Source organism: Dipteris shenzhenensis, chromosome 14 (genome assembly GCF_047967505.1).
Source record: "Dipteris shenzhenensis isolate YYH24624 ecotype China chromosome 14, Dip_SZ_1.0, whole genome shotgun sequence".
NCBI classification, from domain to species: domain Eukaryota; kingdom Viridiplantae; phylum Streptophyta; class Polypodiopsida; order Gleicheniales; family Dipteridaceae; genus Dipteris; species Dipteris shenzhenensis.
Window position 1 is genome coordinate 37,639,558 of NC_141609.1, and position 72,089 is coordinate 37,711,646.

A 72,089-nucleotide genomic window follows, 5' to 3' on the forward strand; every position below is an offset into this window, starting at 1 on the left:
AGCATGTTTTTTTATTGTTGTGCATTAGACTTGGAAGAAAACATGGTATAATGCGACTTTAACCATGAAAGCCATATCTAATGGGAAGGATATTTTGTACAAGTATCAATATAGGTTTAATAGATGCACTTTCAAAGTTTTGTGGCCATAGCATATGTGCACATTTGAATAACACCCTGAATCGTATTTTCAGCCATTGTGCATGACACCTAGTGAAAAACATGGTCTGATGCCATTTTGACCATGCAAACCATATTTCATGGGCATGATACTTTACTTGAGACTTAATATAGATAGTAATAACGAGTGTGCAAAGTATCCTAGCCATCGAATATTTGCACGTTTGAATAATGCAATTTGGAGGGCGTTTTTTGACAATTGAGCATCACACTTGGTGAAAAACATGGTCTAATGCGACTTCGACCATGCAAAACATATCGGATCGGAATGATACTTTGTACATGACTTAATATAGGTGGGATTTACAAACCTAATAAGTATCATGCCCATCAAATATGTGCGCATTTGAATAAGACACCCCGAACGTGTTTTTGACCAGCGACTTTGACCATGAAAACCATATTTGATGGCCATGATACTTTTCATGCATCTCAAGATAGTTGAGATTGATATATTTGTAAACTATCCTAACCATAAAATTGTGTGTGCTTGAATAAGACACCTTGGAGCGTGTTTTTTTAATGTTGTGTGTGACACTTGCTAAAAAACATGATGTAATGCATCCATGGCGATGGAAACCATATCTGATGGGCACAATACTTTTCATGCACCTCAAGATAGATGGGATTGATATGTTTGCAAAGTATCATGCCAGTTCTATGTTGGCGTCTTCAAATAAGACATTGTGAAGCACATTTTTTGTGCATTCTGCATGATACTTCATGAGAAACATTGTGTAATGTGCTCTTGACCATGTAGACCATATCTCATGGGAATGATACTTTGTCTGCACCTAAAGATAGGTGAGGATGATGTGTGTGCAAAGTACCATTCCCATCATACACTTATTGTTGAGATATCGAGCTCCACTCGAGATATGCCAGGGTGACCGTTGTGTACTTATGTCACCGACTTGTTAGCTGGAGATGCGGTTGGTACACCGCCCACGAATAATAGCTGGATGACAGCTATCCTTATCTACACTAGTTTGTGGCTCAGTTAGTATGCCACCTTAGTTAGTTGAGTTTGGTTTGAGACCCACATATAGGGTTCTTCTATTTCTTTGTACTTGAGTTCTTTTGGCTTTCACAACTAAGAAGAGGAAAACTATTTTCAGCCTCCACCTTTGTGTGTATTCCCCCAATTGTTTATGTGAGAAAGCCGCAAGTGAGACTCCTTCCCTCTCCCCCACAATATTCACATGGTATCAGAGCCTTATTCGTGGTAAGGAGCTCAAGAAAGTAAGCCAAGTTCGTGGTGTCCTGGTAAGAGGACTAGTGTTGCTTTCCTATTTCGAGTTTGGGAGCAAATCTTTGCAGGTAGCACAGCCAGAAGTGCAGGAGTGCACCGTTTCAGATTGAGACGCCCTTCGTGGTGTGGCGAGAGCACAGTATATGCTGCGGGCAAGGGCGAAGCCCTTAGTGACTTTATTTTTCTGATTTGAGGCCGTTTCGAGGCCCGTTTTGAAGGCATAAGTTCTTCGCAGGCACTCAGAAAAAGGCCCTGTTTTTTGCTGTGCGACCACTGCGCGGCTAGTCGGTGGAAAGGTACCACAGAAATTGCATCGTATGCCTGTGTGCAGAGATATTGGGAGTTGCAGATTCATGCCTATTGCCTGTTGATGCAAAATCGTCACTAGGAAGTGACTGTGTGGTGAAATACCACTTTCGTCAGTTTTGCAGATCTGCCCGTGTGAGGCAAAAGCTGTGTTTTTTTGCAGTGACAGAATATTTTGCAATGTTCTGTAATGGCATCTGATTCTCTTTCACAGATTATCACTGAAAAGCTTGACAAGAACAACTTCCAGGCATGGAAGTTTAGAATGACGAATTTCTTGATGGGAAAAGGCTATTGGGAATTCATTACAGGAAATGAAGAAGAACCTGTTCTTCCTAATGTTCCCAGTCAACAAGAAATGCAGGCATTCAAAGGATGGCATGAGAGAGCCAGGAAAGTTATGTACTGGCTGTCTATCAGCATTTCGGACTCCATGATTATGCATATTCAGGATGCAAATACGCCAAAGGAGGCATGGGATACTTTGGCAAAAATGTACAACACAAATACGCAAGCCAGGAAAATGCAACTCAAACAGGAGTTGCACAATGTGCAGAGAGAAAATTTGAGCATAAATGACTACCACATGAAAGTGAAGAAAATTGCAGATGCACTTGCTTCCATTGGGTCGCCAGTGGATGATGATGATTTGGTTTCTGTGACCTTGAATGGTCTAGGAAAGGATTATGCACAGTTTCGGACATCCATTGCCGTCCGTGAAAAATTTCCTGATTTTGAGGAGCTGATTGCTCTTCTAATTTCTAAAGAGCAGAGAAATGGTGGTGCATCTTCTTCAGCAAGAACTTCAAAAGAAACTGTCTTCTACTCAAATGCTGGCAGAGGTAGAGGCAGAGGTAGAGGAGGCCGATCTGCAGGCCGTGGTAGAAATCAGAATATGCAGCAAACGCAAGAAAACCAGTCCTATGCAGGAGGACGTGGTAACTCTAGAGGCAGGGGGAGCCAAAGAGGCCATGGTGGATGGCAGAGAAGCCAAAATGCAAACAGCAATGTTGAATGCTAGTTGAATGCTACTATTGTGGCAAAATGGGTCATATGGCTAAGGACTGCTACAAAAAGCAGAATGACATTATGAATGGAAAATTGCAGCAAGGCAATTATGCATCTTCTAGCAGGCAGGGTGATGATAGAAATGAGCATCTATTTATGGTGCAGCATATGACCAATTCTGTGACAAGTGCAGAAGAACAAAATGATGTGTGGTATGTTGACTCAGGTGCATCAAACCACATGACAGGTCATGCAGAATGGATGCAAGATGCAAGGAAAATGGAAAAGCCAGGATTTGTGGAGACTGGTGATGATACTGCACATCCTATTGTGCAGATTGGCAAAATTCCTTTGTCTATGCAGGATGGGAAAAAGAAATACTTGTCTGATGTATTTCATGTCCCGAACATCACCAAGAACCTGGTTTTTGTTGGTCAGATGGTTGAGCAGGGCTTGCAGGTCAGATTTAATCCTCATGGATGCTTTGTTGAGGATATGAAAAATAATGGTCTCTTGATAGCAAAAGGAAAGAAGAAGGGCAGGATGTTTACATTGGATGTAGACATGCCTGAATTGAGTGCAGCAATGTTTGCACATGGGACCGGTGTAGTTGCAGATATTGATATCTGGCACAAACGCATTGGTCATGTTAATATACAGCGACTTAAATCAATGCAAGCCCAAATATTGTTGCAAGATTGCCAAAATTCAAGGTTGCAGAAATGCACAAGATTTGTGAAGCCTGTCAATTTGGGAAACAGGCAAGGAAACCTTTTCCTAGGCATGTTCAAGAGAGTAAAAAGCCATTGGAATTAATCCACTCTGATGTGTGGACTACAAAAGCTGCATCTATTGGAGGCTGTCACTATTTTGTCACATTTATTGATGACTTCAGTAGAAAACTGTGGGTGTATTTTATGAAAAAGAAAAGTGAAGTGTTTGGGCACTTCAAAGCTTTCAAAGCTATGGTTGAAAAAGAAACAGGCCTACAAATAAAATGCCTAAGGTCAGATGGAGGGGGAGAGTACCTCTCAAATGAGTTTGCAAGGTTCTTGCAGGAGCATGGTATAAAGCAGCAATATTCATGCAGTCATACCCCACAGCAAAATGGAATTGCAAAAAGAAAAAACAGGCATATTGGAGAGGTATCTCGGGCTATGCTAAATGAAAAAGATCTACCAGATTATTATTGGGCTGAAGCAGTTGCTACAGTAGTCTATATAATGAACAGGACTCCCACTGTAGCAATACATGGCATGACGCCAGAGGAGATGTATACTAATAGGAAACCAGATATTTCTCATTTGAAGATTTTTGGTTGCATTGCCTATGTCCTTGTGCCAGATGAGCTGAGGTCCAAGTTGGATCCAAAAGCTGAGAAGTGCATCTTTATTGGTTATTCTCTGTAGCAGAAAGGGTATAGATGCTATAACCCTTCTACACGTAAGTTCACAGTGAGCAGAGATGTTGTTTTTGATGAGATGAGCAGCTGGTATAAACCAGTAAATGTGAGGATTGATGTAGATGCACAAAATGGTAATGCTGCACAGAATGCACAGCAGCAATCACAAAATATCAGTGGACCTGGAGTGTCCTCTACCAGTGGTTCACATACTTCGCCATGGACAGGCAGATTGAGATCAGGAGAATCCCCTCAAAGCAATGCAGAGAGTGGTACGCAGGTATCACGAAAAGGGAAAGAGAAGGTAGATCAGCCCATGTATGATGTGAATACAGGTCACTCTTGTGTGGATGGTGAATCCAGTGGCTCAAAACAGAGCATTGATGATGAGTTGAGTATTCCTTCTGTTGTTACACCTAGAGTAAGGAAGACCAGGGATGTTTTGAGAGCACCTGGAAGTGAGCCTATTTTGCGCAGGTCCACCAGGGTTAGGTATCCTGTGGATAGGCTGAAATATGATGGATTTACAGCCATTCACTATGCCTATATGGTCAAAGTGATACAGGAACCAGAACCCACTTCTTTTGAGCAAGCCATGGGAAATGAAAAATGGGAGAAAGCCATGGATGAAGAAATGGATGCCTTGGATGCTAATGCTACATGGGAATTGGTGCCTTTGCCAAAAGGCAAGAATGCAATTGGTTGTAAGTGGGTTTATAAGATCAAGCATAATGCAGATGGTTCTGTGAATAGATACAAGGCAAGATTAGTTGTCAAGGGGTATGCACAGACATATGGCATTGATTATGAAGAAACTTTCAGCCCGGTTGCAAGGATGGCAACCGTAAGAGCAGCCATTGCTATGGCTACATCAAAGGGATGGTCTTTACATCAGATGGATGTAAAGAATGCCTTCTTGCATGGTGATTTACAAGAAGAGGTCTTTATGGAGCAGCCAGCAGATTATGTTCATGCTACTCATCCTGAGTTTGTTTGCAGGTTGAAGAAAGCCTTGTATGGCTTGAAGCAAGTACCTAGAGCATGGTCTGACAAGATAGGACAGTATCTTGTCACTATTGGCTTTCAGATTTTCAAGGCAGATTTCTCACTCTATGTAAGAAAAACAGAGAAAGGGATTATGCTGCTGGTCATTTATGTTGATGATTTGATCATCACAGGTGATAGTGATGAAGATATCCTTCATGTGAAAATGCTATTGAGGCAGAAGTTTGAGATGAAGGATTTGGGAGAGCTGCGTTATTTCTTGGGCATTGAGGTGATTAGATCACCAAGTGGGATACAACTCTTGCAGAGGCAGTATGGATTGGACATGCTGTCCAAATATGGGATGACAGGCTGTAAGCCTATTTCAGTTCCTTTGGAGGAGAATGTGAAGCTGAGCACAGATGCAGGTGAGCTTCTGGAAGACCCTACTATGTACAGACGCATAGTAGGAAGTTTGATTTACATGACTATTACCAGGACAAGCTATGCTGTTGGGTTGGTAAGTCAGTTTATGCAGGCTCCAAGGAAACCGCATTTGGATGCGGCTAGACGCATACTCAGGTATGTGAAGTCCACATTGCAGTATGGACTATTTTATGAGGCTGGGGTTCAGATACAATTGCATGGATACACTGATGCTGATTGGGCTGGTAGTATTTATGATAGACGACCTACCAGTGGATATGTGTTCTCTTTTGGGAGTGCTGCAGTCACTTGGAGCAACAAGAAACAGCCTACAGTTGCCTTGTCGAGCACAGAGGCTGAGTACAGGGGTGCAGCAATGGCTGCATGTGAGGTAGCTTGGTTGCATAAGCTACTCTATGATATGCATCAGTCTACAGATGGGCCGGTTGTCATTTATTGTGACAACATGAGTAGTATACATTTGGCAAAGAACCCAGTCTTTCATGCCAGAACAAACCACATTGAGGTGCATTATCACTATGTGCGGGAGAAGGTTTTACTAGGTCTTATTGATCTAGTTTATGTCAGCACAGAGGATCAAGTAGCTGACATATTCACGAAAGCATTGGGCGTAGAGAAGCTGCGCAAGTTCAGAGACCTACTTGTTGGTGTGCAGGATTTGGGATTGAGCTCGAGGGGGAGTGTTGAGATATCGAGCTCCACTCGAGATATGCTAGGGTGACCGTTGTGTACTTATGTCACTTACTTGTTTGCTGGAGATGCGGTTGGTACACCGCCCACGAATAATAGCTGGATGACAGCTATCCTTATCTACACTAGTTCGTGGCTCAGTTAGTATGCCACCTTAGTTAGTTGAGTTTGGTTTGAGACCCACATATAGGGTTCTTCTATTTCTTTGTACTTGAGTTCTTTTGGCTTTCACAACTAAGAAGAGGAAAACTGTTTTCAGCCTCCACCTCTGTGTGTATTCCCCCAATTGTTTATGTAAGAAAGCCGCAAGTGAGACTCCTTCCCTCTCTCCCACAATCTTCACACTTATGCATTCAAATAAGTCACTTTGAAGCATGTTTTTTAAACGTTGTGCATGGTATTTGGTAAATAACATGGTGTAATTCATCCCCACCCATGAAAACCATATCTGATAGGTATGATACTTTGCACATGTCTCAAGATAGGTGGGATTGGTATTTGTGCAAACCACCGTGTCCATCATACAATGTCACATTTAAATAAGCCACCTTGAAGTGGTTTGCATGGTTGAAGATGCAATCTAGCATGTTTTTAGCAAGTATCATGCACAATAGTGTAAAAACATGGACAAATTTATATATTTTCTTTTGAATTTTGAAGTAAAAAATGTAAATCCTTCAAGAATGACCAAGAGAGCAACATTACGAGTGATAGTGACACAAAGTAGTAGTCTTTTTGTTTTAATATATACATGAAACTTTAATTATTTTTGCATAAAAGTTTCAAATCCTGGCGAATGTTTCTTTTTTTTAAAGGGCATACAAACTTTCAAGACCAATATAAAAGTTTAGCTTCTTAACAAAACGAACTTGAAAAAATCATCCATGATTTTATGGGCAAATACTTTGCACCTACCATAAAATGTGTGCAAAGTATCATGCCCATCAGTCACTTGCACGTTCAAATAAGCCACCCCAAAGCATTTTTTTAACCATTGTGCATCGTAGTTGGTGGAAAACATGGTATGATGCATCCTCGACCATGCAAACCATATTTGATGGACATGATACTTTGCGTGCACCTTGATATACATGGGATTGATGCACATCCAAAGTATCATGCCAGTTAGACATTGGCACATTTGAATAAGACACCTTGAAGCATTTTTCTTGAACGTTGTGCATGATACTTTGTGAAAAACATGATATAATGCATCCCCAACCATGCAAACCATATCCAATGTGCACCATAATTTGAATCTACCTCCAGGGATTTAAAAAGTAAGTTTTTAAAAATAAAAATACATGCTTTTCGATTAAAGATCGCAGCCTAATGCCCTAAATGCAAAAAATAGAGTTCTTTACACCAGTTGTCGACCGGAAGACTACCATGTGGTGTACGCCCTTACTGCAAGGTACCATAACCGTGCTGTAGCTAGCCGTACCAAGCATTACCATTTGCCCCGCACGGTCCCTCATCTCTACCGCGCGGTGTTTTTTAGGGCACCAGCAGACACCTTCGGTAACCTGCATGTACCGTGTGGTACATGTCTAATCGGCACATGTGACACCCTGGATCATCCGATTTAGAAGGATAAGAAATCCTGTACGTTGACATACCGCATGGTACAGGCAGGTTATTGGTGGTGTCTATGAGAAATCCTATAAAAGGACCCCACTCCCACCACTACTGCCCTGCCAAATCTGTCACTTTCCTGCCACAGCTCCCACTTTCCACCTTTTGGTGAGATTCTAGGGCTTTTAGAGTCGATCACTCGAACCAGGTGATGACCTGCCTCGGCCGGTCAGATTTACCTCGTCTGGTTGACTGTCATAGTAGGCTATTTGAGAGAGGGAAAGAGAGAGAGAGAGAGAGAGAGAGAGAGAGAGAGAGGAAAGAGAGGGAGGGAGAGTAAAAGAGAGAGAGGAAAGAGGGGGAGAGTAAAAGGGAGAGAGGAAAATAGAGAGAGGGAGAGTAAAAGAGAGAGAGGGAGAGATGTTTGTTTATGTCTCGATCAGCAGGCCAGGAGATGATCCACTCCGATCAATCGGATTCGCCTGGCCTCGACGTGTATAATAGTAAAGATCAAAGTCAAGTGATGGCTCGCATCTGCCAGGCGGTTCCCCCCGCTTCGATCTTCTTATATATCATATCTATTTATGTACATAGGTGTCAATAGAGTCGAGTTTTATCTAGATGATGGCCCGCTTTTGCCAGCCGGTTCATCCCAATAAAACTCTTCCCAATCGAATGTGTGATTGGCAAAGCTGATCTAGATCATCTTGGTTATGTGATGCTATTATATGTTTTCTATTCTTACCTCCACTAGCTAATAGATTGACACTCGATAGTGACTTTGTGTAATTCGCTCTATAATAGTAGAAGATCGCGTAGTGATTGCTATAGTAGTAGATTATGCTGCGAGATCATAAATTACTTGATGTAATTACCTTGGAAAGTTAGTAGTTTATTTGTAAGGATCAGAAGTATTTCATAAACGTTCATGATGTTACATGTTGCACGTTGCTTTTGAGTGAAATTTAGTTTACACCAGTATTGCAATTTTTTCATGTGTATTTTGGATGTTCTTTATTTTTTAGTTTGAGCGCTTACAAAACAATTGCTGCATGCACTAGATCACTACACTGTCTACACACCGCAACACAAGAGCAGTTGAAGATTGAGATTCAGATGCTTGCCCATAAGACAACGATCGAGCACTTAATAGGATGGAGTGACGAAGAAATCCGAGCCCATGCAAGCTCAAAATTTCTACGTGATCAAATGATATCCCGAATACTTGACCTTCTTTACACGAGTTGGCCCCCGATCGCGATTGAATGACACGGTTGGAGGTTAAAGTGACACTTGATCAATTTATCCCTCGAGTGTTTGGAGATCCACTAGGACAATGGGAATTATACGAGAAGGTGAGCAATGTAGCCTTGCCCATCAATGGAGAGGTGAAGCTTGCACTTTGGATCGATGAATGGAAGGCATCGAAGATATCTAAATTTAGAAAAAACTAGAAGGAGCAAGGGTCCATCGGAAAGGCAACAGCCAGTGCCCTAGTTCATATGACCAAGACGGCTAGTGCTCCAGAAGCGAATGCTGACCCAGGCCAAGCTGAAGGGAGAGCACAGATAGAACTATGTATTGCTTTTGCCAACATGTGCTCCCACACAGTACACTTTCCATTGCAAGCGTTGACCTTGTACGAACTGGTGGGCAAGGGAGGAGGAGGGAAGGTATTTAGGATATAGATTGTGGGTGTCCCAAGTCTTAGGCCAACAGCATGGTATGCTGGCAAGAGGAGTAATAGAGACGATGCGCATGCTCATCTGGCACTAAAGAATGAGCTATTGATGACAATTGTCCATAGAGCTGTCTGTCGAGTATTGGGGTACTCACACACCCAAGAGTTATGGGTCATCACTCCCTTTTTTAATCATGGAAGTGTGCACGATATGATGATGTGTCTCCCACAGCGATGTGGGACATATGCACAATGGGTTAAGCCCACACATCCTAGAGAAGAACCTCGCTTTGAGTAGAAATTTCCACTCACTAGGTTGCAAGCAAGGTTACTTTGTCATCATGGATTGTCCATTGCTGCTGCTATTGCCAGTGGTTTGAAAGCAGTTCATAAACAAAGATATGCGCACACTAATCTACAAGCAACCAACTACATGTTGGACTTCATGATGGATGACATGTCTGTCCAAGTTGGGATTATTGATTGGGGAAGAAGACTCCACTGGACCAAAAGTCGATATCCGCAAGACCCGGCTTTTGCTCCTCCTAGGGCATTTCCATGGTTAGCACCAGAATTATATGCCAAAACTGCTACCCGAGCAAATCCCAAAGGTCTCAATGACAACTCCGTGAAGGGCGATATTGCAATCAAGCTCTTGGTTGATTGACCACGCTTTGCAAGATTGATCCAAAGAAGCGACCTTCCATGGGCCTCCCCTTTGAACGTCACAACGATGACGTTTATCAAGGGCCGCTTGCTAACATTCTTTCATCCATCTAATACGATGGTGCAAGCAGTTTTCTCAATGCCATCATAAACCACTTGCTGCATCTCCTCTTTCATCCTATTGTAGTAAGCATCCAACATGCTGTTACGGACAGCATCGTAACTAGGCATTGTGAAACCCGGGCCAGCTTTAGCAATAAAGGCCATGGCTTTTTTCCAATGTGGGATTTGCACCATGCTCAACGGATATCCCGTACGACAGATAGCTTCAAACACATCTTGTTGTGCCTTCTCGATATGTTGTGCTTTGACGAATTGTTGCTGCACACGTGCATGGGCATTCGAACGAGGCACATTAGAGCATTGTCCTCTTTCCATATGCACATTCAAGCAAATTGCCGACTGTGCAAGGGATCCATCACCACTACTATGTGCAGTTGCACTTTGCGAACAACTTTCCATAGTCGTCGATTACCCACCCGAGGTTTCAAGACCCATGATTCTTTCTTCAATTATAAGTTGAGACTGGTGGCGTGTGACTATTTCATCCACAATCATGTCTGCAGTGGTGGCTATCTAACCACCCAAGATGGCAATCACCCTTTGGACACTCCCGGACCCTTGCACTTTCCAATTTGTCTTTGAGGGTCGCCTAGGAATGTTTGCGCATACGAGTTCCTCAACCCATGTACTCTTCGTGGCAGATGTTACATCTCCATTTTGTGGCAGTTACGAGCGTAACATAGTCTCGAGCTTTTGGAGGGTTTCGGCCTCATTTCTTTGGAGCCATGCTCACGTATTCTGTATGCACATTTTAATAGATCAATAATGTGCAAAATTGTCAATTGCGATGCATAAAAACATTTCTCCAATCTTGAACAAATTTATTTCCCGAATATGTGTTGCATGAAGAAATCATTTCACTCATTCTTATTCCGCCAACGTTTAGTAAGTGTGCTAGACCTCGAGACGGAACAAGCATCCAATCATCTTGCCCCCTCCCAACATAATTGGATGGTTATAGACGTGGTAATCTGCCTAGGGACCTAGGCGTGGAAAGGCCAGGTACATCCTTTGGAAGATTATGAACCAATGGCTCCCTGTCAAGAGCAAATTAGCGAAAAGAGTGGCGATACACCCCGCCTACATGCTCTCTGGCTGCGGCTTAGAGGACACCCACCACCTCTTATGGAGATGTCCTATAGGGAGAGAAGTCTGGAGTAAGAAGCGGCAATCAGAAGTGCGGGATTGATGTCGAAGTTCGGAATAGGCAATTGATGGCGCCTCCCCTGCTAGGCGACATGAAGGGACTCCCATCCATGCTGGCGGCCAATTGGCCATACCTCTGCGCAACGGCGGTGATTTTGGGAGTGTGGGAAATGTGAAACAAGAACACCTTCCAACACAAAATCTAGCAAGGGTTTAGAGTGTTGACGATGACGATGATCGTTAAGATGTTTCTTAGGGACTTTAGTAGGGTACTAGATACGCTGGATCCAGGGGTAAGCCAGGCAATCAACGAAGTCGAGGAATGGGTCGTGTTAGGTTAGAAGTACTCCTACTCATAGTGTAGGCCTGGGGAAGTCCCCCCTATAGGCCAATTTTTGTATGGGGTAACTGAGGGTGTAACCCCCCCTCTTTTTGTTAATATAAGCCGAAAAAAAACGTATATATTTAATCCATTGTTTCCAAGACACCACCTAAAGGTAAGACTATCAATCTAAGTAATGCTTAAGGAGGTTATTTATCTATCTATCTATATTTTCTTAGTGTCACATTGCACTCAAAGGGTACTATCATGTGGTCCTCCCTCCTTGCAACCTCTTTGTTCCTTGTCAACACTCCCTCAAGAAATCCACCACACTTCTTTCATGCATTGACTCCGTATCCTTCCTTTGATATTTACTTTTTTGAGAGACCTATGCCACATGGCACTCAAAGGATAGTGCCACAAGGCACTACCTCCTTGCAACCTCTCCTTGCCCCACACTCCTTGAAGAGATCTACCACAATACTTTCATGCATCCTCTTCATGCCTTGCCTAACTCCTTGAAGAGATCCACCATAGTGCTTCCATCTTTTTCGACTCCATAGCCATTCTTTGATACAAGAATACAAAAGTTGTGTGGGCAAAGGGCAACGTCTACTCACTATTGTGGCCAATTTTTTATAAGAGTTGATCTCGAGAAGTGAGAGAAATGCATGGGAAGACTTAGTCCTCATGATATGGGAACCAGGAATAAACAAATTTGTGTGGGTAGAGGGCAACGTGCCCACTATGTGGCCACTTTTTGGCGTGCCCTACTTAGTCTTGAAAGGGAAAAAATCCTTTTTTTTTGTTTTTTGGGTTGTTCGAAATTCCCATTGGCTGCTCCCAACCTTTGTATTGATGATTTGGGGTCCCCTTTTATGACTTTTGGGCCATTCACATTTACTCCTCTCTGCACACTCCTCGATGATTTGTGGTTCCAATTTATGACTTTTGGGCCATTCGCATTACTCCTCTCTGCACATGCCTTGATGATTTGGGGTTTTTTGGGCTATCTGCATCATATACTCCTCTGTGCACACTCCTTGGTAGAGAGTATTGATGATTTGGGGTTTACTCCTCTCTAGCCTAGTCCCAAATTTCCCTTTCCATCCTCTCATTAAGCCAAGTGCCTCAATGCAAACTGTGTATTAAAAGTCTGGTGGGAGGAGTGCCCCCGTCAGGGGGGGAGGGGGCTTGCCTCATTTGCTTTCCATGTGTTGCCTACATGAAATCATTCCATCATCTTGATTCTGTGTTGTATCTGTGTTTGTGTGTGAGTTGCTTTGGACTTGTCTCCTTGGTTGCTCTTTGGTAGATTAGTTGTAACCATCACCGTCATAAACCACCTTGTTACCTTTTGGTGTGCAAAATGGCCAACATCTTGTAATGGAGACCATTTCATTTAATGATTCAATAGAAGAGGTAGTGAAAGATCTTGAGACGAAGCAAGTTGTGAGTTGGGATTTGAGACAACCAAGAGAGTGATTGGACAACCAAGAGAGTGATTGGAAAATTCTGCATGAGAATGTGACCACCCAAACTTGCAAGCTAGCAACATTGTATGAATGGGGCAACAACAGTTCGATAGATTTCTGGGTTGCCATATGGAAAACGTTGGCGAGTCGGGATTGTACCATTTCCACGGTAGTTTTTGAGGCAATGCCACTGAGATATGGCGAGGCGGAGAAGATGGCGGAGTTGCTCAAGGCAAATCGTACCAACAAGAGGTTGAGCTTGCGCAACCTTGGATTTGTAGAATGCATTTTAGGTTCTGAAGAATGTAGATGCTTTGCAGAGAGTCTAGAGGGTCCGAATTGCTCCCTCGAAGGCTTTGCTCTTGTGAACTGGAGACGTGAACTAGGGAGTCAAAATTATGAGAGATTGGCCGGAGCTCTTCTGGGAGGGAATGGCAATTTGAGGTGTTTCTTCGAGAGTGACGCGGGTTGGCTTAGAAAGCTTGATCAAAGCATTGTCGACTGGGAAATGTAGGCTTTCAGATTTGGCCCTCATCTCTGGCAACTTGAAAGGAGAGGATGCGCAACTCCTCCTCAACTTCCGAAGCATCGCCCTCCAAGGCCCTCGCTGCTACCTCGACGGACGGCAGCTCCTTCAGTTGGCGGATTTGTTGGGTGCAGGTAGGCTCATCGGATTCGTTGAGTGCAGGTAGGCAAACGGAACTGAGGCAGTTCTCAGAGGCTCTACGGTCGTCGCAGTGCATCTTGGAGACTTTAAGTATTGACCATCGCACGGACGATTGCCTAAGGTCCAAGGTTTACTCTTTCCTAGAACTAATCTTCCATTACTTGAGCTTTGGCTCGTTTAATATATCTCTCTACTTGATCTCTCCACTTGATCTTTTGCTCATTTAATAAATCTCTACACAAATACATGCCCTCTTGCACATAGACATTGGATCTTGCAAACATAACCCATAGAGCACTGTTAGAAAAAGAAATCAACTTGTGTTGCATCAAGAAATTGTACATATCATGTAATATATGCACATGATGTTAAGGGCAAACAATGACAAACTCTATTTATGAATCCTCCAATAAGAGATCTTAACAGCCATGTTAAGGTATGCATCCTCGAAAATTATTAATGTTGACTTTCCACCTAGCTCTAGTGTACCTCCTACAAATTGCTTTTGGAAGATGCTTGGCCACCATGCTCTACCTACATTCTACTTCCTCCTCCACTCACCTTCTTCTCAAGTCCAAACCTTCTTTTGATGTGCCTAATACCTTTGTAGGATCTCCTTCCTTCTTTCTTTCTTTATTGTAAGTAGCAATCATCCACAATTCCTTTGATCCATGAAAGATCAAGCCCAAGCTTTCATAGCCATCAGAAAGCCTTATGTAAAGCTCGATCCTCAGTTGGCAATTAGTAGTCACTGGAGATCATTTTTGGTTAGTTTCGTAAACATCTCATGGTGCTTAGTTTTGATCAGTTTGAAGGGTTCCTTGACCTCGGCACCCACCATTTTATACCCGCCTTGTCAACTATAGTTTGTCTATAAAATTTTCCTGAGCTTGTAGCACACCTTCATGATTTCATTGTCTGCAACCAAGGGGAAGAATTGACCTGGCCCAAGGTCCACATGAGCTTTGATTTTGAATAAAATTTGAGATTTACGTATGCCAACACCCTTATCAGGCTAGCCGACACGAAATAAGATTATTTATTATGTTTTCTTGAGTTTGCTGCATATTCTGATTTCTACCACGGCCTCCAGATCGGCCTCCTCTACCTCTGCCTCTCCCATCCCTGCCTTCCAATGCCTCTCCTTTTTCCATCATTCCTACCGCCTTCCATCGCCTCACCCATCCCTGCCTTCCACCACCTCACGCAATGCACATTCTTGAAGCGTTACTATTGGACACCCTAGGTCACCTTGCTTAACAAACTCCATGAATTCTGGATTTGATGCCCTCTACAAGTTTTTCTGCATTCTGCTCGTTTTGCTCACGAGGCTATGGGAACTGGACCAGAATGTCGATCATCCCACCTTTCAGTTTCTCCCCCAAACCTCAATGAGATAGCTATGCAATTCACTAGAAAGTATACCCAGCCATACCCTACGATGTAACTCTCCATCCCGTAATCCCTCTGGAGTTTGACCTGCAATCTGGAAAAGATGCCCGCAAGAAGCAGCGTTGTTACTTTATCGTTACACTCTAGCCTTCTGTCGAAGAACACGTTATTGGTATTGTTCGACCAATCGGGTTTTGGCCCAATTGGATCGAGAAGAGCTGGGCACAGAAATTCCCCCCTATCCAATGAAAAAAACAACTCGAGCGCTTGTAAATACGTGCATATCTGTATACAGCTCTGGTGGTCGCACTGGTATTAAGTGAGAATCAGCTTCATCACATCTGCTTCATGTTTGATATGCCCTGCATGCCCTGTGATCGAGGGGGTAGTCCTCACGTTCCAAAAGAGATCCCACAAGATTGTGGCAAAACCATTCTGCATTACAGATGACAATCTGATCGTCTAAACTCTGCTCTTGATTATGGAAGAAGACTATCTCACCTGCATTGTGCAATTCTAGAAGGGCTGCCGTGACGGTTTCAATGGGTGAACCTAGCAATGTTTGGAAAATGACTCGGACAGAGACACACAATGGCACTTGTCGCTGAAATCTGTGTGAGGTGAAGACAGAGGGGAAAGTTCTCATATATCGTTTGAGAAAAGCATTAATGTCCTAACAGACCTTGGGAATCCGAGGCTTAGTGTCGAGTAACTGCTCTAGAAGTCAGTCAAGTGCGAAGGTTTTCTTGCATTGATCCCAAATACTTGGCAATGCCCGTTCCCAAAATCAAGCACCTCCTTGTATGCCTTGAGAGAAACATCTGCCATAGTTAGAGAGAGCTGAGTCAATTCGTCGGTGTCCATTGCAGATCCGAAGTGATTGAATGCCAGAATGACTTTGGGAAGGGGTTGAGCAGGAGTGCGATGAGACGTAATGAAACGGAGCCAATACCTGAGCTGGCGTTGAACTTCATCCTGGGTTTGAGATCCCTCTCATTTGCAAATGACAATGAAGAGGTCCTTGTCGGCTACCTATGACGAAGTAGTGATGGAAGGTATGGTATTCCATTTGCCCTGCTACATCACAAACAACAAGGCCTCGTCCTGCTCTGAAAAGCAAGCTTTGCAACTCCATGCCTCTAGTTCGATGCTCAGGCATGCACCCCTTACCCACGAGGAAGCTGCATGGGTGGCCTTGTTTGGCCCTTTTTAGGCTCCTTCTTAGGTGGTTTTGCCAACCATGGAGTGGCCGAGAAGGGAGAGCTCGGCTGTGGGAGGCTTCACCTGCTCTTGCTCTAGCAGATGCCCTGCTTTCAGATTTATGTTCCTTTTCAGCAATGTTTCGCACAACGAGCATCCAGCGCATCATCGCGTGATGGCCAGTAGCTTAGCTTAGTCAACCAAAAATTTTGCTCGACTTCAATTCGGAGCCGAGAAAAATTGAATGATTAAAATGTGTTTTTGCAAAGATGTTGTAAACCATGATGATCGAATGGGTTATTATGATCAATCTATTTCGTGCTTAGGTGGATTGAGCTCAAATTTGAGAAATTTTGCTCCACACATCTTTGTCCAGTCGTGCCACTCGTAAAAGAAATAGCTATGGGAACCATGGGATAAATGAACCAGTTTGTGTGGACATAGTGACGATTTGGTCGTCTCCTTTTTTTGGGGTTTTTTTTGGTTGTTTGAAATTCCTTGTATTGATGTCTGCACACCCGTCTCGCTCGCTGGCTCTCTTTCCTCACCGCCCCTCTCCTCCCTCCGTCGCAGTTCCCCTCTCTCAATCTTCCTGGTTCATTTCATCTTTCGAACTGGAAAATGCGAGGTTCGTACTCGAGAGCATCTGGGGCTGGGGTGACATTAATCCAGGCGGGGGAGAGAGCAGAGATTGGGTAATCGGAGAGCGGGGGGACGAGGAATTCGGGGGAGGACGAGGGAGGCCGAGGAGCAAGGGTCGGTAACAATCTTGGCCGGCAAGGTTGAGGGCGAGCTGTTGGTGGGAGGGCAGCTAGGCTGATCCAAGAGGGGGAGCTGGTGGCTGAGGGCAGCCTGGCAGATCTAGAGGCGCAGGGCAAAATGGGAGCGGAGGTGGGCGGAGTTAATGTGGTGGGAGGAGTGACGCCGTCAGGGGAGAGGGGCTTGCCTCATCTGCTTTCCATGTGTTGCCTACATGAAATCATTCCATCATCTCGATTCTGCGTCTGGATCTGTGTTTGTGTCTGAGTTGCTTTGGACTTGTCCCCTTGGTTTCTCTTTCGTAGATTAGTTGTAAGCATCACCGTCATAAACCACCTTGCTACTTTTGGTGTGCTAAATGGCCAACATCTTGTGGGATTTCGTTGCATTAAGGGAGGGCATTTCAAGGGAGGGTTCAAAGGGTTCAATAGAAGAGGTAGTAAAACATCTTGAGACAAAGCAAGTTGTGGGTTTGATTTTGAGGGGGGACAACGAAGAGAGCGGTTGGAAAATTCTGCATGAGAATGTGACCAGCCAAACTTGCAAGCTAACAACATTGTATGTAACGGGCGAGGAGCGTCCGATAGATTTCTGGGATGCCATATGGGAAACGCTGGCGAGTCGTGATTGTACAATTTCAACGGTAGTTTTTGAGGACATGCCGCTGAGATATGGCGAGGCGGAGAAGATGGCGGAGTTGCTCAAGGCAGATCGCAGCAACAAGAGGTTGAGCTTGCGCAACCTCGGATTTGTAGATTGCATTTTAGGTTCTGAAGAATGTAGATGCTTTGCAGAGAGTCTAGAGAGTCCGAATTGCTCCCTCGAAGGCTTTGCTCTTGTGAACTGGAGACGTGGACTACGGAGTAAAGATCTTGACAGATTGGCCGGCGCTCTTCTGGGAGGGAATGGCAATTTGAGGTGTTTGAACTTGAGCATCAATCGCTTTGAGGGAGTGACGCGGGTTGGCTTAGAAAGCTTGATCAAAGCGTTGCGGACTGGGAAATGTAGGCTTTCAGATTTGGCCCTCCAGTCTGTCAATTTGCAAGGAGAGGATGCGCAACTCCTCCTCAACTTCCTTGAAGAATACCCAAACTATCACCTCCGGAGCATCGCCCTCCAAGGCCCTCGCTGCTACCTCGGCGGACGGCAGCTCCTTCAATTGGCGGATTTGTTGAGTCTAGGCAGGCTCATCGGATTGGCTTTCGACCTATGGACGGTACAGCATACGGAACTGCGGCAGTTCGCAGATGCTCTGCGATCGTCGCAGTGCACCGTGGAGACTTTAATCATTACCGATTGGGCAGCCGATTACCGAAGTCTCCTAATTGAAGCCTTGGAGCAAAATTTCCGGTTGACCGAGATGAGGTTCGAGCGTTTTGACGATGCGCTGTCTGCTCGTTGCGAAACCTTGCTGAAGAGGAACAGAAATCTGAAAGCAGGGCGCCTGCTAGAGCAAGAGCAGGTGAAGCCTGGCACAGCCAAGCTCTTCCTTCTTGGCCACTCCATGGTTGGCAAAACCACCCTGAGAAGGAGCCTGAAAAGGGCCAAACAAGGCCACCCATGCAGCTTCGTCGTCGGTAAGGGGTGCACGCCTGAGCGTCGAACGGCAAATGGAATACCATACCTTCCATCACTACTTCGTCGCAGGCAGCGACAAGGACCTCTTCATTGTCGTTTGCAAATGCGAGGGATCTCAAACCCAGGATGAAGTTCAACGCCAGCTCAGGTATTGGCTCCGTTTCATTGCGTCTCATCGCACTCCTGCACAACCCCTTCCCAAAGTCATTCTGGCCTTCAATCACTTCGGATCTGCCATGGACACCGACGATTTGACTGAGCTCTCTCTAACCGTGGCGGAAGTTTCTCTCGAGGCGTACAAGGACGTGCTTGATTTTGGGAATGGGCATTGCCAAGTATTTGGGATCAACGCAAGAAAGCCTTCGCACTTGACTGCCATCATCAACAAGCTGGAGGGTCTTCTAGAGCAGTTACTCGACACTAAGCCTCGGATTCCCAAGATCTGTCAGGACATTAATGCTTTTCTCCAACGAAAGCGCATCGTCTTCACCTCACACAGATTTCGGCGACAAGTGCCATTGTGTGTCTCTGGCCGAGTCATTTTCCATGAATTGCAAGGTCCACCCATTGAAACCATCACGGCAGCCCTCTGGAATTGCACAATGCAGGTGACATAGTCTTCTTCCACAATCAAGAGCAGAGTTTGGACGACCAGATTGTCATCTGTAATGCAGGGTGGTTTTGCCACAATCTTGTGGGATCTCTTCTCGAACCTGAGCATATGAGGACTCACCCCTCTGTCCGAGCAGGGCCGACCAAACATGAAGCAGATGTGATGACGCTGATTCTCGCAGAATACCAGTGCGACCACCAGAGCTGTAAACAGATATGCAGGTATTTGCAGGCGCTTGAGTTGTTTTTCCCGTTGGATGGGGGGGAATTTCTGTGCTCAGCTCTTCTCGACCCGTCTGGGCCAAAACCCGATTGGCCGAACAGTACCAATAACGTGTTCTTCGGCAGAAGGCTAGAGTGCAAGGATAAAGTAACGACGCTGCTTCCTGCGGGCATCTTTTCCAGATTGCAGGTCAAACTCCAGAGGGATTACGGGACGGAGAGTTACAGCGTGGGGTATGGCTGGGTATCCTTTCTGGTGAACTGCATAGCTGTCTTGGTGAGGTTTGGGGGAGAAACTGAAAGATGGGAGGATCGACACTGGATTGATATTCTGGTCCAATTCCCACAGCCTCGTGAGCAACACGAACAGAATGCAGAAAAACTTATAGAGGGCGTCAAATCCAGAATTCATGGAGTTTGTCAACAAGGTGACCGAGGGTGTCCAGCAGTTACACTTCAAGAATGTCTGCTGCGTGACGTGGTGGTGCGCAATTTAGATCCATGTACCGAAGCCACAGGGGAGAAATTGTTACCACTCTCATACATTAAGCAGACGGTGCAGGAGCAGGGAGTGAAATACAAGTTCTGGAGCGAGTCCACTATTGTGGGGCTGCTTTCGTCTGCAGAGCTGGGAGAGATGTTGGCACAAGATGATCGGGCTCTACAAGCAGTAGCGCAGGAGTTCAACATCAACGAAGATCATCCTACTGTGGTGACAGAGACCGCCGAGCATGACGAGCTGGAAGGCGAGCTAGAATTAGCAGAGAAACTCACCGGCGAGAGAAAGATATTGTGGGAGCTCGTACGAGACAGGTCAATCTCAACCTTTTTGCATCTCTTCTTCTTAGTGGAACAAGGCTGATACTAACTAAAGCTATTTTTCAGCCTGTTCAGCTCAAATGACAGCTCCAGGCTAGCCTAATCACCTTTAGAACAGTTATGAAGAGCTTGGAATAGGAAATAGGCTAGATCCATTCCTTCAGAACAAAAGTACGCTTGCTGGAATGTACAGTGCACAAAGTACAATGCTGAATTGAACATAGAAGTACCTTTTAGAACTGAGAAAGAGATTATGAGAGAGTAAGTCAGGGGCTGGACTTACAACAGGTCTTGTGAGGGGCTGCACAAGGACAGAAATGGTTAATTCCATCTTAGAATTCATCTTGAGCTTAAAAGCCCTGGTAGAATTCGATTTTGGCATTATAACAGTCTGGAAATCAAGCTGAGTACAAATTGGGGGCGGGGGGGGCATGCCTCATATAGGAATTAGGGGAGGCCAAATTACAACTTTATTTATGGGATGGTAACCCCACACTGCCATGTGGCATCAATCTAGAGCCTAAAGTACAAGGTACAAGGCTACAAAAGTACCACTTTTGTTACAGTCCTCCCCACCCAAAAAGGATTTGTCCTCAAATTGTGAAGAGTCACTGTAACAGAAATGGAAAACAGTGAAAAGAGTAAATGGGATGGGATCATATCCGTGTATCAACATCGGTGGTCAAAGACTCACCAAATTCTGTGTCAACTGAGTAGATACGGGTACTGCTCCACTATAGATTAGGGCTGCCAAGATCATCCGGAAGGCCCTCCACTTGATGTAGTATTCCACACATGACTTGTTTCTGAGGATGTGGTCTCTAAATACCAATGATCCTCTCAGGTATGTACTGAATATGGCCTTCCTCATCCATTGGAGGCAGCTCCTCCATGACCTGATCTGTGGGCCCCAAAAATTTCTTCAAAAGGGATACATGAAATACATTATGAATCCTGGAAGAAGAGGGCAGCTCAAGCCTATAAATTCTCAGCAACACCTTGTAGGGTCCATACTACCTGTGGACCAGCTGAGTGTGTTCCCCTTTAAAGAAGCATATCTGGACTTGTGGAGCCTGAATCTGATGTCTTTCTTCTTCAGGCTGGTATATTCCCTGTATTTGCAACTTTCAATTGTTGTGTGACCCCTTTCTCGGTCTTTCTATGACCTGCTTTTCAATTTGTTTTGCTGGTACAGGGTTCCTTTAAAACTCAGCTGTTTAGCAAGAGGCTTTATATCAGGCTGCCTGGGAAAAGAGAAGTATCGACCGGGTATATTCTACTTAAAAGTGAATCAACCTCTACCTTGCTGCTTTCTTTTGAATCTCGTATTGCTTTCCCAATTAATGCCATTTCCCAAATCCCTATCCCATTTTGTTGCTTCATGCCTGGCCTTCTTTTCATTTGTTGCTCTTTCCTTCCAAAAGGCAAGCTTGGCGCTGCTTTCCACTGGCACCATAGAGCTTTTTTGCCAAACTCTGTCGGACTTCATTTTTGTTGCTTACACGAAAGGTTGGCCTTTCTCATCCCAACTTGAGAGCTCACAACTGCAGCTTTGAATGCGGCAATAAAATGTTGCATCTGTCACGTTAACTTCTCCTAGATTTATCGAGGCACCATGACCAGCTGCCTCCTTTAAATACCAATGTACCTGGTCGACTATTACTGAAGTTTTCCCCTCTAGGTCGCTCCCTCGGTGAACTATTTTTCTGGTCCTTACCCCATCATTGTTTTGCTTGTTTTCATTAGCTGCAGTCGCATATTGAAGACTCTTGTTTCTCTGGATTCAAAGGTTTCCATCCAAAGGTCCACCCTTTGTTTTGGAACCCATCCAACTTTACCTCTGTGAGACCATTGCACTATACTATTTGTAACGATAGGCTGTACAAGCTCTTCCTCTGTTAGCTCCTCCTGTTTGAGGACCTACATTTTACTTGGAGATCTTTTGGATAGATTATGCGGTGAAACTTTTATGGCTAAAAACTCCATGTCATCTGATCTTAACTTTCGTTTGGCATTTTTAATTCTGCCACAAATACCTTGAAAATTCATCCTGTCTGATATTCACGCTGCCTTCTTGCTTCTCTAGAGCACGTCCAATTTCCTTATTAGTGGCCATTTCAAGCTTGGTGTCAACACTATCCAGTACATCTACATTTACAACTCTTTGGAACAGGATCATCATGAAACTTGTTGGATAGTATATGACTAGGACTAGATTCCACATCTGCAACTAAGGTGTAATTACTCGCTGCCAAAACACCAGCACAAGATGTAAGGGACAAATGTGAATAACAAGATGTTTCAAGCTTTTCATCTGTTCTTTTGTGGTTCATATCCTTATCATTATCACCTTTTTAAGGTGGATGTGTTCTGAGCCACCTTTATACCAGAATCAGACCTGTTAGAAACTGCTTCAGAAAATTGTAGCAAGGAAAACCTGACCTATTGCTATCCATTTTCAGCTGAGAACTTCTATTGTACTACTGTCCATATCCAGCTCAAAGGCTCCACTTGTATTGTACTGCCACATAGATGCAAAGAAGCCACTACAGGCAGAACATTCCCATTATCTGAAAGACCATATGCAGGATCCATGGAAACCTTTTGGACGTGCAGTGCAAGGAAGCATGGACACTTGAGACAAATGCTTGGAATACCAATGTAGACTCAACACAATGCCCCAAGAGTCCGGGCTTCATTCCATTATGGGGTATTTATACAAGTTGGAGAGCTTCTCTCCCTGCATGTAACACAAACTCGTATCACAAAGTTGTAACACAAAGTTGTATGAGTTTGCTATGGGAGATCAAGATTTAGACTACCCTGCTGAGGAAGACCAGGGTCTTTATGACGATCTGATTACAAAGAAAGCCTTTAGTGAATTCACCACAGCTCTGGATGGAAAATTCGAGTAGATTAATGCGAATCAAACGGGGTTGACACAGCAACTCCAAGGGATTCAGACGACTCTTACCCTTCTAACTAGCACTGTGCAGGCACTCACACATGTGGATGCCATGGCTTCAGTGCTAGGTCCGAACATAACTCCAGACCCTTTTCTCGGAGATCAGAAGTCTCGAACTAAGGAGGTTATTGACACTTGGTTGCACAAGTGGCAGGTACACTTCGAGTTCCACCCGTACCTAGATGAAAAGAAAATACAGCTTGCAGCCGGCTTCATGTCAGGAAAGGCTTTGTTATGGTGGAAGGAACTCCAACCTAAGCCGGTAACATGGATAGATTTCGAAGGGGTCTTCAGGAAGGAGTTCCTGAAGAAGGAGGACGACTATGATATCGTTGGCAAGCTTAAAGCCCTCGATATGTCTAAGCTGAACTTGTCGTTTGAACTTTATCTTCAAAGGTTTCGAGATCTGCAGATCAGGGCCACAAAGATGGATCCAGTGACCTTGTTAGGTTTCTTTGTGGATGGTTTGCCAGATTCGTACAAGTTGCAGATTACAACGTTGCAAGAGGCCATGAATTACGCGCGTATTTATGATGATACCATGGCTGGTGCAAAGGCAACTACAGTTTCCGACACGAGTGGGAAGAACAAACGGAAGTTCTTCCAGTCTACGACTGGTACCGGGGAGACGAAGTCTATGGACAACGCCTCCAAGAAACACTTGACTCAGGCAAAGAATGGTCGAGCCCGTTTCCTTCGTACCTTGAAGCTTAAGAAGGAAGGACGTTGCTTCTACTGCGAGGAGCGGAGCCACACCAAGAATGAATGTCCAAAGCGCAAGAATCAAAAGTTAGCGCTCGGACCGAAGCTCCAGGCGGGTCCACGTACCAAAGCCAAGGGAGCGAACCAAGTTTCGATGACAGGTATTTCTATAAATATCATTACCTGCTCACTTTCTTGTAATTGCACTTTCAATACTTCGTTATTTGGTTCCCATGATCTTTTCCGAGTTTATGGAGAAGTTAGGGACCAAAGGGTTCACATTCTCTTTGATCCGGGCAGCTCTCACAACTTTGTTAATTACAAATTCGTGCAGAAGATGAGGTTGTCCACGATACCTAGCGATCACACCTATGAGGTGCAGCTTCCAGCTGGGAAGGAGTTTTGGGATCGCAAGATTGAAGCGCTTCCTATCCGGATTCAAGCATACACAGGGGCTCTTACGTGCTATGTTATGCACTTGGAGCATGTAGACTTGTTAATCGGAACAGAGTGGTTTAAAACCCACAATATTCGGATTGGATGGACGGAGCATACCCTTTCTTTTGTAGATAAGGACACCCAATTTTGTATTCAGTGTGATAAAATTCCCTCTTCTCAGGGACCTATTGTATCTGCGATGCAGCTTCGGAATATATTAAACACTTCTCATTATGATGTCTATCAGTGTGTTTTGATTCCACTTTCTTCATTTATTGTCTCTGTAAATAACAAGAATGATTTAAGTGTGTTTGAATACCGTGAATTGAGAATGTTGTTGGATAGTTTTGACAATGTATTCCCTACTCAACTGCCGGAAGGTTTACCTCCAGAACGGGCAGTAGATCATCGCATAGACTTAGTCCCAGGGGCTCAACCTATTAGTGTACCACCTTATAGGATGAGCCAGCTTGAGGAGGATGAGTTAGCTACACAGCTACATGATTACCTGAATATGGGCTATATACGCTCAAGTAAATCACCTTGGGATGCACCTGTCCTCTTAAGGAAGAAGAAGGATTCTACATGGAGAATGTGTATAGATTATAAACGATTAAATAAAGTGACAATTAAGAATCGATACCCTCTACCTCGTTTTGATGATCTGATAGACCGTTTGGCCGGAGCGAAGTATTTCATTAAGATTGATTTGCGTACGGGTTATCATCAAATCTGTATCTATGCTAAACACATAGATAGAACCGCATTCAGAACTAGGTATGGTCACTACGAGTTTCTTGTATTACCTTTTGGTTTGACCAATGCTCCTACCACCTTCCAGCAAATAATGAACGATTTGTTCCGAGATTTTTTAGGCAAATTCGTTGTAGTGTTCTTAGATGACATCTTGGTATATAGCCGAACGCTTGAGGATCACATAGGACACCTCCGGATTGTCTTAGTTATTCTAAGACAGCATAAGCTCTATGCCAAGATGAGTAAATGTGACCTCTTTATGAAGGAGATGATTTACTTAGGACACAAGATTTCTTCTGAAGGTATTAGCATTGATCTGGATGGTATTCAGAAGGTTTTAGAATGGCCTATCCCTCATACTGTGAAACAACTTCGTTCTTTCCTAGGATTTACGGTATTTCTACGGAAGTCTGTGCGTGATTATTCACATATCACGGCACCCCTGACAAACATATTGAAAGGTCGTGGATGCAGGTCTACCCAGCCGATCTCTTGGAATGATGCAATGAACAAGGCTTTTGAAACCTTGAAGTTATCTATCAAGGAAGCACCCATTCTTGCATTACCCGATCCTAAAGCTAGATGGGTAGAATTAATGCAAGATTTTGATTTTGAAATACGTTATTGAAAGGGTTTGTTGAATAGTGTGGCGGATGCCTTAAGTCGAGTCAAGTTTGTAAATGCTATGTCATTTACGGAAATATCCTCAGACCTATTTCAATCCTTGAGAGGGCTATACGCAACTGATAGTCATTTCAGTTCTTATTGGCAGAGAGTCCAGGATGGGAGCTCCATGGTTGACCAGGAGGGATTGTGCCACCTACGGTACAGGCGGCGGGAGGTCAATGGATGATTAGGGACGGCTTGCTGTTCCGGAATGGAAAGATTTGTGTGCCAGATGTTCTGGAACTTAGATCCAAGATTCTCTGGGAGTGTCATGATGCTCCCTCCTAGTGCTGGACATCCGGGACTTTGTCTCTTGTGAAGCATACCTTTTATTGGCCTAAGATGCGTGCATTTATTGAGAACTATGTAGTAGGTTGCCGGGTTTGTCAGGTTACTAAGGCAGAACGCCTTAGAAGCGCGGGTTTATTACAGCCATTACAGAGTCCAGGTAATAAATGGGAAAGTATTTTCATGGATTTTATTACTGGTTTGCCTCGAACGCGCAAGGGTCATGACTTCATTTGGGTCATAGTCGACCGTCTAACAAAAATGGCTAGATTCTTACCTACTAGAACAACTATTTCAGCTGTTCAGCTGACTCACGACCACTTGTTTAAGCTGTATGGTTTGCCATCTGACATAGTCAGTGACAGGGACTCAAAGTTTACAAGTAACTTTTGGACACTTGTTTTTGAGAAGTTAGAAACTACTCTAAGTATGAGTTTCTCAGATCATGCACAATCTGATGGCAGTACAGAGAAGGTTAACCAATTGGTTGAAGACATGCTTCGGGCATATGTATCTAAGAGACAGTCTTCATGGGAAGATTATCTACCTATGATAGAATTTGCTTACAACAGTGCAAAGCATTCTAGTACTGGTTACAGTCCTTTTATGCTTATGTACGGGTTTCAACCTAAGTCACTAGCTATGGTTGGGTTAAAAGGGATTCAAAATGATGCTGCAAAGAACTTCTTGCAAGACATGCAGGAAATGTTGCAGTTTGCCAAGGAGTCTATTAGAAGTGCCCAAGATCGGGACAGATTTTATGCTAATAGACATCGTTCACCTCGAGAGTTCTTTGAAGGAACGATGGTATATTTACGAATTCCTAAGGAATCCAAGAGCCTAGGTACTGGTTTGGTTCCGAAATTATCCCCCAGATACTGTGGTCCGTTCAAGGTAATTAAAAGAATTGGACCAGTTGCATATCGACTAGAATTGCCTCCTGATGTTAAAGTACATCCAATCTTTCATGTCAGTCGACTGAAAGAAGTTTTGGGTGCGGATGATCAACTTGTTTCTCCTCAGGAGATAATAGAAGTTACAGATTTGACTTTTATACCACATGAAGCTGAGTGTATTCTTGAATTTCGTGACAGACAGATTCGTAATCGATCTATCACGGAATACAAGATCAAGTGGAAGGATCCTGTTAAGGAGGATGCAACATGGGAGACATTACAAAACCTCCAAAGAACATTTCCGAGTTTTTTAGCGAACTCAGGAGTGAGTTCTTAGAGGAGGGGAAGTATGTCATGTGCACGGATTGGTATGTGACGTGTACTGGGTACACAAGACTAGCTCAGGTAGCCTGGGGAGGCTTAGAGCTAGGCAGGCTTGATTCTCGGGTTGAGTGGTAAGGGTACGAACCAGTTTGAGGTCTTCGCTATTTTTGGTGCTTGGGGCCCGAGTCTATAAAAGGGGCCTAGGGGTTCAGTTCTCAGAGAGCCGATGGGAGCAAGTTTCGTTCCCAGGTGCTAGGTCTGATCCTGGATTGAGTCGCGGACGCGCACCTGCATCTTAGCGTAGCCCAAGGCCCAGTAGCAGATCCCAGGCTTCACAGCGCCACCTGGTGGTATGGGACAACAGGCTGGTTTGGATCTAGTTGGGAGTTCGTGCCAGTAGCTCAGCTCGTGGCTCGGAGGGGACATCTCCTGATTCGGGATCATATCCCGTAGATGTCATGGTTGGGTGGTGAGCAGCCTGCTCAGTTTCTCACGTTGTGTGTTTGTTTGCAGATCAGAGGTTTAAGGAGTGCTGGGACGTGTCACAAATTGATGTGTGTGTGTGTATGCCTATGGGCTTGGAGTCCTATGCAAGGAGTGTGTGAGTGTAGGTGTGCTAGAAGGTTCTAGTGACTCATCAGTTAGGTGTGTCAGATTGGTGTGATGTGTAAGTGATCATAGGAGGTGACTGATTGAGATAATCATGGAGATGATTGTGGATCTGGGATCTACCAACATGGAGGCAGTTGCCTATATATGTAACCACTCTTTGAAAAAAGCTTTACATTTGTGCCTCATTGCATTCTCTATGGATTTACACGTGGTATCAAAGCTTGCTGAAGATCCTAGTGTCTAGAAAGAGATTCTTTGAAGATTCCCTATAGATTCTCCCTTCGTCCCCAGATGGAGTTCTCTTCCACCTTTCTTCCATGAATTTCCTTAAGCTCATTCTCCTCCTACAAGCCACCATTGCTCCAGCCCTTTCAGGTGTAGATTCCCCTAGTTAGGGCTCCCTTCCATATGAGAGGAATTGAAGGATTATGGCTTCTATAGCCCGTGCTTACACTCGCCCTATCCCGCACCAGTTCTGTTGATACAGCTTGTTGGAGCCACCATTTCAAAAACGGTTTGAGGTGCACTTAGGTGACCCTATGGGCTACCTGCTGGTGAATTTTGAGAGCAAATGGTCCAAGGAATGAGGAGAAACTACAGAAAAACTAGTTGGGTTTTTCAAGAAGACATGGTTTTTGGAGGCAGAGAAGATGTTGCTGCCCCTGGAGGTGTGAAGATTCTTTTGGTCTTAGACTTGCACTGAGTCTTCTACTCCCAAGGACCATTAACCACAGCAAATGCCTCCTGGTTGATGCTTTGCGGTGTGAGGTAGCAATCCTCCAAGGTTACTCTGTTGTTGCAAGCATTTCTTGACTATTTTTTTGAAAATAGATGCTACACTAAATGCTAAGTTGATGCTTCAGGAGTTAAAATTCAAATCAAAGATTCAAAGATTTCTTTTTCAGATCAGAGAATGCTCTTTGAAGTTCAGTTGATGTCGATTTCTTGACAAAATGCCAAACTCTCAATCTTCTTCAAGTGCCAAGAAGACTACAAAGACAAAGTACAAGGTAAAGAAGACCCCAATTAAGAGGTTGTGGGAGAAGCCAACTGGTTATGCATATGCCAAACAATTAGGATTTTGTGAATTCTTATCTTGCAATTTGCATCTATATGGTGAAGGTGATTTCTTTGTTCAGAAAGATTGATCTTTTGTAAAGGGATTAGACACTGCTATTAAATTGGTAAGACCTTCCCAAAATGGCTTCCAAATTGAAAATAGATAAGTTTGAAGGAGAGGGGTTCCACACTTGGCAAACAAAACTGAAGTTTATTCTCATGAAAAAGGGAATATGGAAGGTAGCAAATGGAAAAGAAACTAAACCTACAACTAGAGAAGGAGAAGCTTCATGGCTTCCTAAAGATGGAAAAGCACTTGCTATAATTGCTCTTGGTTTGAGTGATTTCTTTATTCATCACATTGATGGATGTGAGACTGCTTATGCATGGACTCATCTTGAGCATGTTTTTGGAGCACAGGGAAGATGCTCTAAGTTTAGCTTGCTTATCAAGTTCTTTGATTTAAAATTGGATAGAGGAGAATCCATCTCTTCACATCTAAATTCAATGAAGAGCATTTTGACACAGTTATCTGGCATCAAGTTTAATCTTGATGAAGATATTGTAATTGCCATCTTATTTAGAAGTCTCACTGAAGAATATGGTACTATTGTAACCACACTCACCAATATACTAGAGGTAAGTCTGGTAGAAATTGAAGCATCCCTCTTGGAAGAGGAAAGAAAGATCAAATATAGAAGTGATTACAAAGAAGGGGCATATTACAAAGAAGTGGCATATTTGGCCAAAAGCAACTTCAAGGGAAAGAGCAAAATAAAGTGTAACTTTTGTGGTAAACTTGGACACTTTGAAAAGGAATGTTATGCCAAGAAGAGATGTTCACCAATCTTGTTGAGGAAGCAGAAATTGAAGAAGAAGAAGAAGAACCAAAGAATGTCAAAGCTCTCACTGCTTACAACACCCAAGTCAATTCTGACAAGGATGAGGATTCATATGTTTTCTAAGTTGTGTGTGTGAGGCCAATAATGATTCTCTGCCATGGATAGTCCATCCTTAAATGATTGTTAGTCTTTTGAGATTCTTTCCTTGTTGGACTCATTGGGCTTTTCATACATAGTCATTGTCTATCTCCCAGTTGTAAACCAAGGATCCTAAGAGTGAGTCACAGGTTGGAGCCATGTGTGTTGCCACATGATGGTGGGCAAGCCATGGAGCATCACATGTACTACTGCTCAGGGATGAGGTTATCAATTTGTGGGGGGGAATGAAGGGGCAAAGTGATGTGTGTGTGTGTATGCCTATGGGCTTGGAGTCCTATGCAAGGAGTGTGTGAGTGTAGGTGTGCTAGAAGGTTCTAGTTACTCATCAGTTAGGTGTGTCAGGTTGGTGTGATGTGTGAGTGATCATAGGAGGTGACTGATTGAGATAATCATGGAGATGATTGCGGATCTTGTAACCACTCTTTGAATAAAGCTTTACATTTGTGCCTCATTGCTTTCTCTATGTATTCACAGAGAGTGGGTTGAGGCGATGTTCAAAATGATAGATTGTATCTCATTATTACGCCAAAAACCAATGCGATGGTCTCTCCAAGCCAACCTATGATTTGCATGGGCGCACTGCACAGTGGCTCTCCTGTTTGAGGGCTTACATTTTTACTTGGAGAACTTTTGGATAGATTATGGCGGGAAACTTTTATGGCTAAAAACTCCTTGTCCTCTGATCTCAACTTTTATTTAGTATTTTTAATCTCACTGCTACAAATATCTTGAAATTCGTCCTGTCTGATATTCACCCTGGCATCTTCCTTCTCTACAGCACACCCAATTTCCTTGTCAGTGGCCATTTCAAGCTTGGTGTCAAAACTATCCAGTACATCTGCATTTACAAGCTCAGGTTCACTCTTTGGAACATGATCATCATGAAATCTCTATGAAACTCGTTGGATAGTATGACTAGGACCAGGTTCCACATCTTAAACATAGGTGTTATTCCTCGCTGCCAAAACACCAGCACTAGATGTAAGGGACAAATGTGAAGAACAAGATATTTCAAGCTTTCCATCCATTCTTCCTGCTTCATATCCTTATCAATATCGCCTTTTAAGGTCGATGTGTTCTGAGCCACCTTTATACCAGAATCAGACCTGTCAGAAACTGCTTCAGAAGATTGTAACAAGGAAAACCTGAGAAAGAGGACCTACTGGTATCCATTTTCAGCTCAGAAGGCTCAACTTCTATTGTACTGCTGTCCATTTCCACCTCAGAAGCCTCAACTTGTATTGCATTGCCACATAGATTCAAAGAAGCCACTACAGGCAGAGAATTCCGATTATCTGAAAGACCATCTGCAAGTTCCATGGAAACCACGACAGCTATTTCTTCTGCATCAGTTACCGTAACAGCCCAACCACCCTCCAGGGAATGGTTCTCATTTGCAGACCTGAACAAGGAAGAACTCCTTTCTGAAGAAGCTAAAATTGAATGATAGTCAATCTGGGAGTCAAACAAGTCCAACACACCAGTACCAGCACACCCACTGATAGTATGCTCCCCATTAACCACTTGTACATGCAGGCCATGTTCAATCTCTAGGATGCAACCTGACTGCTTGGACAGACTTGGAATTTATAAAGTTGTGGGTGCTCCCACTGTCCACCAAGATATGGACAAGTTTGCCAGTAATTGCCACTTTTAATCTGAGTGTTTGGGCAACTCTAGCTCCTGTGAATGCCTGAGGAGAGATGCTGTACAGATCAGATCGGGTGTCCGAGGACAGGTTATCATCATCAACACACGAATCTTCTTCTGAATCTCTATCAATATCCATGTAGTCATCAATTACTTCAATCCTTCACTGTTGGGGTATCCTGAGATGCTTAGATTGACAGTCACCATCTACCATGGTGTCACATGAAATGGACCCACTAGGGTCATATGAGAAAAGAAGGTTCCCTCTTGGATTTGGCTCCTTCTGAGTTGGTCCAACCCTCTATCAATATCCATGTAGTCATGAATTACTCCCATGCTGGGGTATCCTCGGATGCTTAGATTGACAATCACCATCTACCATGGTGTCACATGAAATGGACCCACGAGGGTCATATCGGAAAGAAGGTTTCCTCTTAGATCCACGAGTAGATTGAGTAGCCTCCACCTCACCCTGTTCATTGTTTTCACACTCATGGAACTCTAATTCTGTTGCCAGGTCATGCTGAATGGGATCATACTTGCATGAAACGGCTGTTTTGGGCCAGGAAACGGAACCTCCAAAATGGAAACGGCGTTTTGGTTAGAAACGCCGTTTCGTAATACCTGCTTTATCCAAAAACCCCCAAATCACCGTTTTTCTGTGAAATGGCACCTGTTCATCCCTTTTTCCGCCTCGGCTTCTTGTTGCTTGCTGTGCTGCAGTTGTCCATCCATCCTACCTCACGCTCACCTCTCCATCCCCTCTCACCTGAGAGACCTTTCTCGGATCCTCTCCATCGTCCTCCTACCTCTCGAGTCTCCATCCTTTCTCACCTCTCCATCCTTCCACCTCTCCATCCACTCCATCCCTCCATCTTACCTCCGATTCTCCTATTTCCTGTCATCAATGATTGTTTGTATGCCTTATATGCCTTAGTATGCTCCATGTTGCTGCCATGAATTGTAGCATAAAAGATAGAAGGGGCTGTAGATGTTGAAGAGGGCTTGTTTGCATCAGTAGGACCATCTTTGACTGAGGATTTGGTTCCAAATTGGTCAATGCCCAAGGTCTTCTCCTTTAGATTGTGGTTTGGTTCATATACCTCAGCCAACTGCATGGCTTCCTTAAGAGAACTAGGCCTTTGAACTGCCACATCTGAGGAAATACTAGGATGTAGTCCATGGATAAATTTGAGCATTCTACCTCTGTCATCAATGCCATGGATGAATTGAGCAAGTTTAACAGTTTGACATAATTTTTCACTGATCCTTGCTGACTCAAATCTTACTATCTGCAAATATACTGACCCCTAGCTAGAGGAGAAATAACATCTCCCTGTTGAATCCCTCCCAGGTATCAATCACCACAGCATCCTGTTGCAAATGGGATGGAGCACAGCAAATCTTATTTTATCCTGATCCCCTTTCGGATATAATAAAAAATAGTCTTCCAATTTACTGATCCAGTCTTCTAATTCACTGGGTGAACCTGTCTACCCTTTGAACTTGGAAAGGGTAACATTATCCTTAACCTCTTTGCCCTGCAGTAATCCCCCTTTGGTTTCCAAGGGTCTCATAGTTTGCACATTTTGCTGGAATGTGAGAAGTGACCTGAGGTCGGCAGGGAGACTCTTGTATTCAGTAAATCTTTGGTATAGAGCTTCAGTTTCAAGGCTTGGACTTTTCACAGATGTCCCTTGTGGAAGATCCTTTGTTTTGGATGCAGCCTCATCATCCCTATGGTGAGCTTTTCTAGATGATGCCATAGGCCCTTCAGCCTTGGTCACATGCTCAAATTCATCATCAGAATCAGGACTTGTTTCAAGGATAGCCTCTATAGGTCCTGGATTTGACTCCTTTTGAGTTGGTTGAACTCTCTATTCATTGTTGAAGATAAATTCTGCAATCTCTAGTCCAGCCTTTCTGATTTCATTAGTCAAGTCATAACGTGCTCCTGACTGAGAGGCATTTGTACACGAGGAGAGGCTTCCAAGATCCCCTGTCTATCATCATGAGCATCATTGAAATGAGCTCTTCACCTTGATCACCCTCAATGCAGCCAATGTCAAGAATGACCATTCCTCTTGACCTTATAAGATCACCCACAGCTTCAGTATGCTTCCTACGTTGACTTCCAGTCCTCTTGTTAGGCATTTTAATATCCTGAACCACTGAAAATGTATTGAGAAGTGTCTAATGTCAATGTGTAGTGTACAGATACACTATTTTGGGTGTCAAATAACAGTATGCACAATATAATGCCAAATCCAATGCCAATGCTAGCAGTAGATTCACTGCCGACGTGGCAGATTCACAGTTTGACCTAATTCTGAGTTTTGGGGTTCAATCACTAATGATTGCTACAATTTAGGGGTAGCCAGAGTAGAATAACGACTAAGACTGAAAAGCCCCAAATTAGATGATCTGTAGGCTGAGAAAAGCTTAGATTGTACCTGCTGAAACAAATTTCGTGGCATTTTCAAGAGTAGATGAAGTCTGATCAATGTGAAATTTGGTACAGGGGTGTAATCAGCTGGGGTGACTCCATGTATGCAGAAAAAACATGAAGGCCCCAAATTTTAGGGAGACTATAACTGCTATATACGGCTACTGCTCCACTTCAGATCAGGGCTGCAAAGAGGATTTATAATCCAGAAGGCCCCTCCACTTGATGTAGTATTCCACATATGACTTGTTTCTGAGGATGTGGTCTCTAAACCCAATGATCCTCTCAAGTATTTTACTGAATATGTCCTTCCTCATCCATGGGAGGAAGCTCCTCCATGACCTGATCTGTAGGCCCCAAAATTTTCTTCAAAAGGGATACATGACATACATTATGAATCCTGGAAAAAGAGGGCTGCTCCTGCCTATAGGCCACCTCACCAATTCTCTGCAACACCTTGTAGGGTATGTAGTAGCTGTGGGCCAGCTTAGTGTTTGTGTTCCCCTTCAATGAAGCATATCTGGGCTTATGGAGCCTGAATCTGATGTCTTTCCTCAACTGGTCTTTTCGTTGTATTTGCAACTTTCAATAGTTGTGTGACCCCTTTTTCTGGCTTTGTATGACCTGCATTTCAATTTGTTTTGCTGGTAAAGGGTTCCTTTAAAACCCAGCTGGTCAGCTAGAGGCTTTTTATATCAGGTTGCCTGGGAAAGAACAGTATCAGGCTTTTTATATCAGGCTGCCTGGGAAAGAACAGTATCGGCAGGGTATATTCTACTCAAAAGTGGATCGACCTCTACCTTGCTGCTTTCTTTTGAATCTCCTATTGCTTTCCCAATTAATGCCATTTCCAATGCCAAATCCCTATCCCATTTTCTTGCTTAATGTTTGGCCTAGTTTTCATTTGATGCTCTCTTCTTACAAAAGGCAAGCTTGGCACCGCTTTCCACTGGCACCATAGAGCTTTTGTGACAAACTCTGTCGGACTCAATCTTTGTTGCTTACACCCTTCCCAGGAATAGTTGGCCACTCTCATCCAACTTGAGAGCTCACAACCGTAGCTTTGAATGCGGCAATAAATTTGGTATCTGTCACATTAACTACTCCTAAAATTTTCGACGCATTAAGACCAGTTGTCTCTTGTAAATGCTGCTGTACCTGATCCACTATTACAGAAGTTTTCCCCTCTTGGTCGCTCCCTCAGTGACCTATTTTTCTGGCCCTTACCCCATCATTGGTGTGCTTATTTTCTTTAGTTGCAGTTGCATATTGAAGACTCTTGTTTCATTGGATTTTGAGAGAAGGACCCTTCACCAATTGTTTGAACTCATCCAAAGGTCCACCCTTTGTTTTGGAAGGTTCTTTCATGACCGTTTCCAACTTTACCTCTGTAAAACCATCTTGCACTATACTATTGTAACAACAGGCTGTACAAGCTATTCCTCCGTTAATGTGAGTCGGAGAGGGAGAGAGAGCAGAGTGTGAGAGCAGGAGAGCAAGAGAGTAGGAGAGTGAGAGCTGAAAGCAATAGTTGCAATAGAAGAGAGTGTTACAACTGAAGAGTGGGATAGGTTTTGTCTAAGTGACAAAACCCTATCCTTCACTAACCGTAGTTAGTGAACTAACTCTGGTTAGGGGGAAAAACCTCTAAAATGAGGGAAAAGTGCCCCTAACCTACTTATTACATTACATTGGTCACTGCTAAATTATAACAATAATTCTAACACCCCCCTGGAGTGCCAAAGGAGATAAGTTCAGGTTACTGCGAAATGCCTCAAATTTTTCACGTGGAAGTGCTTTGGTGAAAATGTCTGCAACATTGTCATGTGTTGACACATAGATCATACTGATCTCTCCTGCATGCAACTTCTCTCTGACGTAGTGATAGTGAACCTTAATGTGCTTCGTGCGAGCATGAAACACAGGATTCTTTGCCACTGCAATAGCACTCTGACTATCAGTGAGAATTGGAGAAGGACCCTCCAATGAAAGATGAAGATCAGCAAATAAACGACGTAGCCAAACACATTCAATTGTCGCTATGAAAGCTGCCCTGTACTCAGCTTCACGTGAGGAGGTAGCCACTGTAGACTGTTTCTTGCTCAACCAAGAAATACAAGCTTTGCCCAAAAAGAAACAATTGACACTTGTGGACTGCCTAGTGTCATAGTCTCCAGCCCAATCTGAGTCACTGTAGGCATGTATCTGTAAGTCACCCCCCTGGGAAACATCAAGCCAAAAGACTTTGTACCTTGCAAGTAACGGAAGATGTGTTTTACAGCCTACCAATGCATAGTCTTTGGGCTGTGCATATATCTGCTCACCTGAGAAACTGCAAACTGAATATCAGGTCGTGTATTGCAGAGATAAATGAGGCATCCAATAGCTTGACTGTAGAGTGTGACATCAATTGATTCACCTGCATCATGCATTGTAAGCTTCAGCCCCGGCTCCATGGGAGTAGCTATGGGCTTACAATCCTGCATGTTGAATCTGTCCAAGAGTTTCTGCACATACTTGGATTGAGACATAACGATGGCACTTTTCTCTTGAGTGAACTGGATCCCCAAATAAAAGTGTAGCAGCCCCAAATCTGACATGTCAAAAGTGGTCTGCGATTCAGCTTTAAAATCTGCAATATTATCCTCATTTGATCCTGTGAGCAGTAAGTCATCTACATAAAGAATGATGACTAAAATATCCCCCCCATCCTTCTTGATGTAGAGGGTGCTTTCAGTTGGACTATTGTGCAGCCCCTTGCTGGTCAGAAAGGCATGAATTTTGGCATACCATGCACGTGGGGCTTGTTTCAGCCCATACAAAGCTTTATTCAGCTTGCATACCTGAAGTGCATTTCTTGAAATTTCAAAGCTCGGAGGTTGTTTGACATAAACCTCTTCCAACAAGTCTCCATTAAGGAGAGCTGTTTTAATGTCCAACTGATGAACATTCCATTCAAAGTTTGCAGCCATGGCTATAACTGACCGGATGGTTGTCATTCTGGATGTAGGAGCAAAAGTCTCCTCATAGTCTATGCCCTTTTTTTGAGCATATCCTTTTGCAACCAGCCTTGCCTTATACCGATCAACTGACACATCCCAGCACTCCTGAAACCCCTGATCTGCAAAACAACCACACACAACATCAGATCTGAGCAGGCTGCTCCCCACCCAACCATGACATCTACGGGATGTGATCCCGAATCAGAAGATGTCCCCTCCGAGCCACGAGCTGAGCTACTGGCACGAACTCCCAATCAGATCCAAACCAGCCTGGTGTCCCATACCACCAGGTGGCGCTGTGAAGCCCTGGATCTGTCACTGGGCCTTGGGCTACACTAAGATGCAGCCGCGCGTCCGCGACTCAATCCAGGATCAGACCTAGCACCTGGGAACGAGACTTGCTCCCAACTGCACACTGAGAACTGAACCCCCTGGGCCTCTTTTATAGGCTCGGGCCCCGGCGCCAAAAATAGCGAAGACCTATAAATAGTTCGTACCTGTCATCCTGCTTCAACATGTATCCACTTGCTTGGTACTATTTCTTTTTGTTTTTCAATAGTATGCTTATTAAGAACTGAAATGTTTTCCTTCTGTTCAGTTACGGACAATGGGGACTAGGTCTAGCATTTGAGGGTGGACCCCCTTGCTTGGGGTTATGGGCATTAGTGACCCACAAGAGTGATGGCCTCTCTTTGAGAGGGACATCTAGAAATCACACCCCACCTGAGTACCCAAACATGGGACCAATCAAATGCACAGATTGCATACCGACCTAGGAACCATTCAAGAGAATGTTCCCTGAGCTTTGGGTGTGGGCCTGGCAGCATGCCAAGAGTAATGGAGATACAAGATAAGACGACAAACAAATGAGCTCAGTATGGCTCAGTTATGACCTTAGAGTATGTCAATAGATAGTCTAAGCTGTTAGGAACCCGTGGGTGCGATCAGAATTAAATTCTGACAACTTTGAAATTTTAGGGTTTTTGGGAGTGACGTGGCAGCTGACACGTGGCAGACTGCCACATGGAATCTGAGCTGGCAGGACAGTCCACCTGTCCCACACATGTGGCAGCATGCATGGCAAGTGGTAGGGCATGCAGGCCAAGTGTTTGGCCCCAAATCTGGTAGATTTAGGGCAAGTGGTGGGCTGTTCTCTTTGGGACTGCAGCCCACCAAAAATCTGGGACAAGTGTCCACCTTCCACTCTAGGCCTAGGAGGGGGGCTGAGCCTATAAAAGAAGACCTCTCCCCTTCATTCCTCACATGAAAATTTCGTCACTTTTCTTCTCCCTCCTTTTAGATGATGCAGCAGAACCTCTCCAGCTCCTTGGGTGCAGCCAGCTTCTCCACAGGCCATTCTCTCACCTCAGCAGCACTTTCTCTCTCTACAACAGCACATTCTCTCTCTACAGTTCCAGCCTCTCCTCTCCAGAAATCTGCCCCCTCTCAGCTCTTCTGGAACAGCAGCAGCATCCTCTCTCCTTCACCTAGCCTGGAGCAGCCACAGCCCCTTTCTCTCTCCTGCTGCAGTCTTTCTCTCTCTACTGCAGAATTTCTCTCTCTACTGTTCCAGCCCATTTCCCTTGCAGAAATCTGCCTTTCTGTGCACCTCTGGAACAGCAGCAGCTCCTCTTTTACATCTCCTCCCTTGGGATCAGCATAGGCACTCTCTCTCTACAGCTATCACTCCATAAAAGCTTTCTCTCTCTAGCCTACAGGCTGTTTTTCTAAGCTGTTCTCATTCCAGCCCCATTTCCACACTCTCCTCACCCAAGGTAGCTTCAGAGGCATCAAGGACTTCATCTACAAAAGAGCCAAGTCACGAAGGGAGCCTGTACTGTCAAGTTTATCTCATTTACAGCACTATTTCATGTTGTTTCTACTATCTTTCTAGAAACTAGTGTTTGTCTCTAATGTTGGATGTAAGTGGTGATTGTTGCAGGCTTCTTCCTTGTGGATTGGGCAAGCCAAGAGCTGAAACCTGAGCTTGGAGTTCTCCTTTTTGTTGTCTACCTTGTACATATGCTCTTGAGTCTTGTATCTAGGTCCTAGGTTTTCACTGAGTTCATCAGTTTGGAAGGTGCATTGCACCTTGGTCTTGTATCTCCATTTTCAAGAATAAAGTGAGCTTGGATAAGGGGGGGGCCCCGTCTTGGCCCCTCAATCATATTGCATTCTCCAATGATGTCACTTTGTGTTTAAGCTGTATAAGTCTTAATTCCAGCTTAATTGCAAACTCTTAAGTTCAAGTATATGTGTTTGGCAACTCGCAATCATCTCATTCAAATGCCTCTGCAAAATCCGTTGTTTGAATTGATAGAAAGCACCGAGTAGTTTACAGTACCCTTGCCACTCAACCCGAGAATCAAGCCTGCCTAGCTCTAAGGCTCCCAGGCTAACCTGAGCTAGTTCTGTGTACCTAGTACACGTCAGATACCAATCCGTGCACATGACATACTCCCCCTCCTCTAAGAACTCACTCCTGAGTTCGCTAAGAAATCTGGAAATGTTCTTTGGAGGTTTTGTAATGTCTCCCATGTTGCATCCTCCTCAACACGATCCTTCCACTTGATCTTGTATTCCGTGATAGTACGATTACGAATTTGTCTTTCACGAAATTCAAGAATTCCTTCAGGTTCGTGAGGAATAAAAGTTAAATCTATAACTTCTATAATCTCATGAGGAGAAACAAGTTGATCTTCTGCACCCAAGACTTCTTTTAGTCTACTGACATGAAAGTCTGGATGTATTTTAACATCAGGAGGCAATTCTAGTCGATATGCAACTGGTCCAATTCTTTTTATGACCTTGAATGGGCCACAGTATCTGGGGGATAATTTCGGAACCAAACCAGTACTTAGGCTCTTGGATTCCTTAGGAATTCTCAAATATACCATCATTCCTTCAGAGAACTCTCTAGGTGAACGATGTCTATTAGCATAATATCTGTCCCGATCTTGGGCACTCCTAATAGACTCCTTGGCAAACTGCAACATTTCCTGCATATCTAGCAAGAAATTCTTAGCAGCATCATTTTGAATTCCTTTTAATCCAACCATAACTGGTACCAGAGCTAGTTCTGTGTACCTAGTACACGTCAGATACCAATCCGTGCACATGACATCAACGGACCCATCGGGCTTTCTTTTGACTTTGAAAACCCACTGTGTACCTATGGCATGTTTACCTGGTGGCAAATCGACAACTTCCCATGTCTGATTTTTCTGAATGGACTGCAATTCATCGTGCATGGCATTCATCCAATGCACATTATCCTGTGCTTCTTCAAATGTCTCAGGCTCCTTCTCATCAAGAAGAGTACCTACATAAGCTGATGCAACTGAAAGAGCTCCCCCCCCATGCCTTATTGCACTCCGAGTTCTGCCAGGTAATGGAGCATCAATTTTACTCTCCCTGAGAGTTTGTAACAGCCAATTTAAAACTGTTTTAACTGCATGTATATGTGCAATTTCTTGCTGAACAACCTCTTCCACTGCTTGTGGAGGTGGTAAGATATCCTGTGGCTGAATCGGAGCATGTGGAGGTATCTGAAAATTCCGATTTGCATCAGATATATCAGCAGGGGAACCCAAGGCAATGGGTAGTAATCCCTCAAAGACATCATCGGAAGAAGTAGGCAAATCAAATTTAGCTTGAGTGTGAGCTGAATTTTCTGAAAATATAACATCTCTACTGACAATAATCTTGCGTGTGACAAGATTGTAGAGACGGTAGCCCTTGCTTTCTTCACTGTACCCAACAAAAAAACATTTGATTGCCTTATCAGACAACTTATGCCGAAACTCAACGGGCACATGAGCATATGCAAGGCATCCAAAAACACGACAATGATCCACAGAAGGCTTTCTCCCTTGCCAAACTTCATAGGGAGTCTTGGTCTTCAAAGCTTTTGTGGGAGCCCGATTCAAAACATAATTGGCACACATGAGACCTTCAAGCCAAAATTTGTGAGGCAATTTTTTGCTTTTTAGCATGCATCTATCCATCTCCATAAGAGTACGATTTTTCCTCTCAGCTTTGCCATTTTGCTGATGTGTTAGCCTCACTGTAAGCTGATGTGCAATGCCTTTGTCTTTCAAAAATGCATCAAAATCTGCAGATAAATACTCCCCTCCTCTATCTGTGCGTAATGTCTGTATCTTGAGTCCTGATTCATTTTCAACCATGGCTGCAAAGTGTTTGAAAACCATAAACACTTCTGATTTGCGTTTCAGCCCATAAACCCAAGTGTAGTTGGAGTAGTCATCTATAAAAGTGACAAAGTAAAGATGACCACCCAATGATGGAGTCCTCATGGGACCACAGACATCACTATGTATAAGCTGTAATTTTCGAACAGCTTTTACTGATCCATCCTTCTTGAAGGGAAATCTGTGCATTTTACCAAGAATGCACCCTTCACAGGCATGTGGAGGAGGTGTTTCAAGATTAGGCAATGCATCAACCATAGCATGTTTTTGAAGTGTCATCGAGCTGCCATAATGCATGTGTCCATATCTGGCATGCCATAACTCCGCATTCTGCATAGCAGCAGTAGGAGTGGAAACTGCAAGAGCATGTGCTGGTCTTTTCTCATACATGTCAAGCTGAAAAAGACCACGTAACAAAGTGCCAGACAATCTCAAGGCATAGTCATTCTCTCTGTCATGGACTGAACACTTGTCATCTTCAAAAATGACATGAAATCCAGCTCTGTTAAGAGTGGACACTGAAAGTAGATTTTTTGTGATACCAGGCACATACAAGACATCAGTACGGAATGTGCTGCCTGTACGGATTGCATGCGTGGGAGCTGTATAGCAGGTCGTCACACTTGCAAGGAAGCTGGTCCAAGGTCTGAAAGCTTGCAGGAGCTGGCTGAGAGCAGGGAGTTGGGAGCAGGTCCGGGAAGAAGCACCGCTCTGATACCAAATGTGAGTCGGAGAGGGAGAGAGAGCAGAGTGTGAGAGCAGGAGAGCAAGAGAGTAGGAGAGTGAGGGCTGAAAGCAATAGTTGCAATAGAAGAGAGTGTTACAAGTGAAAAGTGGGATAGGTTTTCTCTAAGTGACAAAACCTTATCCTTCACTAACCGTAGTTAGTGAACTAACTGTGGTTAGGGGGAAAAACCTCTAAAATGAGGGAAAAGTGCCCCTAACCTACTTATTACATTACATTGGTCACTGCTAAATTATAACAATAATTCTAACAGTTAGCTCCTCTCCTGTTTGAGGACCTACATTTTTACTTGGAGATCTTTTGGATAGATTATGGTGTGAAACTTTTATGGCTAAAAACTCCCTGTCCTCTGATCTCAACTTTCGTTCGGCATTTTTAATCTCCCTGCCTCAAATACCTGAAATTCATCTCTGATATTCACCTTGGCTTCTTCCTCCCCTATAGTACGTCCAATTTCCTTATCAGTGGCCATTTCAAGCTTGGTATCAAAACGATCCAGTACATCTGCATTTACAATCTTATGTTCACTCTTTGGATCATGATCATCATGAATTTTTTTTGAAACTTGTTGGATAGTATGATTAGGACCGAATTCCACATTTGAAACCAAGGTGTTATTCCTCGCAAAACACTAGCACAAGATGTAAGGGACAAATGTGAAGAAGAAGATGCTCATTCGTTCTTTCCTGGTTAATATCCTTATCAATATCGCCTTATAAGGCAGATGTGTTCTGAGCCACCTTTATACCAGAATCAAACCTGCTAGAAACTGTTTCAGAAGATTGTAGCAATGAAAACCTGAGAAAGAGAACCCATCGCTATCCATTTTCAACTCAGAAGGCTCAACTTCTATTGTACTGCTGTCCATTTCCAGATCAGAAGGCTCAACTTGTATTGCATTGCCACATGGATGCGAAGAAGCCACTAAGGCAAAAAATTTGCATTATTTGAAATACCATTTACAGGATCCATGGAAACCACCACAACTGTTTCTCATGCATCAGTTACGGTAACAGCACAACCACTCTCCAGGGAATTGTTCTCATTTGCAGACTTGAACAAGGAAGAACTCCTTTCTGAACAAGGTAAATTTGAACGAAAGCTAAACTGGGAGTCAAACAAGTCCAACGCACCAGTACCAGCATACCTATTGATATTATGCTCCCCATTAGCCACTTGTACATGCAGACCATGTTCAATCTCTGTAGGATGCAACCTGACTGCTTGGATAGACTTGGAATTAATGAAGTTGTGGGTGCTCCCACTGTCCACCAAGATATGTACAAGTCTGCCATTAATTGCCTCTTTTAATCTGAGTGTTTGAGCAACTCTAGCTCCTGTGAATGCCTCAGGAGAGATGCTGTACAGATCAGATTGGTATTTTAGGACAAGTTATCATCATCAACACGTGAATCCCCTTCTGAATCTCTATCAATATCAATGTAGTCATCAATTACTTCAATCCTCCATTGCTGGGCTATCCTAGGATGCTTAGATTGATAGTCACCATCTACCATGGTGTCGCATGAAATGGACCCACTAGGGTCATATGGGAAAGAAGCTTCTCTCCTGGATTTGGCTCCTTTTGAGTTGGTCCAACCCTCTATTCATTTTTGAAGATAAATTTTGCAATCTCTAGTCCAGTCTTTGGTTGTTCATCCTGATTTCATTAGTCAAGTCTTTGAATATCTGCAGCATAGGGGCCATACAACTTTTCATAATCTGCTCTTGACTGAGAGGCATTTGAAGATCCCCTGTGTATCATCATGAGCATCATTGAAATGAGCTTCTTGACCCTGGTCACCATCAATGCGGCCAATGTCAAGAATGGCCATTCCTCCTGACCTTTTAACATCACCCACAGCTTCTGTATCAGTGTTAGGATTAGGGTCACCCACAGGATGATTCCTGCTTTGACTTCCAGTCCTCTTGTTAGGCATTTTAATATCCCGAACCACTGAAAATGTACTGAGAAGTGTCTAATGTCACTGTGTGGTGTACAGATACACTATTTTGGGTGTCAAATAACAGTATGCAGAATATAATGCCAGATCCAATGCCAATGCTAGCAGTAGATTCACTGCTGACGTGGCAGATTCACAGTTTACCCTAATTCTGAGTTTTGGGGCTGAATCACCAATGATTGCTAGAATTGAGGTATAGCCAGAGTAGAATAACCAGTAAAACTGAAAAGCCCCAAATTAGATGATCTGTAGGCTGAGAAAGCTTAGATTGTACCTGCTGAAATAAATTTTGAGGCAGTTTCAAGAGTAGATGAATTCTGATCAATGTGAAACTTGGTACAGAAGTGTGTTGGAACCAATTTCGAGGTAGAAATCAGGGCAAATGATCTGAGATCCCAATGAAACTTAGTACATGCCTTGGAGTAGCTGGGGCGAAATCATATATGCAGCAAAATCCAGATTTGGAGCTATATTCTGCAAAATCGCAGTCATTATGCCATGCTACCAGCGCTAGACAATTTGAGGAAATTCTGAGCCAAAATTGGAAATTTCTCTTCAGTGTCTTCCATTACAAAGAGATTGATGTAGAAAATGTGCAATTCTGAGCCAATTAGAGGCTGCCACTTATATATCTGAAGATCTAGGCACCTGGCCGTTACGGAATTTTGGAAGTAGGTTGGCCCCAGGCTGAAGATAATGTGCTCTAAGTTAGATCAAATTGATATGATTTACCCCACAAATTCCCAAAAAAACGCTCTAATTCCACTGAAACAGGGCTGCTACTAACTAAGGCTATTTTCCAGCCTGCTAAGTTCAAATGACAACTCCAGGCTAGCCTAATCAACTTTAGAACAATTATGAATAGCTTGGAATAGGTCTCACAGTTTGCACATATTGCAGGAATGTGAGAACTGACTTGAGGTCAGCAGGGAGACTCTTGTATTCATTAAATCTGTGGTATAAAGCTTCAGTTTCAAGGCTTGGACTTTTTTTTGATGTCCCTTGTGGAAGGTCCTTTGCTTTGGATGCATTGTCATCATCCCTATGATGACCTCTTCTAGCTGATGCCATAAACCCTGCAGCCTTGGTCACATGCTCAAATTTATCATTAGAATCAGGACTTGTTTCGAGGGTAGTCCCTCCTGGATTTGGCTCCTTTTGTGTCGGTCAAATCCTCTATTCATGGTTGAAGATAAATTCTGAAATCTCTGGTTCAGCCTTTGGTTGTTCATCCTGACTTCATTAGTCAAGTCTTTGAATATCTGCAGCATAGGGGCCATACAGCTTTTTATAACTTGCTCTTGATTGAGAGGCATTTGCGCACGAGGAGAGGCTTCCAAGGTACATTGTGTATCATCATGAGCATCATTGAATCAGCTCCTTCACCCTGATCACCATCCATGTGGCCCATTGTAGGCCATTCTATGGGCTATCAATTGGTGCCATCCATTTCTTGGTATGTGCCTTGTAGGCCTAGTTTTAGGCAATCAGGACACTGGGCACAGTTTGTCATGTACCAGTTTGTACAGCTAGTACCACTAGGATACCTTGTCCTAGGATTTCATGATGTAGGGTGTACTTTGTACTCATTTCATCATTGTAGCAATTCATTACAGCAGCTCATTTTTGTCTTCATTGCTTCACCACTTGTGCTTCCATTGCTTGCCTTAGCCTACAGTGGTATTAGAGCATTAGGGATCAGCCATTGGCAGCCTCCCCGAGCTCAAGCCATTGCATCTGGAGCTGTTTGGCAGCCTGTTCGGACCTATACGGAAGCTGGCCGGCTCTTTTTCCTAGGTGCCTTCACACGTGTGACCACCCGAGGTCTCTCCAAGAAGTTGTGTTGTGGGAAAACACATTTTCAGAGCTGCTGCTGCATAGGCGACTTAATTTCTGCTATTTTGGACCTGCTTCTGCAGTATGGACCATATATGACAGCCGCCTCTCACATGTGTGGTCCGTACAACTGTACAGAAAACCCTAATTGGCCAACCTGCACATTTCGGAGCATCTGAAGGAGCTGCTTGCTCATTTTGGAGTTTGCTGCTGCAATTTGGAGCCCCAGCTCAGCCGCCTTGCACATGTGGAGCTTCTTTGCATTTTGGGAGCCCTATCTCAGCCGACTTAGTGAGTCGGAGGTTGCTGCTGCATTTTGGAGATGGCTTCTTAAGCCCTTCTACACTGATTTGCTGTTCCTTTATCTCGGGCTGCGAGATTATCTCCTCAGGTTGCTGCTACTCCCGTTTTGAGGCCTTCTCCTGCTGGCCTTCGCTTGTGGGAGCTTCCACTTCAGCTCTTGGCAATTGTGGAGCATATATCCTTGATGTAATTCCGTTTTCCAGCTTCTTTTGGCACCCTTCATTGCCATTTGCTGTCCATTTCACCTCTCCTACAAGGGTGACTACCTGTGCTCGAGTTTGGAGCCATTCGTGCTGTAATTTTGGTATACATCACTTGGTAAGCTCATCACTTGGTAAGCTCCTACTGCATTGATTCGTTTCATTTCCAGCAAAAGAGTATTTCTTCGCTTTATTGGCTTTGTTGAAAGGCCCCGTGTTGCCTTGGAAGGCCTCGTGTTGTGTTTTGGAGTCTTTTTGCAGCAGGTACACGTTGTGAAAGCCACATATTTGAAGTGAAAAGCTTTGAAGCTTGTGCAGTAATTTGCCTTTTGGATTTGGGAGATTGCACTCCTCTCATTTGCATTGTCAGTTGGTGCCTTTGCCTTGCATTTTTACACTATGGCTGGCAATAAGGATGATTTGTTTGGGATGCTTGGGTCTGAGGATAAACTTGATGGCACAAATTATCCCATGTGGGCTTATATGATGGGGCATGTCTTGGTTGCCAAGAATCTATGGAATATTGTTACAAGTACTGAGGTCGGACCCACTAGACCAGCTGCTTCTCGTACATCTGGTACTACCTCAGGCTCATCTAGTGATGGGTCTAATGCTACTTCTGTTGCAGTTGCCTATTGCACTACAAGTACTTTGCCTCCTACTCACGAGCATATTCCGTGGGATGGACATGATGCCAAAGCACATGCCTTGATTGCTCTTTCAGTAAGGGTTATTATCCATCATATCCGTTCATGCAAGACAGCTAAGCAAGCATGAGATCAGCTTGCCTCCTTATATTAGGTGCGGAATGAGGCTAAGATCTATCAAGTTTTCTTCAGTGGTAACAATTGAATATCACTTGGTGCTGATAACCTCTCTCTGATATAGTGATAGTAAACCTCAATATGCTTTTTGCGGGCATGAAAAACGGGATTCCGTGCAACAGCCAAAGCGCTCTGACTATCAATGAAGATGACGATAGGAGCAGTTTGACATACATGAAGATCTGCAAGTAGCTTCTGGAGCCAAACACACTCCACTGTAGCTATAAAAGTTGCTCTGTACTCAGCCTCACAACTAGAAGGGTAATCACCCACAGCTGTAGTATCAGCGTTAGGATCAGGGTCACCCACAGGATGCTTCTTGCGTTACTTCCAGTCCTCTTGTTAGGTATTTTAATACCCCGAAACACTGAAATACTGAGAAGTGTCTAATGTCATTGTGTAGTGTACAGTATTTTGGGTGTTAAATAACAGTATTCTGAATATAATGCCAAATCTGATCCCAATGAAACTTAGTACAGGCCTTGGAGTAGCTGGGGCAAATCATATTTGCAGCAAAATCCAAATTTGGAGCCTTATCCTGGAAAATCGCAGTCATTATGCCATGCTGCCAGCGCCACACAATCTGGTGGAAATCTCAGCCAAATTTTCAAATTTCTCTTCAGTAGCTTCCATTACAAACAGATTGATGTAGAAAATGTGCAATTCTGAGCACTATGAATTCTGAGCTAATCAGAGGCTGGGACCTGTATATCTGCAGATCTAGGTACCTGACCGCGACGGAATTTTGTAAGTAGGTAAGCCCTGGGATCAAGATAATGTGCTCTAAGTTTCAGATCCAATTGATTTGATTTATCCCACAAAATTCCCAAAAAAAGGCTCTTATACCACTGAACAGGGCTGATACTAACTAAAGCGATTTTTCAGCCTGTTTAGCTCAAATGACAGCTCTAGGCTAGCCTAATCAACTTTAGAACAATTATGAATAGCTTGGAATAGGAAATAGGCTAGATTCATTCCTCAGGAACAAAAATACACTTTTTGGAATGTACAATGCTGAAGTGAGCATAGAAGTACCTTTTAGAATTGAGAAAGAGAGGATGAGAGAGTAAGTCAGGGCCTGGACTCACAACAGGTCTTGTAAGGGGCTGCAGGACAGAAAATGGTTAATTCCATCTTAGAATTCAGCTTGAGCTTAGAAGCCCTGGTAGAATTCCATTTTGGTATCATAGCAGTATGGAAATCAAGCTGAGTACAAATAGGGGAGGCCAATGCTTCTTATAAGAACAAGGGCAAGCAAAATTACAACTTTATTTATGGGATGGTAAACCCACACTGCCACATGGCATCAATCTATAGCCTAAAGTAGAAAGTACTATGTACAAGGCTAATAAAGTTTTGTGACAGTCCTCTCCACCCAAAAAGAATTTGTCCTCAAATTCTGAAGAGTCACTGTGACAGAAATGGAAAACAGTTAAAAGACTAAATTGGTGGGATCATATCCGTGTGTCAACATTGCTGCCTAAGGTACAAAGTACAAGGCACAAGGCTAATAACATACCACTTTTGTTAGTCCTCCCCACCCAAAAAGAATGTCCTTAAATTCTGAAGCGGAAATGGAAAACAGTGAAAAGAGTAAATGGGATGAGATCATGTCCGTGTATCAAAATTGCGGCTCAAAGACTGAATTCTGAGCCAATCAGAGGCTGCCACTGAAGATCTAGGCACCTGGCTGTGACGGAATTTTGTAAGTAGATAGGCCCCGGGCTCAAGATAATGAGCTCTAAGTTTCAGATCAAATTGCTATGATTTACCTTACAAAATTCCCAAAAAAGCGCTCTGATACCACTGAAACGGGGCTGCTACTAACTAAAGGTAATTTTCAGCCTGTTTAGCTCAAATGGCAGCTCCAGGCTAGCCTAATCATCGTTAGAACAGTTCTGAATAGCTTGGAATAGGAAATAAGCTAGATCTATTACTTAGGAATAAAAATACACTTGCTGGAATGTACATTGCAGAAAGTATAATGCTGAAGTGAACATAGAAGTAGCTTTTAGAACTGAGAAAAAGAGGCTGAGAGAGTAAGTCAGGGGCTGGACTTGCCACAGGTGTTGTGAGGGGCTGCACAAGGACAGAAAATGATTAGTTCCATCTTAGAATTCAGCTTGAGTGTAGAAGCCCTGGCAGAATTCCATTTTGGCATTATAACAGGATGGAAATTAAGCTGAGTACAAATGGGGGGGGGGGGGGGGGGGGGGGGGTCCATGCCTCTTATAGCAATTAGGGCAGGACAAATTACAACGTTATTTATGTGATGGTAATCTGACACTGCCACGTGGCATCAATCTAGAGCCTAAGGTACAAAGTACAAGGCTAATAAAAAGGCTACTAAAATACTACATTTTTTACAGTTCTCCACGCCCAAAAAGAATTTGTCCTCAAATTCTGAAGAGTCACTGTAACAGTAATGAAAAACTGTGAAAAGAGTAAATGGGATGGGATCATATCCGTGTATCAACAGGTCAAACTACACACATATTATGAGACAGAGGTATATCATAGGGTATGACCGGGTATCCTTTTTAGTGAACTGCATAACTGTCTTGGTGGGGTTTGGGGGTGAAACTTAAAGGTGGGAAGATAGACACTGGATTGATATTTTGATCCAATTCCACAGCCTCGTGAGCAACACGAGCAAAATGCAGAAAGCTTGTAGAGAGCATCAAATACAAAATTCATGGAGTTTGTGAACAACGTGATCGAGGGTATCCAACAATTACGCTTCAAGAAAGTCTGCTGCATAAGGACGTGGTGCGGAATTCGGATCCATGTAGCCGGTCCACATGGAAGACATTGTTATCCCTCTCGTTCATCAAGTAGAAGTGCGGTAGGAGGGAGTCAAGTACATGGTCTGGAGTGGGGTCACTAGTGTGAAACTACTTTGGTCTGATGTTAGCACAAGATGTTCGGGATTTACAAGGAGTAGCATTGGAGTTCAAGATCAGCGAAGATCACCCCACTGTAGCAGACGCTAAGCATGACGAGCTGAAAAGAGAACAAGAATTAACAAAGAAACTTCAAGACATGGACAAGATACTGTGGAAGCTCTTTAGCGGCAGGTCAATGTTTGTTTACCAGCCTTGTAGCATTTCGTAGCTTTGATAGATTTATGTACAATGAATAGTCTCTGTGTACTTGTAGTCTAAGTTCCACCTTCAATTGCTTGGTTTATCATGTATTGTTGTTGTTGCATCCGAAGTCACGTAATTCTTTTGAAAGAGAAAGATTGGCTCGTTTCATTCACAATCGTATACTACATACACTTCTCGTGCTCATCGTTTCTTACCTGGTGCTGTTCATCATTCTTTGTTTTTAAAATTCCTGCAGGTTCGTGTGGAAAGACTATAGGGATGAACACAGGTACAAAAATCTCTCTGAAGGATTGAAAGATATCAAGAAAATGATGCACAAACTAGTAGAAGACTTGGAGGAGCGAGAACGAAGGATTATAGCAAGCTGCTCCACAGAACTGGTTAGAGATATGCTGGAGGGTCCGTTGCCAGCCTTCCCATACCTGAAAGATAAGACGGGAAGATGGCAAAAGCTAAAGCATAATTTGGTGGGAGAGGAGATCCAATTGCACTTCTTATGCGAGTGTCCGGAGGGACCTCATGAGATTGCTGGACAAAAAGGTGTGCCCGTGATGGTCAAAACGAAGGAGTGGCTGAAAGCTATCGTTCCTGTATTAATTCCTACTCTCACTATTATTTGTTGTATAGCTAAATTGGTAGCAAATGTTTATTTGCCCGGTTCTTCTATTTTCATGCCTTCACCTGGAGGCTTCTTTCAAACTCTGGGCATCGATGGCTCTATTCTTGAACATTATATCCTACCCGAAGTCTTGAATTCATTTGTGGATGAAGTAGAGCAGCCACTTCAATCAAGCTTGCAAAGTCTGAACAACCCTGTTGTTCCCTCCAAGCTCAAGGAATTTTTAGTACCTTTGTTGAAACCCAAGCACATTGAGATGTATCGTGACTTTCAACTTCGGCGATTTTATTCCAAGAATCGTATCTTTTGGGTTTGTGACCAGCATTGCCACGGTGGTAAAATATTTCGAGAGATCAATCCTTTTGAGGATTAAACGTCAATAAAATATTGTTCATTGTCTAAATTATAATGTGCCCACATATATTTAGACTAGTAAGACCGTTTGATTGAGTTATTGCAATCCATCATGTAATAATTTGATTGTCTATATTGACTTGTATATTCATGCATCTTTCCTTTCATTATGCAATTCTTTCGTACTTTTTTATCAGTCAAGTAGTTCAGGTTCATTTTCTAAATAGTAATGTGTCCACATACATTTAGACAAGCATGACCGTTTGATTGCGTGTAGATATATGTGTATGTGTGTGTGTGTGTGTGCATAAACATACATATGTATCTATGTATATACGTACATATATGTATGTATGTATGTATGTATATGTGTATCTGTGTGTGTTAGGCATATTAAAAGTTAATAGGAGGCCACAATAAAATTTGACCTTTTAATTGAAAATGAGGGTAGGCCTTCAATTTTTAAGTCTCCTTGGGATCTTTTTCGTTGGAACTACTTTGATGGAAAAGAATCAATACATTGTCTTCTCGATAGTCAAGGGGAGCACAAGAGATATTTGAGGATTAATTGGAACGTTCTTCAACATTCAACTCATAGGTTTGATCATATTTGGTTCGCTTGGACTTGATCGTCCTTTCCTCAATAGTAGCTATTTTAGTCTTATCTTTCTAAAGATCAAAGTTTGATTTTCTTGACAAATAATTGTAGTCCAAGTATTGTTTAATGCTTAACGTCGTAGAGTCTAGGTATCATGCTACTTTTACTATGCTCTCATACTTGTGGGAGGGTTATTTGAAAGACTTTTGTGTCGTCTCTTAGTGCTCAATCTACTCATGCTCTTCTAAACATATTCCTTTAGGTGGTTCATTCATGGGGGTTTTCATTTTTCGAGCAAAAATCCCTGAGCGACGAGCGGACAAAAGGTGGGAGGGGTCAAAATATATAGGCTCAAGTCATTTTTAGGGAGTAAAAAATTTTAAATTATTTCAAGGAATATGTAAGTAAATATGAAATATTGATAAATATATATAGATATAAATATACCTTTATATAATATACATATATAATGTCCAAGTGGTGACTTATTTGATGACTTTCAAAAATCATTTCTTTTCCTTTTACCATTGGTTGGATCATGAAATTTTGAGCAAATATCCTCTTTATAGCTCCTCAGGATGACCTACGAAAAATATATAGTACTTTTTTAATAGATTCTCTAAGTGTATTTTTTCAAAGGAATATGGTTTGAAGAGCTTGTCCCTATTCCGTTGGTGAAATACCCTTGGAGAGCCTACACAGAAGGAGTCATAACTTTTGCTCCTTAGCTCAGATTGAGGAGCTGTAAAAAGGAAAAATGTTCAAACTTTCATGATCTATACAATGATAGGCTTAAAATTATACTTTTTACAGTTATCAAAGAGAAAAAGTAAAAATTTTAAGATGTACATGAGAGTTACAACTTCTCCCTAATTTATATTATGGTAGGAAGGAGTTCAGTAGAGACCACATTTCCTTAAAAGTACTTAGGTTTGGAGAATTGGGAATATTTTGACAATCCCTCCCTTGCCTTTCCATATCTGATAATATATTAGAGTTTCATTATGATCGATTATAATGGCTTCCAGTATGAGATTTCCAATATCTTTTTCCTACTCATCCAAGGAATATGATATACATTCTTATATGAGAGCTTCAGATATGGGATTGCTAAAGATTAGGGAAACTCTTTTAAATTGATTGAATTACCATAATCCTCAAAAGAGAGTATGGTAGGGAGGTATTTATAGGAGTTTCTAAAGTGTTCACTATTTGTTCATATATAGATGATGTTCTTTAAAATGAGGTTTATAATGAAAAATAAGTAAGTATATGGTTCCATAAAGAAAGAATTGCATATTCCTTTGAGAAATATACAAGCATGGTTGGTGTTAAAAATTATCGCTCGAAATTTTTTGCTCGTAGGTTTTTGCTCGAAAACTGTGCACATCCGTTCATTCATTAGGATGGTTAAGCTACATTCATTAATAGATACGTTTTATGAAATTATGTAAATTTACTGTGAATTTCTATATGCTTGGTTATGAGTTTTACATGTTGAGTTTCATTATATTCTGCTCGTAGGTTTTTGCTCGGAAACTGTGCACATCCGTTCATTCATTAGGATGGTTAAGCTACATTCATTAATAGATACATTTTATGAAATTATGTCAATTTACTGTGAATTTCTATATGCTTGGTTATGAGTTTTACATGTTGAGTTTCATTATATTCTATTGTGTACTCGTAAAAATACAATGGTATTGGTTAATTCATACTCTCATGACTCCTATTAATACAATGAGATATGAAAAAATGTTTAATTCATTATGTTTTCATACGATGTCAAAGAATTTTTTTCATTGCGCATGGATTTTCTTTGAATTTTCTCTATTATGACTTTGGTGTAATGGTAAATATAACATTATGTCGATACAAAATATATAAGAAAGAGGATTCATTCTCGTGTGTATGTGTGTGTGTAATGGTAAATATACGAAAGAGGATTCATTCTTGTGTGTGTATGTGCGTGTGTGTATGTGTAATGGTAAATATAACCTTATGTTAGAATTATTATCGCGATAGACTATATATAAGAAAGAGGATCCATGACACAGAGAGAGAGAGAGAGAGAGAGAGAGAGAGAGAGAGAGAGATTGAGATTATGAATCACTATCTTGCTTCATTTCAATATGTTTGTTGTGCATTGGTGTAGTTTCAAGGGCGTTGTTAATCTCTTGAATTGCAAGTCCCTTTTGAATGCAAAGTCTTGTAAACAAATATACATTCTGGACCACTGTCTTGCTATATTTAAGTTAGATAATTATGTTAGTTTTGCATTGGTGTAGTTTCAAGATTGGTGCAAATATCTTGGTATGCAAGTCTCTTTGAAATGTAAATCCTTCCAAACAAAAAGTATAAACGACTAAGAAAAATTATTTCATATAGTATTTGTTAAAGACTAGAAGACACCAATTGGCTAGTTTTGTTTGTTATGAGGATTACCTAGCTAAACTAGCAAAAACATAGCTGTAAATTAACATCATATCATCGATATAACAAAGTTTTCCCTAGTATATAAAACATACATTTAAGTTTTCTCTTTTTTTATGAGATTAAGTGCAATGGGCTCTAAGGTGTGGCAAAGACGAGCCTATGGTATTTAAATTACTTTTATTCAAGGATAGAGAGGTGGAAAAGGACTCAAGTTAGGATTATGGGTGAACTCTAGTACCCTCATGCATATACGCATTTTTAAGAAGATAATGATAAATATTTTGGCCCAATTCTAGAAAGTCTTGAGTCTTCTTCTTCTTCTTCTCTCTCTCTCTCTCTCTCTCCCTAACTCTCTGTCTGTCTCTCTCTCTCTCTCTTCTTCTTCTTCTTCTACATGTGTGTGTGTGTGTGTGCGCACGTGCGTGCTTGTGTGTGTGTGTGTGTGAGAGAGAGAGAGAGAGAGAGAGAGAGCACTTGTGTTGCTTTTTCCATTCATGTAGTGTACTCACTTGCCTCAAGATTTGTAGACTAGCATAATTAGGCACAATAGATTTGTTTTAAACTATTTTACAAAGCTTAAACTATATTGATGGTGGATATCCTTAATAACCCTCTAATTAAACTTTCCTTAACCCTAGAAAAGCTAGAATTCCTTGCAAAACTTCAACTGTATTGGTGGTGGATATCCTTAATTGAACTTTGAGAGCTCATAAATTCATATAAAATTAGAGCATGGGTCAAGAATGGGTCCCAAACTTTTACTGCAAATCAAATTTGATGGGTGTTTTAGTAAAGATCAATGATTATCATTGAGAGGTGAATTTGACCAACCTATGGTTCTTATAACCCTTGAGATTGTTACAACCTAAGGTTAGGCTCCCTATATGATCCTATTCCTTATGTGTAATCCCTGATCTTAACCCATGACTTTTATATGTATTTATGTATAATTTTAAGAATGAACTTAAAACATGGAGCTTGCTTTCATGGTGTGCATAACCCCATATTTGCTTATGTGGTTAGCATGTCCTTAGATTAATGATCAAAGAACACCTATCCTTTCCTTCAACTCATTGACTTCTTATGATAAGGCTTTAATGTGTAGCATGCATATGCACATGTATTACGTCCAATGAGCATTTTTAGGAAGAGGTTTGGTTAGTACATCCACATCCATATCAAGTGTAGGAACATAATTTAGCTTCAGATGACCACTGGTCACCTCATCCTTTATGAAGTGAAAGAATAAGTCGAAGTGCTTAAATTTATTAGATTGACTATTGTTGTTGACATTGGCTATTTTTGAGATTGTCACAATGTATCTCTAGAGGACCATCGACAAAAAAACCAAGGTCTTGAAGTAATCCATGAGGCCGAATGCCTTTAGTTGTTGCAAAGCTGGATATGGCGATGTATTTAGACTCAGTAGTGGATAGGGCCACCATAGCTTGCTTGTTGCTTATCCAAGCAATAGGACCACCATCCAAGAGGAAGGCACATGGTTATTGAATGCTAGGTATTTAGGTCACTCCCCAAATCGGTGTCACAACAGTTGTGCAGCGGGCTTCTTGTTGATAAAGAATACTAACATATGGAGTAGCAACAAGATAATGAAAGATACACTTAATATCTTGCCAATGAATAGGACTAGGGTTTTGAAGATACTGAGAGACCTGTGATGCGGAATAAGTCAAGTTAGGGTGAGTGCATGTTACTAGATAATGGAATGCACCAATTGCTTGGCGATATGGTACATGTCTTCCATCTCCTCAGGAATAATAGTACACATATATTTGTTGAGTCACAAACCAACATCAATTGTATTGCAATCAAACAAGCTACATGCACGTGAAAACCATTGAAGAATATTCCAGCATCCATTGTATTGCAATCAGACAAGCTACAAGCATGCGAAAACATTGAAGAATATCCTAGGCATACTTGTCCTCTGAAAGAGCTTGATATTTCATGTATGACAATCATGTAGAATTTGTATCTCCAAGCAATACTAAGCCATGCTTTGATCCATCATTTGAAAATGAAGAGAGACTTGAGCCATGACCTGAGCTAATAAACTAGCATCATTACAAGTGTGAGGAGCTGATCATTAACATAGAGACCAAGGACATAAACACGATTCCCAACTTGTTTAACATAAACACTATTATATGAGGGTGTACGAAAGAAATTTATGCTTTCGAGATAGGTGTGGAAATGATGGTACCAAACCCCTTGTGATTTTTTAATCCCATAGAGGCTCTTCAGCAACATGTACACCTTGTGCTCTTGATCGAGAGTGATGAATCTATCAAGCTACTCGACAAAGATGTGTTCTTCAGGCTCCAAGACACCATTAAGGAAGACAGACTTGATATCCATCTAGTGTAGCATCAAATCAAGTAGTGCTACCAACCCGACCATGACTCATAGGGTCACGAAAGGTGCATAGGTACCTTGTACTCCATGCCATGGATCTAAATGAAGTCGTGGGTCACCAATCTTTCCTTTTAACACACCAAACTCCCATCTGAGTTAAGCTTCCACTTAACGAGCCTCTTTAAGCCAGCAATTCTGCAACCAGGCAGGTGATCAACTAAGTTTATTCTTCTGTAGAGACAAGAATTCATCATTCATGGCCACCCGCCAATGAGGAACTTCAACAAACTGGAGTGCGATGTTCACTGGCACATGGTCGTTTGAGTGGAGGAAGTATTCAACCAGGGCAGGCATGGAACACAAAGAGGCTTCATCGACCATGAGGGTATTGGCTAGGAGCACTCTAGATCATAAGACAGGGGTTAGAGCAATAAAGGCAAACTGTAGGCTCCATATGTTGTAGGGAAGGAGGATGATCTCAAGAGAAGATGCCGAAGGTGCTTCAGGGTGCTGAGCAATTGATTGCATGTACGGGTAAGAGGGTGAATCAAGATCATACAAATCATCCATTGTGGGATTGGATGGAGAGGTAGGATAGTTGGCCAAGCATTTGTGGGGGTTAAAGGTCACTGTGCCTTAACCCCGGTTATGTACAATACTCAAACACATATATAAATGAATGAAAAAGAAGATTAGGGTGGTTCTGCACCCACCAAACTTGTGTGGCTCTCTGTCTCTCTCTCTCCCTCTTTCGTTCTTGCTTCCGTTGAGAGCACTCTCAGCTGGTATCAGAGCCCGGGTGATCTAGCTGAGCGTGCGTGAATGCTTGAAGCTGCTCAGCAGCTCTGTGGGAGGAAGGAGAAGCTTTGTGGGAAGCTTTGTGGGTGACTTTACTTGCATCCGAGTGTGCAGAGACCTTGGAGGAACCTTTGGAAAAGTCACTTTGGCTTTACGAAGTGGTTTTGAGAGCCTGTTAAGTGGTTTAAAAGAAAAAGTCGTTTTTTGAGCTTTTCCCTGTTCCGTTCGATGACAGAGACTCCGTATTGACTTGTAGAGGCAACTATTGCTTGCTTTTGGTGTCCACATTACTTTAGGAGCTTGGAAACACCTTCATTCTTGAATCTGGGATCATTTCATTGGATTTCTGACTCACTGTGTCAGTTTCTGCGTTTTTTGCCCGGGTGTTGGAACTTAAGTTTGGAGCAACCATTTGCAGATCTGTCAGTTCCAGTGGACTCAGGAGGTCCTAAAACTTCTATGTTGCTCATCATTCGCACTCCGGTGGAGTTTATAAACAGCTCTGTTTCCAAAAACGTTTTTCAGTCCGTGTGTTGGACCCAGTGATTGAGACCACGGTTTCTAAAACCGTCTGTCCCATTGCGTTCCGGACGCCCAAAAACCCCTACCTATCAGTTCTTGCGCGATTCGGTGGAGGATTTTCAGAGTTATAGATCTCTGTGTATTCGATTTTGTCTCTCTGTTATGCATTTTTCATTCTAAGGTTTTGAAACCTTAGATTTATGCCACATGGCAGTGGATAAGTATTGACTCCCATTTCTCACTCATCGGTTGGGATTTTGGAGTTTTGGCAGAAGAGAGATATTTGCAGATTTTCTTGCTGAGTCCTATTATGCAATGGCGCCCATGTTTTGAGGCATCTCAGGTTCTATTTTCAGTAGCGCTCATTACCGTGGGACTATGATTTCTTGAGCATACCTTATGCAGATCACTCTGGTTGCAGTTTGAGCAGTGTGCGCTCATTCGTGGTATGCATTGGGTTGTAGTGGCTGATTTATAGGCCATTTGGATGCATTGCGGTCCTTGTTGGATGCGCTGATAGGCCCACCAAATTGCCTTGTGGGATGCTATTTTTTATGGACGCTTTGCACATGGATGCTATTTTAAGCTGAGGGACAGCTTTGACACATTGCTAGTGATGCACTGATAGTGCTATGCTCTCTTGGATGAGATATTATTGATGCATATGCCAGTGGACGGTGTTTATGCTTGAGTCATTTGGCACTTATTGGCATTTTCTTTTGGGCGAGATTTGCTCATATGGATGCATAGTATATGCACATGAGTCAGATGTATCTTTTGATGCTTTGAGCTTTGAGTTTTGGTGATATTTCACTCTATTGTGGCATACACATTTGGTTGCACCTGGTATTTGGTGTGATTCTCTCTTGTAGGCACTAGCATTTGGGATTTTGCTTTATTTTGCATTATGGCATCCTCTTCCATGTCTGAAAAGGAGTTTTTCAGCATTAAAAAGTTTGATGGGACAAACTTTTCTTTGTGGAAAGAACAAATAAGGGATGTGCTTATTCAAAAGAAGCAAATTAAACCTTTGGCAGGTATTGAAGCTAAGCCTGCGGATATGTCTGAGGATGATTGGAATGAGTTGGATGCATTAGCAAAGTCTACTATTAGACTTCATCTTGCAGAGTCAGTTTATTTCACAGTAGTAAATGAGCAGACTACGGAAGATTTGTGGAAGAAACTGTGTGCCACTTATGAAAAGGAAACTGCCTCCAATAAAGTTTACCTCATGAAGAGGTTGTTTGAGCTGCAGATGAAGGAAGGGGTCTCCATTGCTTCTCACTTGAATGAATTCAATATTATTTTCAGCCAGCTTCAGGCTCAGAAAATGAATTTTGATGCGGAGACTAAGGCAATATTTCTCTTATGTTCATTGCCATCCTCATGGGATACCTTCCGTACAGCTGTCAGTAACTCTGCACCTGGTGGAGTACTGAAATTTGATGATGTTGTGGGTAGCTTGTTGGCCGAGGAGATTAGACGGAAGTCTATGGATGGCAACAAGCAGGATGCAGCCTTAAATGTGCAAAGGGGTAGATCACAGTTCAGGGGGAAGTCCCAAGAAAGAGGGAAGTCTCGTAGCAAATCCAGGGCACGAAACATTGAGTGTTACCACTGTGGCAAGAAGGGCCATATGAAAAAGGATTGCTACAAGCTGAAAAGAGAGCAAAAGAATAAGAAAAAGAATGCAAATTGGGGTGCAAATCAAAAGGAAGAGAGTCCAAGAGAGGACAAAGGAAAAGTGAAGGTCGAGGAGATCAATGCAGTCACACATGATAGTGACAATGACGTTCTCTTCATGTCTAGTTTATCTGCAGAGTTGCTTACCACTTCAGATGATGCATATTCCCAGGATTGGATTTTGGATTCTGGTGCTTCATTCCATGTTACTCCCCATAGGGAATGGTTCTCCACTTATGATAGTGGAAAGACAGGTTGTGTGCATCTTGGAAATGACTATGCATGTGACATAGTGGGAGCAGGTGACATAAAGTTTTCTTTTGCAAATGGGTCTGCATTTGTTTTGAAACATGTGAGACATGTGCCTAAGCTGACCAAGAGTCTTATTTCAGTGGGTCAGCTAGATGATGCTGGTTTTCACACCACTTTTGGCTTTCAGAGTTGGAAAATTTAGGAGGGCTCTATGCTTTTGGCCAGGGGTGCCAAGTGTGGGACTTTGTATCCCTTACATGTATCAGGGGTATTTGATCATGTTGTTGCAATAACCGAGCAGCCAAGCACTTCTTTGTGGCATTGCAGGTTGGGGCACATGAGCCAGAATGGAATGAAGCTCTTATGCCGTTTGGGTTATGTACCGCATTTGAGTTTCTCTGATTTTGAATTTTGTGAGCATTGTCTCTATGGGAAGCAGACTAAATCAGCCCATAAAAGAAGGGGAAAGAAAGAGTTTGAAATGCTTGATTTGGTGCATTCAGACGTATGTGGTCCCATGCCTACACGGTCATTAGGTGGGGCTGAATACTATGTGACATTCATTGATGATGCAACTAGGAAAGTGTGGGCTTATGCTATAGCTCGGAAGAGTGATGTGTTCCAGGTATTTCAAAAATGGCTGGCCTTGGTTGAGAATCAGTCAGGTAGAACGCTTAAATGCCTACGGACTGACAATGGTGGAGAGTATCTCTCTCATGACTTTCAACATTTCTGTGATACGCGTGGGATTAAGAGGGAGCTCACATCCCCTCGTACTCCAGAGCAAAATCCAGTTGCAGAAAAGATGAACCGTACCATTCAAGAAAGGTTGCAATGCATGCTTTCCAATGCAAGTCTTTCTTGTGGTTTTTGGGCTGAAGCAATGAAGACTGCAGTGCATGTGATCAATAGATCACCTAGTAAGAGTTTGGATGGTGGTATTCCTGAAGAGGCATGGAGTGGCAAGAAGCCCTCTTACTCTCATTTGCGTATATTTGGGTGTGAGGCATATGCACATGTGCCAAAAGAGCTTCGAAAGAAGCTAGATCCTAAGTCTAGGAAATGCATCTTTCTGGGTTATGGTGAAAGTGGAGAGATGGGCTATCGTCTCTGGGATCCAGAAGCAAAGAAGATCATACGCAACCATGATGTGGTTCCACTTAAACTAGAAGCTTAGTCATAAACTTAACCAGCATGATGTTTGAAGGGAATTTTTTGAAGGGCAATTATAAAGGGATAATGTAAAGGGAAATTCTAATGAAAAAAATAGAGGGAAAAATTGAGGGAATTTATAAAGAGAGAAGGGGGAGAAAATATAAGAAGGAATGTAGAAGAAATCATGATTAAGGAGAAGGCTAAATAAAATGAGGAAATAGAGAAGGGGGAAGAAAAAGTATATATATATAGAAGGGGAATACTATATGTATAGAGAAGGTTATATGTCTCTATAAAAAGAAAGGGGGGGAGGGGGGGGGCAGAAGTTATGAGGGTAAAGAGCGAAAATATAGAGAGAAATTATATAGATATAGAGGGGGGGGGGGGGGGGGGGGGAGAAGATATGAGGGTAAAGAGCAAAAATATAGAGATAAATTATATAGATATAGAGGGGGGGGGGGTAGAAAAATGAAGAGTGGGTTTTATGAATGAATTAGTGGGAGGGGGGAACTAAGAGGAGGGAATATAAGAGCACTTTATAAAGGAACTTATTATAAATAAAGAGGGGGCATTAAAATTTAATGGAAAAAGAGAGACAAAGTGAAATTAAAAGATGAGGGTAAATATGATGCAAGGGGGGAACTAAAGAAAAAATTAGAAAGGGTTTTAGAAAAAAACATATATACGTAAGGGGAGGGGAAAGGGGGATGGTGGGGGTTGTTTTCCAAGTAATAATGTAAAAAAATAAATTAGAACTACAAAAGAGAGGGGGGGGGTTAACTATGAAAGGACTAAATAAAAAAGGAACCTAAGGATCCGGTAACTCATGGGGACACCATGCGAAGGAGAAAATGAGGTACGTGTTAGGGAAAAGAGTCGCAGCCCAACGATAGGCACGTGCGCAGTACATCTTAAGCAGCCAGCAATGATGGCATCGATCGACGACGGGTAGCACAGAGCAAGGGGGTAGATCTCCATTCAACCTATGTGGAGGCAGAGAGCAATTGTGCAACGAGGAGGTTTTGACTATAGAGAGAAAAACATGAGGTCGGCCACTACAGTTCCGTCAGCGGGGCAGTCTAAGAAATATAACTTTGTGGTAGACTGTAGGGGGGTTGCGGGGCAAGCGCGGGAAGTATGGGGGAGTGAAGAGTACTTAGGTAAAGGGAAGAGGGAAGATTGTTCAGAGGGCCTACACCGAGAGGTCTTCAGCCCGTGGGATTTGACGCGGGTAGAGTAGGCTTATATATGAGAGGGAGGGAGGGTAAGTCGAGAGGTTAGGAAACATTGGGAGGCGGGGGCATTTGCCCTCATTCCACATAAAAAGAAGTGCCGCTTGGACTAGCTACTTCGCCTAGACTACGGGTAGCAGCAGACATTGAGCGGTTTAGAAAAATAAATTTGAGACCAACTTGGAAAACATAAAATGAAAATTTAGAATATATAAAGTTTAAACAAAAAGGGAGGACGAAAATGGGAAAGAGAGAGAGAGAGAGAGAGAGAGAGAGAGAGAGAGAGAGAGAGAGAGAGAGAGAGAGAGAGAGAGAGAGAGAGAGAGAGAAGGGGGTCAAGGTCTAACAAAAAGAGTGGAAATTGTAGGAAGAGAGTGTGTGAGTGTGTGTGTGTGTGTGTGCATCAAAGAGAGAGAGAGAGAGAGAGAGAGAGAGAGAGAGAGAGAGAAAGAGAGAGAAAGAGCTAGCATGGGGCCAGGGTCTATATATAAAAGAGAGGAAGGTGTGTGTGTGTGTGTACCCACCCTTACCCGAGGGGACACCACATGGGGGCAGGACACCCATTCAGGACACCCATCCAGTGGTGTCCTGCCCCACACCCAAAAGAGGAAGCCTCTTTATTTATTTGAAAAAGGGAATATGTCACAAGTGTTTGTAAGTGGTTTATTCCAATTGTGATCATCAATTTGTTCAAATGTAATTTGACACATAATGAAATTACCATAACTATCTTGAAACAATCATGCACCAGACACAACAATTGCATAGTTATGACAATTTTACCAAAAAGTACAACTTGAAAGGTATAAATCTTACCTTAGGTTGAGTTGTACACGAACCTCATTCTTGGACAGCTTGATAAAGGTTTAGCGAGCAACGTAGCACGTGGCATGTGCCCAGCCAAGGGTTACCAACGTGGCACATGGTTAACCCGGCAAAGGGTTAACAAGGTTCGGGTATGTGTGTGTTTAAAATAAAAAACCTTTTAACAACATGGCACAGGAAGCTCAGATAAGGGCAGATAAACAATTATTTATTACATGGTTGTTCATACAAAGTGTAAAAAATTATAACGCCGGTGTAGTCTTGAGAAGCATCTTACTTATTGAAGAGGAGAATCTACATACCTGCCACCACCCAATAAGAAAACATGATAAGAACCAGGTTAAATTCTTTGTACTTTACTCGTTGTTCAGACTCCTTTGTGAACAATGAGCGAGAGCAAGGACTATTTCTTTGTATTTTCCTTATCCCACATCCTCTCAAACCTGCTCTCCCACTTTGTGGTGGTTGAGTCACACCTCAGCCATTTCCTATTGATGTGTGAGATTAGGTCCACTTGGTGCTCCAAGATGATAGGAACTGGAAAGAGTTGGCTTTGACCCACCATCTAAATTCTTTGAGTGATGATTTGGCGCTTCCTCCCATCCACATCAAGGCTTCCTCGTCCCATAGGCTCTGTCTCTCCTTGATTAGCATGACATCAAAGTTCTTGAGCTTGAATTCTAAGGATGTTTCTTCTTTACTCTTCCACCTTCTATTTCTCCTATCTGAGGTAGTCGATCAAGCGAGCGATGTCAAGCGAGTAGGACCAAATAAGCGAGTGAGAAAAAGTGAGCAAAGTAGAAATGGTTAGGCTACCAACACATAATCTCATTGTATGTATGTGCTCATCATTAATAAAGATTTATAGTGCTTCCTCAATATTGAACATGGTTATAACATAATATTGCAAGTGCACATTAGTAAACGTGTTCTATATTCTATGAGATGAGCTTAAATAGAAATACTTTGGTTATCAACAACAGGTACTATATAGTTGAAGTGTATCACTTAAGAAAAACATAACCTCACTATATGTATGTATTAAATGGTAATAAAGCTTTATAGTATCACCATAATTTTAAAGATGATTATAACATAAGCTTGTAAGTCTACATTAGTGATAGTGTTATTTATTCTCATGAGATGAGCTTGCATAGAAATTCATTGGCTACCAACAAGTAGTATATATTTTACGTGCATCATTCAATAAAAACTTCAACATCAAACATGATCATAACATGTTATTACGAGCGTCCTTGCTCTAAATCTAGTGCAAGAAACTGGCAAAAATTCTATTAAATGAACATTTTGATGCATGAAGTTTTACTAAATGGTGCAAAAGGTCATGATAATCATCTAAATCATGCCTTGCCATTCGTTTTGATATGTAACATGACCCCATTTGGATTCGTAAATCAAAAGATACAGGACGTCGAAATTCTCCTCTTTTGGGCCAAAAGAGGGAGCGCATTAATGCGCTCCTTGTTTTGGCCCAAAAGAGGAGAATTTGGGATGCCCAAAAGAGGAGAATTTTGATCTCCTGTATCTTTTGATTTACAAATCCAAATGGGGTCATGTTACATATCAAAACGAATGGCAAGGCATGATTTAGACGATTATCATGACATTTTGCACCATTTAGTAAAACTTCATGCATCAAAATGTGAATTTAATAAACAATTAACCATTTTCTTGCATCGGATCTAGAGGAAAGTTTACCTAATAGGGACCATGTCAATATGTTGTCTATTTTGGCTTCTACCATTGATTTCTATAAGCAAAGATTGATTTATTTTGAAATTTAATTTATTTTAAAGAAATGGATGTACTCTCTTTAGATTTTGTTGGATTGGTGGGATGCAAGAGTGATTCATTAGGGAGGTTTTTTTGCAAACAGAAAAACATGCGTTTTGTTCTAAGAGTGAATAGAGTTTCAAAAACCAAGAATTTGCACATCATGTAATGTGGACTATTCCATTCAAGAAGTCCTACAAAAATTTTGACTTGTGTGAAAGATTTCATTGGTGATCTCACTTATGTTGGTGGTGGAGAGAGAGAACTTGATTGTGGAGGATTACAAAAAATTGAATGAGTAAAAGTAAGCGAAGATAGGGTGCGTATTTACAAATGATGCCTTGGCAATGATATAGGTCCAACTCTCTCATGGACTTTTGAAGAACTTAGACAATTGCTAAAATAAGGATTTGCCAATGTATTATTGTTTTATTTTGATTGTTTTTTTTGCTCGCTCACTTTTTCTTGCTCGCTTTTTTTGGTTCGCTCACTTTTCCTTGCTTGCTTTTTGGTAATCCTCCTCGTATCCCAAAGGTTTTGTCAGCATCTGGTTCCCTTTTTATCTAGTTTGAGGGCCCTCTTGATGGAGTTCTCCTCTCTGGGGATTGAGTTTCAGATGACATAAAACAAGATCGAGTCTTGGCTACAAAAAGTTCATGTTTTCCTCAAAAATCCTTTCCACAAAAGAGACGCTTTAAGGATTTTCTAGGTCTTCCACATCCCCTTCCACAATTTTGATCTTTGGCAACAAAAGGCTCCATACTGAAAACTGCAGTGCCCTCAGGAAGGTTTTTCCATTGCTTACACCTCACAAGTTTAACTTTTACGACATTTTTTCTGACAAGGAAGCAAAATCAATATTGGGCACCTAAAAGGCCTTAAGGATTCATTGTGCCATAAAACTCCCTGAAAATTGCTTAACATTCACTATGCCTAGCCATCCCTTTTCTTTTGGCATCGTGCAGTACCTCCATTGGACCTTAGCCATTTTCCTTTGAACTTGTCCCCTCCCCATATGAAGGTTCCAAAAAGCATATTAATATGAGCCAAGGCTTTCTTCAAGGGAAACCAACATATTACTAATGGATAAATATAATGATTCAATACAAACTTTCTTCTGGCTAGAGTGGGTGGGAGACCATGCCATCTTGCAATCTTCTCTTTGACTTTTCGGATGACCCATTCCCACGTACTCTTATTTGAGTACCTGAAGCCCATAGGTCCTCCATAGGTATGCGAAGAAGCCAAAAAACCTCCCCCTCTTTCATGCAAAGCATTTGGAGGCTTGGTTCTTGTGACAAAAATGCCGGTCTTGGGCGAAAGCATGGTACGGTGTATGTACTATTGGCAAGAATGTGGTAGTACTAAGTAGTGTACGATATGGAGAGATTTCTCAAATCGATGTGCAGTAATATATTTATTGATTATAGATTCTCATGCACAAGATATTCTCACGTACGCATTCTCATGCTCACACACACATTTTCATGCACTGTGTCTCCTCTCAGGTGTTTCACTTTCGAACCTGCACTCCATCACTTCCACTTTCAAACTTCTGAACAACTAATTTCTAGTTTCCACTTTCTGATTTCCACCTTGAATTTTCTGGCAGCCCGTTGACGCGGGTCGCTCTCTCGTGAGTACTCTCTCTCTCTCTCTCTCTATTCGTTCTTCTCTTTTCCCCCATTCTCTATTCGTTCTTTGCTTTTCCACCATTCTCTAAATGCTTCCCCCCCATAATTCTATATTCGGACCTGCATGCGATTGTCTTTTGCCATTCCTTCTGTCGACATGCAAACTTTCTGCTTTTGTTGTTGCTCTCTCTCTCTTTGTTATTTTACTCCATTTCATCTTAGTGTGAGTCCTAGTACTAAAATGTTACTCTCTTTGCAGTAGCTGAATACCACCATGTCTCCAAGGAAGCCCAAAGGCATCACATCTCTCGCCTCCAAGAAGCCCGATGTCCTTTCTCCAAGAAGAAACACTCCATCTAGGAAGTCTGCAACATCTACAATTTTTATTTTGTTGACACAAAAAAAACACAAGTGATGCATTTGTTGGCAACTCAATAATTATTACACATTGAGTTTCCCATCAATATATTTTAAGTTCCATGGCTTGGTAGTAGCCCTTTAAGGTACTAGCTTCTATATGAATTTCAATCACCTATTGCTTGGTTCTCTTACAACCCTATACATCAATCGATCGCTCGCATGATGGTTGTAGACTACATGTGATGAATTTCTATATGATCGATCGCATGATGGTTCTAGACTACATCTTTTAAGTATAGAGTCTAAAATGTCACCCTTTGAAAAATAATATAAAAACTACATTAAACTCTTGTTTTCTCTTTTTTTTTAATATATGATTTTTAAAAACAAATTATATATGTTTTTACAATTAAATGAAAACTTTCCTAATTTGAAAAATAATAAAAAAACTACTTTAATCTATTTTTTTAAATTTAAAAAATAGATGATTTTAAAATACAAAATATATACGTTTTGACATTTAATTTAAAACTTCACTAACTTGAAAAATAATATGAAAACTACTTTAAACTCTTGTTTTCTTTTTTTTAAATAGATGATTTTTAAAAACAAAATTTAAATATTTTTATATAAAAATAAAAATAACGTAAAAACTACTTTAAACTCTAGTTTTCTTTTTTTTAAAGAGATGATTTTTAAAAATAAAATTTAAATGTTTTTATATCTAAATAAAAACTTCACTAATTTGAAATAACATAAAAACTACTTTAATCTCTATTTTTAAAAAAAGATGATTTTAAAATACAAAATATATACATTTTGACATTTAATTAAAAACCTCACTAACTTGAAAAATAAGATAAAAACTACTTTAAACTCTTGTTTTCTTTTTTTTAATAGATGATTTTAAAAAACAAAATTTAAATATTTTTATATTTAATTAAAAACTTCACTAATTTAAAAACTACTTTAATCTCTTTTTTTTAATAGATGATTTAAAAAAATAAAATATATACCTTTTGACATTTAAATAAAAAGTTCACTAACTTGAAAAAGAATATAAAAACTATTTTAAACTCTTGTTTTCTTTTTTTTTTAAAAAGAGGATTTTTAAAAACAAAATTTAAATGTTTTTATATTTAAATAATAACTTCATTAATTTGAAAAATAACATAAAAATAACTTTAATCTCTTTTTTTAAAAATAGATGATTAAAAAAAACAAAATATATACATTTTGACATTTTAAATAAAAACTTCACTAATTCGAAAAATAATATAAAAACTACTTTAAACTCTTGTTTTCTTTTTTTTTTAAACATGATTTTAAAAAATAAAATTTTAACGTTTTTATATTTAAATAAAAACCTCGCTAATTTAAAAAATAATATAAAAACTACTTTAATCTTTTTGTTTTTAATAGAGGATTTTAAAAAACAAAATATATATGTTTTTACATTTAAATAAAAAATTTAGTAATTAGAAAAATAATTTAAAAAAACTTTAAAATGCATTTTAAAATTTAAATATTTTAAAATTAAATAAAAAAAAATTTAAACATTTTAATATTTAAATAAAAACTTCACTAATTTGAAAAATAACATAAAAACTACTTTAATATTTTCTTTTTTTAAAATACATGATTTTAAAAAATAAAATATATGCGTTTTTACATTTAAATAAAAAATTTAATAATTAAAAAACTTTAAAATGCATTTTAAAATTTTAAATATTTTATAATTAAATTAAAAATAAAATTTAAATATTTTTATATTTAAATAAAAACTTCGCTAATTTGAAAAATAACATAAGAACTACTTTAATCTTTTATTAAAAAAAAGATGATTTTAAAAAACAAAATATAAACGTTTTTACATTTAAATAGAAAATTTAGTAATTAAAAAAATAATTTAAAAAAACTTTAAAATGCATTTTAAAATTTTAAATATTTTATAAATTAAATTAAAAATAAAATTTAAATGTTTTTATATTTACTTAAAACTTCGCTAATTTGAAAAATAACATAAAAACTACTTTAATCTCTCTTTTTTTTAAATAGATGATTTTAAAAAATAAAATAGATACGTTTTGACATTTAATCAAAAATTTTAGTAATTAAAAATATAATTTAAAAAGACTTTCAAATGCATTTTAAAATTTTAAATATTTTATAATTAAATTACATTTTTCTATAAACTAAAATTTAAATAAGTTTTTACAAAAAAAAGCTACACTTAAAAAAACCTTACCTGGAATCTCCCGCTCTGTCCATCTCTGTTGGTCGATCTCCGGTACTCTCTGTTCGTCGATCTCCTTCCGTCGTTCTCCGTCCATTGTTCTCCATCGCTCCAAGAATCTCATCGATTTCGATGAGGAGGAGCTCGATCGAGGTTTGAACAATGAGGGACTCGATCGAAGTCCCTCTGTTTATATATGAAATTTTAGGGTTTTAAACTACCATGATCGTGGTATTTCGCACAAACCTATCATGCAATGCGACGTGGCTATCCACGTGCATTACCACAATCGTGGTATTTGTGCCATGTATAATCCTAGATGCTACATACATCCATGTCATTGGTCCAGCATACCACGATCGAGGTATGTGGACTTGCTACGATACCTCCATCGTGGTATGTCAGCTACCAGCACATTCCATGTCACATGCCACATACCTTGATCATGGTATTTGACACGCCTCCATGTCATCGGTCCAGCATACCACGATCGAGGTATGTGGACTTGCCACGATACCTCGATCGTGGTATGTCAGCTGCCAGCACATTCCATGTTGGATGCCACATACCTCGATCGTGGTATTGCAAACCCTCCATGTCATCTGTCCAACATACCACGATCGAGGTATGTGGACTTGCCACAATACCACGATCGAGGTATTGTTGTGGCGCCACAATACCACAATTGAGGTATAAGCTTGGTTCGGTTGATTAAAATGCAAGACCTCGATTGAGGTATTCGCTCGGTTCAGATGTCTAGTTTCATTGGACACAGGACCTCGATCGAGGTATTTCACACCAAAGCAAAACCTTTGTATTTTCACTCAAGGGGGTGTCACACTCCCCCGCGGGTGGTCCGAAAGTGGACACCCTTAGCTTGCTACATCCCCGGATTGTGAGGTTTTGATAGAAGCATTTTGAGTGAAACCTATATGGCATCTCCACAACATATGTGACACAAAACTCGGGGTTTAATTTTGGGTCACGTCTAAAACACACACATTGAAGAAGAGAAAGAGAGTTATGGCATCAAATGAAGCCAAAAAGGCTCTCACTCTCTATCTCTCCTTAGCTCAAAATGAAGACATAGACATCAACAGTGAGGTTGTACTCCACCATAGGAATAGAAAGGGATTCAAGGAACCATTGATCGGAGCTAACCAATCAGTGCCTAAAGTAATAGCAAGCCTTTGCTGGAAGAACATCTTATGATACAATATAATACTTTTCTATTTCATCACATACAATTTACATTATTTAATACACGGAATATTATTAACTATTAATTTAAAATATTTTAATATAAATTTATTTAAAAATTATTACTATGAATAAAAATGCTATGAATTGGAAATATTTCTATGGAAATTTTATTTTAAACATTTTTTATTGGATCACCTTTTTCTCAAATGAGATAAAGACATGAAATACTAAATAAAAAATCTAGGAAGCAAAATTTTCATTTGGATGTCTATAACACTTATTACTCAAAAATAGAAACCAAGGAGGATAATTTTGGTGAAGCCATTTCTTCTTCTATATGTGATTTAAGGAAAACAATGTATAATAGACAATTAGTGGTCTGAAATACTTCGCAAAAAGATTTCAACCATCCAATAAAGAAATACATAATTACTGGCATCATGGGTGTAAAAGTAGACTGCTGATCCAAAAACCCATGGGTCCAAAAGTAGATTGATGAAATAAGTCATGCATTGCTTTAATAACAATAATAGAGATCAAAATGGGATGCTTGGAGATTAGGAAATTAATAGAGAAGAGGCCCATGATTAAAACTTTAAAAAATAAGAGAAAATGGAGATAGCCGTGTTTATTCTCAACTTTTTCCTAATATGTTTAGCCAAGATAGTTGTTAGTTTGGCTCAAAATTATTATGTTAATGCATTCATTCAATGACAATAATAGAGATTAAAATGGAATGGTGTGAGATGAAGACATTAATATTGAACAAGAGCATGATTGAGACTCTTAAAAAAGTGAGACAAAAGTGGAGATAGGTTTCTTCATTTTCATTTTTTTTCTAACATTTGTAGCCAACTAGTCAAGATAGTTGCTAGTTTGGTACCATTTAATGTAGAGAGATCATGAATAAGAGAGGGAAGAAGGTGCATATAAAGACGTCTTAGACTAAAACCGAGGAAAAAGGGATGATGATGAAGAAGGAAGAAGGTGCATATGAGAAGCCATAATCCCCCCTTTAAAAAATGTAACGTAGCCCAAAAGAATAATCTAATAAAACATTTCAATAACTTGTAAAGTGAAGGACAAGCAAGGTATAGTGGGAGGCGAGGAGAGTAGAGAGTTGAAAGAGGGCTCGGTTGGACAAATAATTATAAGGAGGATACAAATATGAGAGTAGAGAGTGGAAAGAGGGAGGTTGGACCAATACATATAAGGGGGGATACAAAGAGAGGAACCCCTTGTATTAAAGTTTTTATTAAACAACCTTTGATGCTTTTTATTAAAGTTTTTTCATAAACTTTAAGAAAGGGGGTATAATGGGAGGAGACAAGGGGAGAGAGGTGAAAGAGGGGGGGTGGACCAATAAAGGTGACGTTTAGGTGGGTCTTTGTTAAATGTATGACACCACCTTTTCAGAGTCTCCCCAATGGACATGGTTAACAAAGAAAAAGAGGTGATTCTTAGATGTAGTGTTTGATGTGTAAAATGGATCTCCACATGCCATTCATA

The 72,089-nt window shown here is 41.6% G+C and overlaps 2 protein-coding genes across 2 annotated transcripts; both read left to right on the top strand.

The window, feature by feature from the left end:
* The first annotated feature begins 17,632 nt into the window (after window positions 1-17,632).
* On the top strand, window positions 17,633-19,469 carry LOC147894581 (uncharacterized). Its single transcript, XM_087385340.1, has 2 exons — window positions 17,633-18,851; window positions 18,922-19,469. Exons 1-2 carry the CDS (start codon window positions 17,633-17,635, stop codon window positions 19,467-19,469), a joined length of 1,767 nt encoding a protein of 588 aa, XP_087241466.1.
* LOC147894582 (protein TORNADO 1-like) lies at window positions 18,879-51,538 on the top strand. Its single transcript, XM_087384862.1, has 2 exons — window positions 18,879-20,499; window positions 50,739-51,538. The coding sequence occupies exons 1-2, from the start codon at window positions 19,574-19,576 to the stop codon at window positions 51,493-51,495; spliced, it is 1,683 nt and encodes a 560-aa protein (XP_087240988.1). The 5' UTR covers window positions 18,879-19,573; the 3' UTR covers window positions 51,496-51,538.
* Window positions 51,539-72,089: the final 20,551 nt, after the last annotated feature.

Excerpts from the sequence above, each read along its gene's own strand:
- LOC147894581 (XM_087385340.1), top strand. The coding sequence starts at position 17,633 with ATGGCCAACATCTTGTGGGATTTCGTTGCATTAAGGGAGGGCATTTCA. Across the intron at positions 18,852-18,921 it reads CCCATGCAGCTTCGTCGTCG|GCAGCGACAAGGACCTCTTC; the intron begins GTAAGGGGTGCA and ends ACTTCGTCGCAG.
- LOC147894582 (XM_087384862.1), top strand. The coding sequence starts at position 19,574 with ATGAGGACTCACCCCTCTGTCCGAGCAGGGCCGACCAAACATGAAGCA. Across the intron at positions 20,500-50,738 it reads TGGGAGCTCGTACGAGACAG|GTTCGTGTGGAAAGACTATA; the intron begins GTCAATCTCAAC and ends AAATTCCTGCAG.